At 37.4% G+C, this 71,295-nt stretch overlaps 7 protein-coding genes across 10 annotated transcripts in view; 5 read left to right on the top strand and 2 right to left on the bottom strand.

The window, feature by feature from the left end:
* The first annotated feature begins 13,295 nt into the window (after positions 1–13,295).
* LOC108998136 (synaptotagmin-5-like) lies at positions 13,296–25,654 on the top strand. Its single transcript, XM_018974589.2, has 14 exons — positions 13,296–13,794; positions 15,673–15,747; positions 15,840–15,947; positions 16,597–16,629; positions 16,722–16,811; positions 19,284–19,403; positions 20,031–20,174; positions 20,741–21,160; positions 21,566–21,700; positions 22,553–22,771; positions 22,887–23,159; positions 24,022–24,159; positions 24,547–24,849; positions 25,238–25,654. Exons 1-14 carry the CDS (start codon positions 13,603–13,605, stop codon positions 25,454–25,456), a joined length of 2,469 nt encoding a protein of 822 aa, XP_018830134.1. The 5' UTR covers positions 13,296–13,602; the 3' UTR covers positions 25,457–25,654.
* Positions 25,655–27,486: 1,832 nt separating this feature from the next.
* On the top strand, positions 27,487–27,930 carry LOC108997927 (exodeoxyribonuclease-like). The gene has a single exon (XM_018974310.1). It carries the CDS (start codon positions 27,487–27,489, stop codon positions 27,928–27,930), a length of 444 nt encoding a protein of 147 aa, XP_018829855.1.
* A 78-nt stretch (positions 27,931–28,008) lies between these two features.
* On the top strand, positions 28,009–28,719 carry LOC108997920. The gene has a single exon (XM_018974303.2). The coding sequence runs from the start codon at positions 28,009–28,011 to the stop codon at positions 28,717–28,719; it is 711 nt and encodes a 236-aa protein (XP_018829848.2).
* A 4,308-nt stretch (positions 28,720–33,027) lies between these two features.
* LOC108998123 (CRM-domain containing factor CFM3, chloroplastic/mitochondrial) lies at positions 33,028–39,943 on the top strand. Of its 2 annotated transcripts, XR_001997279.2 has the most exons (10): positions 33,029–34,081; positions 34,585–35,050; positions 35,138–35,268; positions 35,363–35,890; positions 36,120–36,276; positions 36,351–36,643; positions 36,753–36,812; positions 38,135–38,218; positions 38,371–38,571; positions 39,496–39,943. XR_001997279.2 is itself a non-coding variant. In XM_018974578.2 (9 exons), exons 1-9 carry the CDS (start codon positions 33,227–33,229, stop codon positions 38,509–38,511), a joined length of 2,715 nt encoding a protein of 904 aa, XP_018830123.2. In that variant the 5' UTR covers positions 33,028–33,226; the 3' UTR covers positions 38,512–38,572. The 2 variants fall into 2 exon arrangements, 1 of the variants encoding a protein (XP_018830123.2); XM_018974578.2 differs by lacking the exon at positions 39,496–39,943 and having other exon boundaries at positions 33,028–34,081; positions 38,371–38,572.
* A 3,420-nt stretch (positions 39,944–43,363) lies between these two features.
* Positions 43,364–45,888, bottom strand: LOC108997971 (protein CUP-SHAPED COTYLEDON 1). The gene is made up of 3 exons (XM_018974362.2): positions 45,609–45,888; positions 44,402–44,670; positions 43,364–44,281 (listed from the first exon to the last, which is right to left on the bottom strand). The coding sequence occupies exons 1-3, from the start codon at positions 45,760–45,762 to the stop codon at positions 43,682–43,684; spliced, it is 1,023 nt and encodes a 340-aa protein (XP_018829907.1). The 5' UTR covers positions 45,763–45,888; the 3' UTR covers positions 43,364–43,681.
* Positions 45,889–65,808: 19,920 nt separating this feature from the next.
* On the top strand, positions 65,809–69,351 carry LOC108998117. The gene is made up of 6 exons (XM_018974569.2): positions 65,809–65,971; positions 66,086–66,567; positions 66,651–67,022; positions 67,239–67,619; positions 68,042–68,256; positions 68,360–69,351. Exons 1-6 carry the CDS (start codon positions 65,826–65,828, stop codon positions 68,603–68,605), a joined length of 1,842 nt encoding a protein of 613 aa, XP_018830114.2. The 5' UTR covers positions 65,809–65,825; the 3' UTR covers positions 68,606–69,351.
* A 570-nt stretch (positions 69,352–69,921) lies between these two features.
* LOC108998109 (serine/arginine-rich splicing factor SR34A-like) overlaps positions 69,922–71,295 on the bottom strand; it is a 7,586-nt gene continuing 6,212 nt past the window's right edge. For all 3 annotated transcript variants that reach the window (XM_035691082.1, XM_035691084.1, XM_035691083.1), the window contains one exon: positions 69,922–70,324. In XM_035691082.1, coding sequence (XP_035546975.1) covers positions 70,304–70,324 — 21 coding nt within the window. In that variant the 3' untranslated portion in view covers positions 69,922–70,303. The remainder of the gene's footprint in view (positions 70,325–71,295) is intronic.

The following is a 71,295-nucleotide window of genomic DNA, read 5'->3' as shown; positions in this document are numbered from 1 at the left end:
TGTCCAAGGCTTATGATAGAATCGAATGGCATTACCTGGAAGCTATCATGAGGAAGTTTGGGTTTGATGAGAAATGGATCACAATGATAATAAGATGTGTCAGTACAGTCATTTATTCTATGCTGGTTAATGGGAAGCCGGGAGAGGGGATTTATCTAGCTAGAGGGTTAAGGCAGGGAGACCATTTACCTTCGTATTTGTTCATCTTATGTGCAGAAAGTCTGAGGTCACTGATTCATCAATTTGAAAGGAATGGGAAAATAAAAGGTGTGACAGTTGCTAGAGATGGTCCCAGAGTAAATCATCTGTTCTTTGCAGATAATTGTGTACTTTTTGTAGAGCACAACATATAGAGTGGACCAAGCTACAATCTATGCTAAATATGTACGAGAAAACATTTGACCAAGTCCTAAATAGTAAGGTTGTACAGAAACCGACCAAACTAGCCATCGACTACATGAAGCAGCCGTCAAAGTCAGAAACCGGCTGAAATCGATAGAGAACCGGTCTGTCGGTGGTCCAAAACATTAGAAATCGACATCGGTCAATTTTGTCCCAGTCTAGACCGCATATAAACCGTCGAACCGACTGATAATATATATATATATATATATATTATTCTTATCTAAAACGAATTCATTTAACTTAAATGAGTAAAATAGTGTCATTTTATCAATAAGATTTAAAAAAAAAAAAAAATAATAAGACACGACATCATTTAGTTTTATACACCAAATAACGTCGTTTTATAATGAAGGTTTAGGAAAAAAAAAAAAAAACGATGCTATTTGTTTTAATAAACCAAACGTCTTCGTTTGGATTAGGGTTTTATTAGTCTTCCCCTTTCCTCTTCTTCATTTCGACGCCCTCTCTCTCTCACGCGGTGCCTCCCATCTCTCTTTCTCTCTCATCGTGACGCCCGACCCTTCTCTCTCTCTCTCTCTCTCTCTCATCGCGACCTCTATTATCTCGTCAATGTCACATCGTGCCACCACAACCAACTAGAAAGCAACGCATCGATAGAAAACATGCCAAAATTAAGCCCACTGATTTTCTCTCTTTTAATCGGTCGGTTCGACCGAGTCTAAACAGGTAAGTAAACAATTGGTTCGATTTCGGTTTGGACCAAAACCGAACTGACTGTGTCGATTTTTGCCCCTACTAAGCAGGTAGAATACTTAAAACTTTTTTAGTTCAAATGCAAGAGCTAGTACCAAAGATATGATAATAAATGAAGCATGAGCTATAACTTGTGAAAGCTATGAAAAATACTTGGGAGTACCAGCTTTGGTTGATAGATCCAAATATAACACTTTTCAGGTGTATTAAGGATAGAGTATGCAATAAGATCAATTGTTGGAAGAACAACTTCCTATCAAAGGCTGGAAAAGAGGTTCTCATTAAGGCTGTATTGCAAGCTATTCCCTCTTACGCCATAAGTGTCTTCAAAATTCCAAGAAGACTGTGTAATGATAACTTCTACACTGTTGGCTAGATTATGGTGGGGCAATAACCAAAAGGGGAATGGAATTTAGTGGAAGATTTGGAGTAAGATGGGTGATTCAAAGGCTAGTGGATGGTTGGGTTTTCGAGATATTAAAAGTTTCAACGTCGCAATGTTGGCCAAACAAAGCGGGAGGTTTTTGCAAGATCCACATTCTTTGGTAGCAAAAGTATTCAAAGGGAAGCATTTCATAAACACACAAATACTTCAAGCAAAATTCGAGGTTCCACCATCTCTGATATGGAAGAGTGTGTGGTCCACAATCGAATTGTTGAGAGGACTTATATGGAGAGTTGGGAATGGCAATAAGATCAAAATCTGAGGTAACAAATGGTTGCCAAAGCTATCTTTTTACTGTGTCCGGTCTTCTATAAAAATTCTGGATCCTGAAGCAAGAGTTAGTGAGTTAATAGTGTAAGAGACAAAAGGCTGGAACGAGGCTTTTTAAATGAGGTTGTTGTAAGGGAAGAAGCACAACAAATTTCTAGCATCCCTACTAGCAAGATGGGGTGCTTTAGTAAAAATGGAAGATTCCTAGTTAGAAGTGCCTATCATGTGGCACAAACCAGAAGAAAATGGCTGAATGGAGAGACTTCCAAAGAGAGTGAAAAGGAAAGAAGTGGAAAAGGATATGGAGGCTGTGTGTACCAGGGGCTGCAAAACATTTTCTTTGGAAGGCATGAACAACATTCTTCTTGCTTAATCTGTATAGAAAAAAGATTGTAGATACCCCATTATGTCCTATATGTTAGTGCGAAGAAGAAACTTTCATCCATGCTCTTTGAAGCTGTCCAACAGCCAATGATGTATGGGCAGAAAAAGGCAGCTCAAATTAAAAATGGTCAAGCAAAGGCAATAATTTCTTATAACTATGGGAGAATCTGTGCTCGAAATTAAATAAAGAGCAGTTGGAAGAATCAGTTTCAATTATGAGACGCATTTGGCACTGAAGGAATAAGCTCATTTTTTAAAATAAGTTTGATAGTCCTAAAAAGATTGTGAAAGCAGCATTAGAAGGTCTGGATGATTTCCATCAAGCACAGTTGACACAAGAAGGGAAGCAGAACAGAGTGGTGACATGAAGAGTGTCTCAACCTGCCATTGATACCAAAAATCAGAAAATGGGCATTGGGATCATTACTAGAGACAGTGAGGGAGACATGTTTGCGACACTATGTGAACAGAAAAAATGGGTGAACCAACATGTTATAGCAAGTGTGCAGCATTATGGAAGGCTATGGACAGGTGGTCATAAAGGTTATTCACAGTACAAAGGACAATTGGACTTGACATGGACTGATGTTTGAGGATTTGAAAATGGTGTTCAAGAATAGATCAGATTGGACAACAAATTTCATCTACAGAGAAGGGAATGGAGTAGCTCACAAGCTTGAAAAGATTGCATTGTCTGCAGCTGGGGAACAATGCTGGATTAAGGAAGGCCCTGAGTCTCTTTATAGTCTTGCTGTGAATGACAAACTTTGTAACGTTTGATACTGTTGGAATGAAATAATAGTTCATGAAGAGTACTTTTCTTCACGTTTTAATTAAATAAAATTATAGTTTCAAAGATATTTCATCAGTAGACGTTATAGAATAGATTTTCTTCGAGAAATAAAACTAGTTTTAATTTAGTCTAAACAAAAATATATATAGTTTTCAACTCAATCACATGTTTCATAATATCATTAAAAAATACAAAGGATCGGGACCACCTATCTGGCCAAAGCATTTTCAAAGTTAGAATCTACTATTCCAAAATCTATGTCAAAGATACCGATGACAAAGGTCATTCCATGGAACCATGATTCACATGTGATGACCAAAACAAATCAACCATAAAAATTCATCCAAAAAGGGGTATTGAAGCTAAAAATTTACCCAAATGTTCAAATAACTTCTTTAGTAAATAGAAAATCATAAAAAGTTAATTTGCCTCAATCGAATATCAGTAATGTTAAATACAGTTTTAAAGTGTGCACGTATCGCACACTTTTTTTAAAAAAAATAGAGTTTATTATTTAAACATATTATTTCTATTTTAAAGATATTCGTTAGTCACGTGGACTATTAGGATAAAATAATTGTAATAGAAGTTTTGTGCTTTAGCGTGTGTAACACATTCTCTCCTACAGACTTTAGAGATCATCATGAAAGTAAGCATTTATAGAGAACGTGAGAAATGGTTCACACCGTTGGCTTCTCTGGAACTACACGACTGCGTGTGAATTTTTGTAAAGATCAGCTTTCTCCATCCTTTTCTATACATTCGAGTAAATTTTATTAGTTAGTTGGAGAATAACTATTCCATTTAGCTAAAATTGGAGCTCAAGGTTCGACCTATGTTTGACGCTCTTTATTGAGAGTTCTAAAATTTCTTAAATGATTGCTGGGCACGGATAAATTGTCATTGCCTTATTTGAGAGGTCTTTGACTTGTTGGTCTTATTATTTCATTATTGGTTTAGTCTTTTCTTGGTGGGATTTGGTTTTTTGTGGCGTATTGCTTGTTGTGTATTTTTTATATGCTTGATTTTTAATTAAGGTATTCCTCTGCCATAAGTGATGGTTTGTTCTTAATAAATTTGGGAATGAGTCACTCTTGGACATGTGACCCTAACTCTTTAATAATTAAAAAAAAAACTAGTCCATTAATCTAATAGTTTTAAGTTTGCTAGATATTTTTTTTTTTTTAAGAGTAAAGGTCACATGTCCAAGAATGACCCTCTCCTGATTTTATTAAAAAAATAATTGCTTGTAACGAAGGAATACCGTGTAAACAACCCAACACACCTGAGACATTACAAAATCAGATGCCAAAAAATTCTAGAGAACCAAAAATAATATGTTGATGTGGTAAAAATCGTTCAACAGTTCAAAAGGGGAGAAAGAGTCATTCCTGGCCCATTGGGGCGACTCAGGCCTCATTTGGTGTTATTTGAAGCCCCCGACAGTATTCTGGTGCGGCTGTATGGCGGCGATGCATACATCCATGGCGGTGAACGGAAAACATAAATGCAGAGAAATAAAAGAGATGAACACATGTGTTTACGTAGTCCGGCTTAATGCCTACGTCCATAGGCGTTTGGGGAGGAGAAATCCACTATAATATTCTTGCCTAAAGTCTCTCGTGGTCTCCTATATCTCACTATACAATGGTGATGCCGTAAATAAATTCACTGGAGAAAGGCATTCACTGGAGCTTTTTGTTCTCTGGTTGGAAGAGAAGTCCAAGAGGAGCAAGAAATATTGAAGAAGACGAAGACCCCTGGATGGAGAAGAGGGAGCCTCTATTTATCCTGATTTTCTTCTCCCGTGTGCCCCATGTAGGTTAGACCACGCCCCCATTGACATGCCTCTGCACCCATGTTACCCCCTTGGCGCCTTGTCCCCCCTGGCCCCATGACCCCTGGCACCCTGTCCCCCCCTGACACCCCATGACCCTTGGCACCTTTTTCCCCTGGCATCCATGACCCATTTTATTGCGAGTGTAAGGACTCGGCTTATCGAGTCAAGGGACTAGTCTTCTTGCGAGAGTAAGAACTCGGCTTTTATCGAGTCAAGGGACTCTTCTTTTTTGCAATTGTAAGAACTCGGCTTTTAATGAGTCAAGAAACCCGTCTTCTTGCGAGTGTAAGTACTCAGCTTTGTTAGACGGGGGGTCGGTGCCAAGTCTGGGGACTTGGGACCTTACCCTGCAGCGAGTCAAGTGACTCATCTTCTTGATCTGCGTTCCACGCTACGGGAAGTAATTTTATTAGTAAAAATTAGTTCACACAAATTTTGGGAGACAATACCGAAAAGTTTTTGCCGCTGTAGTTGATCTTTTTGCTTGACCAAAAAAATTGTCTGCTATTTGTTGTAATTCCTGCACGAGTGAGCTCCGAGCAGATGGTTCCCGACTTGGTGGGCTACCGAGCTAATGAAGCGAGTCAGAGCTGTGTTTCCCATGTAAGGAATTCTTGAGTTGAGGTGACTTCCCGAGCTGAGGAGGTGTCATCCAAGCAAGTGAGGTACCGAGCTAGTACTGTTCCAAGCCAGCGGGCTGTTGTGCGGGTGTTGTCTCGTACAGATGACTCCCAAGCGGAGAGGCCTTCCCTTGCAGATGAGCTGCAGGTGCTTCCCGAGTTGAGTTGCTCCAGTGCAAGTGGGCTGCCTAGTTGAGGAGCTCCTGAGCGGAGTCACTTTCGTGCGGATGGACTGCCTAGCTGAAGTTGTTTTTGAGCTCATCTTCCATGCACGAGTGGTGATTCACGAGCCGTGCATGGTGTCAGTTTCCCGAGCCGTGCATGCGGTTGCTTCCCGAGCTGTTTCTTCAGAGCCGCGCATGCAACTGTTGGTTTCCCGAGTTGTGTCTCCCAAGCCGTGCATGCAACTGTTTCCCGAGTGGTTGTCCCAGTTGGTGGTCTCCGAGCTATGATGGTGTCTGAGCTTTGCATCCGAGCCGGGTGTCCGTGCAGTGGCCAAGCAATGGTGACGAGTTGAGTGGCTAGGTCCGGGCTGAGGAGATGTCGTGTGGTGCTCCCAACCCCGAGCCGTGTTCTCGATCATATTTCCAAGCGGAACCAACCACGTGCGACGTGTTTGCCCGAGCCAAGGGACTGTTGTGGACTGTGAGCTGGCGAGGGACTCGTGCAGGATGGTTGCTGAGCCGAGGGGTGGAGGAGCTGTGGAGGACCCCGTGGAGGAGCTGTGGAGAACCCGTTGGGGGTAGTGCCCGAGCTGAAGGAAAGGTGGAGGAGCTGTGCCCAAGTCAAGGTGCATTTGCCGGTGGCTCTGCAAAGCCTCCGCCGCGGACAGGCTGCCATGGGTCATCTCAAGGGGACAGACAACGCAAGCAGTTTGCATGGACACTGCAGGCGTAGCCCCTGGTCCCCTGCTCATGGCGTGTGCATGGGAGCACGGCTGTTGGCCACCGTGTGCAAGCCACAGGTGTCGGGGACACCGCTGGTGCAACCAGAAGACGCCAACGGACCATGGGGGTCTCTACCGATGTCCCTTTCCGCAGGCAACTCAGCTGGGCCTCACAAAAGCCAACGAGCCTGACGGACGTTGCTCGCGTGAGACTACTATGGGGTGGGGAGATGGCAGTTGGAGACCGGTCCAAATGAATCAGATGGCACCGGTGGTCCTCATGGTGGCCGCCGACTCAGTATCTAGGTTGTGCCACGGTTGGGCCGTGGCACCACTAGGGTGCGGCAAGCGTGGTTCGTGTGGAACCACGCCGTGGGAGTGGGGTGGTCGGCAACCACCCTAGCCGACTCAGACGATGCCAGTGGTCAGTTTGGTGGCTGCCGGTGCCACCTCCTGCAGTGCCACGGCGGGCCGCAGCATCACTAGGTGCACGGCGTGCACCCAGCCGGTACGTGCCCCATGCATGGCACTGTTTGTGCCATGCATGGGGGACATGTGGGTCTACTGTACATGCATGCACAGTGTCACCGTGTACTATTCCCATCTCTGGCTATCCCCACCTTGAGTACAGTGTCTCGGGTGTTATGCATAAACCAAACTCTGAGAGTTGGAAGATGGGCGACCCGATCGGTGTGCTATTTACTATCCGCCCATTTTTTCATAAATGTAAATGTTAAAAGAAATTGAGAATACTCATCTGGGGCTGTCATCTGTCTGTCTGGTGATTTATTTAGTGTGCCGAAAAATCATCCTTCTCCCACCTCCGATGAAGAGAGGAAATCAGATCCCACAGACGACACCACTGTTGATGTGGTAAAAATCGCTCAACAGGCCGGAATGGGAGAAAGAGTCATTCTCGGCCCACTGGGGCAACTTGGGCCTCGTTCGGTATTATTTGGAGCCCTCGGCAGTATTCCGGTACGGCTGTACGGCGATGGTGCGTACATCCATGACGGTAAACGGAAAACATAAATGTAAAGAAATAAAAGAGATGAACACATGAGTTTACATGGTTCGGCTTAATGCCTACGTCCATGGACGTTTTGGGAGGAGAAATCCACTATAATATTCTTGCTTACAGTCTCTCGTGGTCTCCCATATCTCACTTTACAATGGCGATACCGTAAATAAATTCACTAGAGAAAGGCATTCGCAGGAGCTTTTTGTTCTCTGGTTGGAAGAGAAGTCCAAGAGGAAGAAGAAACACTGAAGAAGACAAAGACCCCTGGACAGAGTAGAGGGAGCCTCTGTTTATCCTGATTTTCTTCTCCCGCGTGCCCCCTGTAGGTTAGACCACGCCTTCTGACCGCATCCCCTTGACATGCCTCTGCACCCACGTTACCCCCTAGCGCCTTGTCCCCCCTGACACCCCATGACCCTCTTGCACCCTGTCCCCCACTCACCTTTTGTCTTTTCTCCTGAAATGGCCAGGTGGCTAGGCCCATATGGGCATATTTATTTTCCCCCCTCACACAATACATAAAAGAAAATTATAAGCATAAATAAGGAAGTTCCCAACAATCCGTGCGCAGCAACCCGCTCCCAATTTCTACTCTAGTGAACGACCAACAATAATTATTGACACCTTGTTTGGCAAGAAAATCTGCAACCATATTAATGTTTCTGAAAATATGACAAATACTACAATTCAAGACACCAAATAGCACTTTAATTTCTTCCCAAAACTCCAACAAATACCAAAGATTACAACCTCTTGATTGGATCCATCCCACTATTATAGCTAAATCTGACTCCACCATAAAATCTCTGAGTCCCATTTGTTGAGCCATTCTTAAACCATCAAGGAGCGCACGACCCTCAGCCACAGTATTCGAAACCACTCCATAATGCTTTGCAAAACAAGCCATGGTTCAGCCATTATCATCCTAGAAACTGCCTCATCTGCCAGCCAGTCCGGGTTTGGCAAGAGAACTACCATCAATATTAAGTTTAACTGCACCCCCTCTTGGTTTCTTCCACACAACAGCCTTAACAATTTTCTTCACAACTGGACAAAGAGGGCAATTTAATTTCTTAATAATTTCCAGATTTTTAAAATTCATATGTTTGAATTTCTAGTCTTTAGAAAAAATATCTATTAGAACTGCCTTTACCCGCCGAGCTACCCCTCTCCAATCAAAATATTTTCCTTCCATCCGTGCATCCCACCTTGTTCTCCATAATGCCCAAGTGATTAGAATAAGAAGCAGACCATGACACACACCTGTTTGCGAAGAAGCCGAAGCACTTGACCACCAAACATTGATTATCCCCTACCAAGTCCGAATGTGAGGTAAATGAACGCCCAGTATGCTAGCAAAATAATTCTAGACTTTAGTTGCTAATTCCCCACCACCTAACACATGATCAATTGTTTCTTGTTTAGGAGACACACAACAATTACACTTTGAGACTAAAGGAATCCCAAGTTTAGCAATTGTATCATCCATCGGTAAAGCCTCTTTTCTTGCTCACCAACAGACAAAGGACGTTTAAGTTCGCTAGATGACAAGCATACATACATCACTCTCTCATTAGAAGGAGACGATCCATAAATTAGTGAGGTAATCGAATTATTTTCTTCCAAATTAACCAGTGAGTTTCTCCTGATGATAAAAATGATTAATGAGAGTTTTTCACCATTTCAGTCATATGGACATCTATTAACCCCATCATTTCATAAGACTAAAAAAATTTCTTTGGAAATATTTTGGAAAACACAATGGGTAATGCTACATACAGTCGTGGAATGCACAAACGCCGTGCAGTCGCTTTGAAAAAGAATGTGGTCCACGATGAAAAAATTAATTTATTTTCATGTGGGTCTCATATTTATTCACTTTTTTTAAAGCGACTGCACAACGCTTGCACACTCACGACTGCAAGTATCATTTCTCTATTAGAAATTAGACCAGACCAAACACACCGATGTTACCAGTTCACCAGTTTTTTTTACAATCCTAAAGAGAAGTAATGGTGAGGACAGAGAGAGAGCCACGGGGGCAAAGAGAGAGAGGGGACAATGTGGACAGAGAGAGAGGGGGCAACGGCCTTGAGAGAAAGGAAAAAGATTTGTAACTGATGAAAGTTTATGTTAAGTATAATAGAATAAAGACATGTTACCCTCCTATTGGAGGGTTTAAAACTCACACAATCACCACATCAAGAGAGACTCTTGTGTGTATATCATATTATATATACACACATGATTTGTTACTCTTTGGTAGGCATCAAAATCTAATCGAGTTGACTGGGGTTACTAGTGACTACTTTTAAGCATTTCAAAACCTCCAAAATTAATCCCAAAGGTTTGAAGTAAGTGAGTTTGAATAGACACTTCAGATGAGATGATATATTTTAAATAAAAGTAAGATTTTTTGAGTTAAGATGACATAATTCGTAAAAAAATATGTATTTAAATAATGAGATGAGATGAGATAGTTTTGATTTTTTGGGATTTAATGAAGGGGTGAATCCCACTGTTCATGTAATGTTCACGCAATGTTCACGTTAGTTTTCATTGTTCATGTACTATTCATGCACTATTCATGTATTGTTTACGCCAGTTTTGACACTGTTCACATATTATTCATGTTAGTTTTTACTATTTTATATTATCTTTTGCTATTTATCTAAATGGATGTTTTTAAAATTTAAGAGATGAAATATTATGTTTAAATAACTAAAATTACTGTACAGTATAACTGAGATGTTTTCATCTGAAATGTAAATCCAAACCCACTTAAAACGGGAAAAAAAAGAGTTGTGCTCCCAGCCGGTCGGGTGCGAAATTTGTTTTTACACCAGCAAATCAAAAGCTGCCACGTAGGGGTCTCAACAATTTTCTATTTACACCCGCATACAGGTAATGAAACTAAGTTATTTATCTGATTCTCTCTCCCTCCCCCCCGGGACGTCTCTGCTTACCTCTCTCTCTCTCTACAACATAGTCTCTCTTGAAGCAACAACTAGTCAAAGAATTACAAGAGCATTAACCACATTTTGGTTGGTTGCCTAGAAAGTACGAGAATAAAACCATGAACAAACCACGTTTTTAGTTTTTCAAATTATAAGCTTCTTCATGAACAAATTTAATAGCAACTAATTTTAAGAGAAAAAAAGTGACTGATTGCTAGTTAGCCATGCCAGCTTATCTTCTTTATCTTAGGTTGGTTAATTCTTAATTTTCTGTTCATAGCTCATGATCAATTGGCTTTAATTGAAATTTACTTGCAAAAAGAAAAGTCTCAAACTAGAACCAAAAATAGCGAGAACTGTGTTTGAGAACAGATCATCGAAGAGAAGGAAAAAAAGAGACAAGTCTTTTGAAAGTAACACCCTAAAATCAAACCATTGAAGCAACTAAAATACATGCAGTGATAGAAATGGTGGGCCTCAAGTGACCGTTACTTGTTTGGCATGAGTGGCGCCAAGAATTCGTGGGAGAGAGAGAGAGAGAGGGGAGGAAGGGGGAAGATTTGAAGGAGGCGAAGAAGAATTCGTGGGAGAGAAGAGGGGAAGAGGAAATCTTATGCGTGCGTGTACATATATTTCATTACTGCACCTCCTATGTGGCAAATTTGTATTGGTAGGTGTAAAAATAAAATTCCCACCCGACCGTCCTTAAGTTTTTCTACAAAAAAAAAAAAATTCAAAGTGTTTTCCAAACGAGAAGACACGAAACCGAGATGAAGGTTCATTCTGTACGGTTTTCCTTCCTCACTGTTATCTTGGCAGCGCCCACCATGCACCGGCCGACGTTTATAGATCAGCAACAATGTCACATAAAAAAATCAATGCACTTTCTGCGCGTGGATGCACGACCAAATCATAGTAATGTAAAGTGCCTCGTAGGGTGGTTTCGGAAAACCCATTGGACACGTCCTCATAAGCCCTGATCACACGAGCGTAGCAGCGAGTGGGCTGGGCAGTAGGAAAAACCAATCAACTAGGCTTGATGACCAAAGATTAATTACGTCAGAATATAAATTTTTAAAAAATTAATAAACATAAATGATATAATATTTTAATCATGAGACGACACTTTTGGACACGAGAGTCACGAGACATAGTTTTTTTTTTTTTTTAAATTATCAAAATTTTATAGTTCATTTAAATTTTATTTTTAAGTATCATTTAAATTCAAAATAATTTTACTAAGAGCTTGATAATATATAACCCGATATTCTAAATGAAAAATTTAGGTTCGAAATCTCCATCCCCTTATGTAAAAAAAAAAATATATATATATTTTTTAATTTCTAGTCTTTAATTTTTTAATTTAATTATTATATAATCATTATTCTCAAAAAATCAATACAACTTTTATAAAATTTCAAACAAAATAAAAAAAGCAATACAATTTTTACAAGTTTCAAAATAAAATTAATAATTAAATAATTTTATAATATTTTTACTCAACTTTTTTTTCTGATTTTTTAACACTAAATAAAACATCTTAACTGAAACTATTTAATTAATATTCACAAAATTATAAAATAAGACTTTCGAGTTGTATGAGTTTTGAGTTTGATAATATATATATATATATATTTTAATTTTAAATTTCTAACCTTTTTATGTAAATAATTTTTAGAAATTATTGGATTGAAGTGTACTTGTAATAAACTTCTGGTCGAGAACTTGTATAATTCGAGACTAATCAATTCTCGAATACCTCATGGCTTATACTAATAAAAAAACAAATATATTAAGTAATGTAGACTTGCTATATTTATTGTTAAGACTTTAATTACAAAAAACATATAACGGTGATAATCCTACATGATCTCTACGAATTCCACTGTTGAAGCTAAATGATTTTATCTTAATTTGCCATTCAATATTCTCAAAGCAAGTTGAAGATGATGATTATCATAAATAATAATAAAAAAAAGGAGGTTTTTCTACTTCAAATTATAGTATTCGAGAAATAATTTGTATAGTTTTTGAGTGCGTAAATTTTATATGAGTAATTCTATATATAACTGTGAAGTGCTTAAATACTACGTAATGATTTTGAAAAAGAGTGGGATACTATTAAAAAATTAATTTTTTTTATGTGGGTCTTATATTTTATTCATTTTTTCAAAACGATTATGCGGAGGTTACACAATTCACTGTTGTAAATATCTTCTCTCATTTTATATATTTTCTTAACTATCTCTATTTATCTTTTTAAAATAGTGCACAATATTTTTTTTATAATTATATCTAACATTACTCGTAATATTTATATTATTAGATGGATAATAATACCCTTATACTTTCTTTACTACTATTTTACTATCTATTTTTTTTTCTTTTTTCTTTTTGAATCTGGATTGAAAATTTGAAGAATTGACATTCTTGAATAATCTAAAAGGAAATAAATTTAATCAACCAACGTAATTCTGTAATTTAATTAAAAATTAATTTAATTTTATAAAAATTAACTTTCTTTTACTTTTTAAGTAATTTTTATAAAATTAAATTTATTTTTAATTAAATTATATTATTACGTTGATTAATTGAATTTATTTTATTTTAGATTATACAAGAACTTAATGTTTTGAAATTTTTAATCTAAATTTAAATAGTAAAAAGAGGAAAAAAATAACTGAATATTAAAACATTAGTAAACGAGATATAATGATCATTACCCTTACTAGATAATATCATTCTATATTATTGAGGATCACAAATGACTCCATAATATCGTTCCACATGTTGGAGGGTCACAATTCTCATCCACAAATGTCAGATTATCTGAGGCAATCATGAATATACTTTTATTCGGACAACGCCGTGCTTTAACGCAGATGATAGTTATTGATCTTCTGGACTTGACCACGCTGACTTTAGACTTTTCGTCTTCTCTAGAGCGTTGTTTCTCTCTGTTTTTTTCTTTCGTTTTTTTGATAAATCATTTATCCTCTTCACGTGTTTCTCTCTGCCAGCTTCTTTCATCGTTTTGGCTTCTTCAACCGACAAAAATATCTCATTCCACTTCCCGGGAAATAAAGATTTTTTCTGGGAAGTTCTATTTTTGGCCCTTGAATTATTCCCATTCCCATGAAAATGGAATAAAGTTACGTACCCAATAACCATGGAATAAAGTTGTATACCCTTAACCTTGGAATAAAGTTATATATACGGGGGAAATTTAAGTTGGAGATTAGTTTGTCGAACTGGGTTTTTGCACAGATGAGTACTAGGAGAAAAAGCAGAGCGTTCAGTTTTGATGAGGCTGTGGTTTTTCTGAACCGTCTTATAGCAGAGAAGCCTTTACTTCCATTCTTGATTCCTCTGATATTGCTTGCTTGGGCTATTGAGAGATGGGTTTTCTCTTTCTCCAACTGGGTTCCACTCGCCGTTGCTGTCTGGACAACCATACAGGTTGCTCCCTGTAGTTATCCTTCTCTTCTTGATATTCTTTTCCTAAAATTCTTTTTTCTTTGTTTTTGTTTTGTTGGGTCTTAATGTATTTTTTCTGTTTAAGCTTATGTTGTTATTGTTGTTGTCGTTTTTGTTTATGTTTTGGATAAAGCTATTTAATTATGTTTGTCTTATAAAATTGTTGATACTGGTACCATGGGGAAAGAAAATTGTCTGGTCTTAAGCTATTTAGTTTTAATCTTGTGTTGGTTTAATTCAGAGCTTTTCAAGTCTATCAGTACTTTCGTTTCCTTATTTAAAGTTGTTGAGTTTTGCCTTTTTGTTTCGATGTTCATCTCTGTGGCTCTTTCTGATACAAAGATATATTTCGTGCTGCTTCCAAGCATTCTGCAGTAAAATTTCACATTTCTCTATGAATTTTATAAAAATGTGTTCTTTCTACGAATGATCATGCTTCATGGATCCAGGCTTCCTTGTAAATAGATAAATACGTAATGAAAATAGGTATATGTAGGTGTTTATGTATGTATGTATGTATGTATGCAGGAATACATGTATATGAATATGTACGTGTATACACACACACATCTGTGGTTTTATTTCATGTCTATATTATAGGGGGTTATTAAGCATGGAAAATATTGTACGGGGGACCTGATTTACATTCTTGGGGTTCCCGAGTTTAAAGCTTATTACCTTCTTTTCTCAGAATACTTTGTTTTTGAGTAATGGTTCATTTTAGCTGTTATTCATGATTCAGGTTCGTGTTGAGTTCATTATTCACTTGTCTGTTTCTTTATTCGGACTCGAACTTTCCCTTATCTAACTTACTTTAAATGGAATTGTACCTTACATTTATGATTAAATCCTTATGAAATTGGATGAAACCCCATCTCTTTCCCAAATCGAGTTCCTTCGCAATTGATTAATTAGGACCTGAAATATTATTTAATTATAAAAAATTTTAAGTTTTAATTATTCATTAAATTTTTTAGAGTGGATGCAAATTTAGTCAAACAATGGAGAGAAGATATCCTTTGATATATTAAGTTGCTTACCAGGAAAAAAACATTAATATGCACAAAATAATTGATGGGAACTTACACAAGCAACACCTCATAAATAAGGGGTGAAAGATGAAATTATGAATTCAGTCCTGTACGTTCTGTGAATTGCATTGACCTATAAAAGAAAATAGAGCTTTTGTTACAAGAGAAATGATACTTGCAGTCGTGAGTGTGTAAGCGCCGTGCAGTCGCTTTGAAAAAAATGAATAAATATGAGACTCACATGAAAATAAATTAATTTTTTAATAATGGACCCCACTCTTTTTCAAAGCGACTGCACGGCATTTGCGCATTCCACGACTGTATGTAGCATTACTCTTGTTACAAACCGTGGCATGGTACTATTTCTGCATAAGAGAAACATTAGAACAAAAACTAGGAAGCTCATGGGCTGTTAATTGCATTTGAAACAATGGTGGAGGATCAAACTATAATTGTACTTTTTCCACCTTAAAACCACTTTCTATTTTGTGCGTAGCTATTTATGTTAAGGGATTGAATGTAGGAATAGAAGTTTGACTTCCACTAGACTCCCACATAGAAACCTATTATGTTCCCATTTTCTATGCGTATTAGAGCTGTAAGTTTCACGTCCACTTCATAAAAATTATCTGTTGTGGTTGCTTCTATTCCCCGTGATTTTCATTAACTTAAGCTCTACATTGAGTTTCTGCTTAACAGAATTATGTTCTTGCAAGTTTCATCACTTTTTCAGTTCTCACTCATTAAATGACTAATAAGATTGTGATCTTTTTGGACTGAAATAACTTGTACATGGTGATAATATGTGATATAACTTTCATGTCTGCAGTATGGGAGTTATCAACAACGAAGACTTGTTGAAGACTTGAATGAAAAATGGAAGCGAGTTATACGAAACACCTCAGTAGTGATACTATCTTCGTTTCATTTCTGGTTATCTGAATTTTGAGTCTTTGAGAGTTATGAAGTGAATTTTACCCATTTGCATTTATGCAGCCTATAACAGCACTGGAGCACTGTGAATGGTTGAATAAGTTGTTGATGGAAGTATGGCCCTACTTCATTAACCCAAAGTTCTCAAGAAGGTTCTCATCCATTGTTGAGGTGATACCCTGTACTACATTATACTTCAAGATCCACTTTTGTTTACGCAATACAGAAAATATTGAACTCTTCTGCTTGATGATTTACTTCTTGCTAGTACGTGTTATTTTTATCGAGTTAATCAATTCCTCTCCAACATAACTACTTTTCCATACTTCTCAGACTTGAAGCTGATTCGTAGTAGCAGGTACATAACTTAGAATATGCTTCCTTTCCATAATAATTTGATGATATGGTGGAAGATGTATAGTGTCTATATTAGTTTCTATCATACATCTATCTCATATAGTGACAGGATCTTCAGATCAACCCCTTTTCTAGATCAGATAGATTGGATCCATGACCTCCATTGGGGGGTGTACAATGGTATTATATAAATCTCAAAAGAAAAGCATTCTAGAAATGGATATAAGATTTCATTGTGGGCATTCCTTTACTGACTACATCACAGGAGATTAAAGATAGTGACTTTCTTTTCTTCTATTGTCATAAAATTCTTGGAATGGATTCACTGCAATCTAACGCCGGAATTTGTGTTAGCACTTTTTACATAAGTGTTTTGATATCTTGTCTGGTGTATGTAGATACATATATGCATTTCAGTGATAAAATTCTATTGAAAATCTTTTATTATTTTTAATTTATGCAGAAACGTTTAAAGCACCAAAAATCAAAGCTTATCGTAAGTGATCTAATTTTTTATTTCACTTTTATCCATGGACTGAGGATTATTGTACAACTACCTCCACTGAAAAAATGCTCTCATTGGTGTAGGAAAAAATTGAATTGCTGGAGTTTTCATTGGGTTCAAGCCCACCAATTCTGGGTCTTCATGGGACTCGTTGGTCATGTTCAAATGATCTGGTTGGATCTCTACATTTTCTTCTAAAATTTATGTGTATCCCACTCTTTTTCAGAGTTCCCTTTTGTTTTTGTTTTCCTGTGAGAACTCAATCTAAAACCTTTTTAATCTCAACAAACCCTTACCACTTAAACCAAGACCTGAGGACATTTTAGAGCTTACAACAAGAACAGGCCTTTTCCTTTTCCTTGGAACAGAGGTTGCTTTAACAAGCTAGATATCTGTTGTTGTTTCTCTGCTGTCTGTATACACACACACACACACGTCAACCAGATTAAAATCCCTTTTCAGGTTTTATTATTAAAGTTAGTATCCATGTTTTTTTTCATTGTCTCATTTCTGGTTAATGGTCTATCAAGTGCATTGCTTCATGCAATTTACTTGTGGCTTTTATTGTTAAAAGGCCAGCCTAGTTGTCATAATTGTATGATGCTGGTAGTTATCAGCTTCCACGTTTGTTATAGACCAAGAATTGACCATTATGACATCACTATAAAACTCTGCATTTCCACCATGTTTTAAGCTGTACGGTGGATTTTCGGATGAATGGAGAATTAACCAATTAATTTATCAGATACTAAGATGATATTGTGTGTCTGTGTGTGTGCGCGTAAGGATGTTTGTGTTACCTTGAATGTGCAAAGCAATTTGAGGAAATTAGTAGTTTCTTAATATTGATAAAAGTCTGTCACTAAGTGGAATTTCTACCATATAAGCTTTGTTAGCTTTTATTAAGGAAGAAAATAAATCAAGTGCACAAGCAGTCACACAAGAAGAAGAATGCACCAGCACATGCACAACAGAAACCAACACTCAGGCAAATATGCACACTGCAGAGACAAGGAAATCACAGCAGAAGAAAAATGAATTTTCTAGAATAAACAAATCTTTTCTGGTAGGACAGGTGTCCATTGATCCTGCAATTGTGAAAATTTGTTAGTTACTAGTTTCTCTATATAAAGCAATGTAAAGGCACTGTAAAAGAATGAAAAGGAGAACAGAGCTATGAAAATAGGATTTCTCTTTTACACATTCTGTCAAGCAAATGATATTCATACTGAGTCGTAATTTCAATATGGTATCACGAGCTGGTTCAAAGACCATCGTCTTCACCATTTTTTTTTTCTGTTTTTCCATGGCATCCGAAGACTCTTTCCCCATCTCCTCCACACAGCACCCAACGCCCACCATCAATCCATCCATTCTCAACTCTGCAAACCACTTCATCACCATTAAGCTTTCCATAGACAATTATCTTTTATGGAAGGCCCAAATGGTTCCCTTCCTCAAAGGACATCAATTATTCGGTCATGTGGATGGCACCTCTACTATGCTTTGAAATAACAACTTTTAACAATTTCTACCATAGCTGAATAAGTACACTTTCTTGGTTCCTTAGACCCTTTTTTCTCGTCGACACGATCCAAATGATGTACATGGATAGTTGTTTCAATACGTTTTTCAGATGTGTAGTTAGCCTTTTGACTTGCCCTATATTGGTCCTCTTAGTGAATATCATTCTCCACAATAAGTTTCATTCAAAAGATGTGCTTGCAAATTTATCTCTCTCTCTGTCTGTCTGTTTGTCTCTCCCTGTGTGTATAGATCGAGTAGACGTTGTGCAAACTAATTAACCTTAAAGAGAGAATCTGATGTGGGAACCATTTATAACAGAAGTACAGAAGAATGTGCTCAATTGAAATTTAAGATTCGGTCACTTTGCACTTGAAAAGGTAAAAAGAAACTTTCATAGCTGACCAAGGTGTTAAAATTGTGGTATTGATGTAAAGTTGTCAATATTGTTAATGTTGGTTGTCTTTTGAGTACATATCAAGAAGTCCATTGTGTTAAAAACAGATAATGGCCTGAAAGAAATAGTGACAATAATTATATATAATGACTCGGGCCTTGGCTGTGACTTTACAAGAATAGGAACACCAAATCCTGCAGACAGCCCAATTAAGTAAACACATAATAATACTTAATTTTATAACATCAGTAAGTCAATCTTAATAATAGCGTAGAAGGGTAACCCATGTACACAGGAAATATACAAGAGACCATGCCCTACCAACCAGTAGAGGAAAAAGAGCAATCCTCTGTAAAATCTAGAGAACTAGTAAAACAAGAGTTGTTATGCACAGCCATTCAACTATGAAGGGTTTTGAGGATAATGGCTTTTAACTCTAACACCATCCTCTAGCTATCTCCAAATGTTTTAGCATTTTGTTACTGCCAAATGCACCACATCAAGCAAAGAGGAGCCATCCTCCAAACTTTACTATTACTCTGGCTTCCCAGAGTGCCTGTTATTCGTGTTCACGATTCATCAATAAATTTTTGCTTTCGACTAATATGGTTTCTTATTATTTCTGTTTGTTTTCTATTCACTTAAATGGTTTATCTAATTAGCCAAGCATTGAAATTTTGTTTCCAAATTTCTGGGATCTCACAAAACATCTTTATGTTGACAGAGAATCATGCGATTGGGTTTTGACTGGGACACTACTGATATGAGTATTTTGTTGCTTGCTAAGCTGGCCTTCAGGGGGACTGCACGAATTGTTATAAATAGCCTTCATATTAAGGGTGATGTATGTACTGTAGCTTTTTTTCCCTTAATAGATTGAAAAGGATAGGTCAAATAACCTATTATGACACTAAAATATGTTGGATAATAAATATGATTTTAGTAGCTTCATAGTATGTGAATCTTTTCTTGAGGAGTTCCAACTTCCAAGGATTGTGTTGGAAACTTTGCAGCATTTAACACCAATCATAAGCAAGGGCAGTCTTTAATTAGTCTGAGTCAACTTATGATGTAATTCATGTTTACGCCATGAACTGATCACAGAACAGATATTTTTAATCATGGATAACATTGGATTTTTTTTCTCATTTTTCTACACATTTTGAGATTTCACATGACAAGGCACACGTTCTTTTTCTTGTATTTAAAATAGATTCTTTTTACATGAATCCTTGCTAGACATTGAAGGGCTACAGCATGGTGCATCTTAGTTGTAGTTTTGTTTCTCTTCAATGGTATATTGGTGGTTCGCACTCTTACAACTAATGGTTTGCCCTCAGTTTATGGCTAACCACATTTTGTCTCCAAAGTTTGTGTCTCACAGTTTCTGATCGCACTGACTGTTGTGTATCACTATGAAAGCCATTCAGTGATTCTACTTATTATTCATTCACTGGATTACTTTATACAGGTTCTGTTGATGCCGGTTCTGGATGGGAAGGCAATTTTGTATTCATTTGTTTCAAGACCTGAAGTGAAAATTGGAGTTGCCTTTGGAAGTGGCGGGAGCCAATCACTACCTGCCACAGAATTGCCTATCGTTTCTTCTTGGCTGGTGGGTTTATTAAGTGATCATATTCAAGCATGTAAAGAATTGATTTAGACTGCATCATTTTATTTTGAGCTGGATTCAGTTCATCTTGATTTGGTATGGTATATTGAGTTGTTTTGCTGCAGCTTTCTGCCATGTCGATAGTAGTCAGGTGCATTTCATATCACAGGATTTTTTTCTTTTCTTTCAAAGAAATGGTTCTGAAAAGATACAGTCAAAATTTGGAGCACAATTACTGACATTTTTGTGAAACTTAATTTAGAATTGTCATGGTAGATAATGCTTACTAATTTTCATGAAATTAATTTTCTGGACATTATGCAGGTTATACAATGCATAGTTATCTCCTGTTGTTTCTTTGATATGATCACAGAATCCCCTTTAAAATCATAATGGCATGTTCGTCACCTGAAATTGGTGCAGTTATCTTTTTTTCAGAATTTAATTTCTGACTAACAAGCATAGCATCCAATGATATGTTTGGAAATTTAGCTGCCCATATATCACATATAACTACACTTTTTGCAAATTTCTAATAGTTTACTCTAAGATTATGTGTTTTCATGCAGGTTAAGCTTCTCACTGAAACCATAGTGAAGACTATGGTTGAACCTCGCCGCCGTTGCTTGTCTTTGCCAGCTGTTGACCTGAGGAAGAAGGCAGTTGGCGGGATTATATATGTCACAGTAGTTTCAGCAAGGAAACTTTCTAGGAATAGCTTGAAAGGAATTTCATCGAGAAGGCAGCTAAATTCTTCTACAAATGGTAATTTAGAAGATGAGCTTGTTGATAAAGCTCTTCAGACATTTGTTGAAGTTGAACTTGAAGAGTTAACGAGGAGAACAGATGTGAGATCAGGCTCAAGTCCCACATGGAATTCAACATTTAATATGGTTTTACATGAAGAGACAGGAACTATTAAATTCCATCTTTATGAGAGTACCCCAAGCAACGTGAAGTATGACTATCTAGCACGATGTGAGATTAAGGTAATCTGCTAATGTTGTTTCAGATTGTAAAGCCATGGGCCATCATCATTTGATGCATGTATAATTGATTTTTGTGCTTGCAATGCATATTGAAATGCTTGAGACTGTAGCCAAAAGTCATGAAATTTTGTGCCACAATACGTTAAAATATGTTATTTAAGCCGCTAAGTAGCATGACTTCAAATATAATGGCTAGGTTTGGTTGATAAATGGTAATCACTGATTGTGCTTGTTTCAGTTATCTCATAAGTAACTGTCAGAATTTATTCACATAAGAATTGGAGAATACAAACTCATTATCAACGGTTAGTCAATAAATAGTTTTAATCTAGAATAGGTACTCTGGATATCAATTATTACTTTGTAAGAGTGTCAGATAAGTCAATTTTTTGTCTCCTATGACAGATGAAGTATGTAGCAGATGATTCCACAACATTTTGGGCAATAGGACCTGACTCTGGCGTAATAGCCAAGCATACTGAGTTTTGCGGGAAAGAAGTTGAAATGGTTATACCATTTGAGGGGGTCAATTCAGGGGAGGTAAAACATTAATTAATTTCATGACAATACATTTTGTTCCCTATATTTATGATTGTTCTGTCCCATCCTTTTTTTTTTTGCTTTTTCTTTCTTCTTTCCACATCAGCAGTTTTAGTTCTTAAAATGTAAAATTAATCTCTCAACCACTTGATGACTTTTGTTATCTCAAAATTGAAATTGGCTATAGGAAGTTTGAATTTCATGAAACTATTTGAAGAGACTTCATTTTATTGATTCCCTTTATTGTGGAAAGATTTACTTAGCAGAATCATTACATGGAGAGAAAAATTGAAGATATCACTAATTCAATCAAGTCATAGGACTGACACATTAACAACAATTGCATATACCTATTAAAATGGTTTTTAAATTTACTCATCTGATCCTGCAATGTCCTTAATGAGAGTAGATATATTTTAATTGGTGATATTATTTAGTTCTAATAAACAGCAAAGCCTTCTACCTTTGTAAGGCTATAATATATTTTATAATTTGTAAGATGAATGAATAGTAGTTTAATTACTTTCTTGTGATTTCTAGATGTGGTAGTCGATGAATCAAATGGCATATAATTGAGTTTTTTGTCACATTAACAACTATATACACACCCTGCAAATGGATGTCATGTTTCCAACCAACTATTGGACCAATAATAAGTTTTATACAACTTTGAAATTTGACCAGTGCTTCTTTAATCAATTAAAACTGCTATTATGCTCCTTTCTCTTTCATTCTTCTTTATATAAATAGTAAGGTGGAGGCTTAATTAATTTCTTTATTTTGCTTACTGAAGTATGCTTTGAATAATGAGTTATTTTTAATTTTTTTCCCTCGTTCAAATAAACTTGGCAGTTGACAGTGACTCTTGTCTTAAAAGAATGGCAATTCTCCGATGGTTCACACACCTTGAACAGCTTTCAGCTTAGCTCAAATCAATCATTGTATGGGTCATCCATTTCTCTGTCAAGAACTGGGAGGAAAATCAATATAACTGTTGTAGAAGGAAAGGATCTTCTTGCAAAAGACAAACCTGGAAAGTCCAGCCAATATGTAAAAATGCAGTATGGAAAAGTAGGCTTCTCTTTTCTTCATAACGTTATGTGATATATGAATAAAGGTCTGAAACTATCGAAGACTCAAGCGTTGTTTATGATGATAATATATTGTCCACAAACCTTCTTTTCAGACTTTCCAGAGAACAAGGACTGCTCATGCTTCAACTCCTATGTGGAATCAGAAATTTGAATTTGATGAGATAGGAGATGGTGAATATCTTAAAATAAAATGCTACAATGAAGAGACCTTTGGCGATGACACCATTGGCTGTGCACGAGTAAATTTAGAAGGACTGGTGGAAGGGTCAATAAGGGATGTATGGGTCCCCCTTGAACGAGTGAATTCAGGAGAGCTGAGGCTTCAAATAGAAGCAGTCAGAGCTGATGACTACGAGGGATCAATGGTATATTCATATTTGAATGAAAATATTGATCTTTCCAATTAGTTTAATATGGAAATACCGAAAAGAAAAAACTACAAGGGCATGATAAGTTTTAGGCTGATCCAAACTCTTTATAAAAGATTCAGTATGGTATGGGCAGAGGAGCCACAGACTTGTTTGTGGAGGTCATGGTTACTCTTAATCCAACTGATATATAATCTTTGGGAAGTCAATCCCATATAAAAAAATATCAGCATGGCAATGATTGGCTGCAATATTATTGCGGCCATAGTACAGTTCGTTTTAGAACTAACATATTGAACTAAAGTTATATTGCTTCACAAAAAACAATGTTGTGCTTAAGTTATGTCCTATGGGTTATTATTCATTAACTTGTGTAAAGAGTATATATATTATATATCCTCACTCAGCTTGCAATTCAAGGGTTATTACTTAATTTGTTTGGGTATTTATTATAAATATTCTTAGATTAGTAAGGGTATAATAACAATTTGAAAGATTTTGAGGGTGAGAAGATTGTATTTCTTAGGCTCATAGGGTGACTTGTGAATATCATCGGATTGTCAAAGGAATAAAGCACTTTCATTGACTAGCAAATTCATCTATCGATGGGTTGTCTATGTAGGCCTCCATATTTTTGTGCACGTGTGAACTAGGAGTTCCAAGTTTAGGCCTGGCCTGCTCAATATAAAGGAAAGCATTGAATTTAGCTTGTTCCTATGTCAGATTTTTCTTTGTATTAATAGAGCTCAACCTTCCAAGTTTTCAACATAGTGTCACCCATAATTTTTCTTTTTTCACATTAGAAGTGTCCACTCTTATATGATTTTTTCCAGTTCTTTTCTTGGTTATATATGTTCAGGATTCAGTTATAGGTTCTGTTGGTGGCTGGATTGAGCTTGTTCTCCTTGAAGCGAAAGACCTTGTTGCTGCTGATCTCAGAGGGACAAGTGATCCTTTTGTGAGGGTTCAATATGGAAATTTCAAGAAAAGAACAAAGGTTTGCGATAACCGCACTTATCAATTATGATATAGCTAGCTAGTTTTTTTAAGTTCAGTTGATGTTTACCCTAACCATTCATGATCAAGTTTCAGCACTATTATTGTTTTAACCTGTATTGCGTGAATGGTAGATGTAATACCACATTAAAGAGGTTTCGGTGGCAAAAATCCTCGTGACTAATTGAGGTTTGGCTTATATGGTTCTAGGAATTCACGTCTTGAGGCTTTTAATCTGAGGAAAAGCTGATTGCTTGCTTATTTTTTTTTTCTTGCGTTCACCATTTATGTTGTTCACATAGCTTTTGCTCTTGCGTATAACCTTTTGGTGAGCTTGCAGTTGCACTATATCAATCCCTTACCTGCTGTGCCATGGTTTGCCTTACAGGTAATGGATAAAACGCTGAACCCCAGGTGGAATCAGACCTTAGAGTTTCCTGACGATGGCAGTCCCCTAGTTTTGCACGTTAAAGACCACAATGCTTTACTACCCACATCTAATATAGGTGATTGTGTTGTAGAATATCAGAGATTGCCTCCAAATCAGATGTCTGACAAGTGGATACCCCTCCAAGGGGTGAAGAGGGGAGAGATTCACATTCAAATTACAAGAAAAGTTCCTGAGCTAGGGAAGAAATCTAGTTTAGATTCTGAGTTATCCTTAACTAGAGCACGCCAAATTTCTAGCCAGGTGATTGTGTTATGCTCTTTTATTTTTCTTGTTCTTCCAGAGTCATTGATTTCACATTTAGCATGCATCATCATTAGATGAGTTTAGAGTCAAACTCAAACAAAATCTATATAAGGCATTGACTTGTTTTGAAATCACAAATTATTTTTCTCCTATGAGCTTCCCTGATTGAAATCAATCTGCTTGATGTGCTCGATCTGCTGAAGCTTACTAGACTCCAGCCTTTGGTTATAAAATTTCTGAATACTTGCCTATGATGTTTTTAACAGGTCCATGCCACTATCTTAAGATGCATCTGTCTCCAAATGTGGACCCAATATTATTACAAATTTAATTTGAATCTTATCCTTTATGCCTAACGAATGTTCTTTGAAACGCATCTGATCAGATGAAAGAAGCGACAAACAAGTTTCGTTCTCTAATGGAGGACAGTGATCTCGGAGGACTCTCAACAGCTTTGAGTGAATTAGAAAGTCTCGAGAATTTGCAGGAAGTGTGCATGGAACAGCTTGAGAGAGAGCAAATGCTTCTTATTAACAAGATATCTGATCTCGGTCGGGAAGTTTTTAACAGATCTCCTTCCTTGAGCATGCTTTCCAGCAATTGAAGCGTTCCTTGGAGTTTTAATCTTAATGATCATCTTTGTCCCTTAACATAGTTTAGTTACCAATAAAAGATAAAGAAGTGTACATGCATGGTTTTCCAACTAATGGTTTTACATGCATTGGTTAGTCTGTCACCTTCAAGCCGTGTATATGTAGTATGAATGCCTTATAAATTTATAGAATTTCTCTCTCCGTACAAATGCATATTTTCCTTTTCTCATTACTTCCTGAAAGTTTCTCCTCATTAATGTTTGATGTGTTAACTGGTGATCAAGATGGGTTACCCCATAGAGGTGGTGATTGAATCTAAGTGTTTTATTTTGTTAAAAGTGGGTGGTGGATTATTGCGAGTCACTAAGAGAAGCTGAAAGTTGGAACATGCAATGTCATTGGGTTCATCTTCAACTCAGTGGTTTGGGAAGGTGTTAGAGGAATGCTTAAGAGGGGGGAAGAAGGAGGTATATTTGGCAACTAGAGAAGGTTACTGTAGTCTTACAACGCAACGGTGTGCAAATCGTAGAAGGAGATACCTTGAAGTCTCTAAGTATAACCAGGAGGGAGGAATGTCCTGTGCATTCTAGAAGGAGAGAGTGGTTGGGGTTGGAGGAAATTGCGGGAGGTACCGTTAGAAAAAGGGAAGGAGGTCACAAATGCAGGGGTTTTGACTGGTGGGGGTCAGTCGAGTCACGGGAAGGGGGCGGTGAGACACCAGTCACGGTCGTATAAGGAGGCCCTCTCATCTTCGTTGCCAAACGCAGTGAGGAAACGAGATGGAGGTGCTACAGTTTCTGACGGGGGACAAGGGAGGTGGCATCGAGAGGCAATTTCGAACCTGTATGCTGCGTCGAACCATCCCCATGGCAGGAAATCCGCAACATGTCAGGAGGCGTGGGAGGTACGAAGACTACTGATGGAGATGCAAGGCCAGTTGCGGTTTCTACAGAAAAGTATGGCTGAGATCATGAAGTTTGTTGGGCTATTTAAGGAAAGTGAAGATACGAGAGTTTTCAAAAAGAAAAAAGGATGGATTTATGGAGCGGGTGGTTCAAAGAAGTATACGGGGGCTGGGCCTAGTAAGAAAGAGGCCCAACAGAATAAAAAGGAAAAGGGACAAGCATTTTGGCGTAAGTTTAGTGGGCTTGCTCGGCCCAAGACTCAGAGGGGCTTGTTCTATTCAGAAGGGGCTAGGTCGTCTCAACCCAGGGCCCAATCTTTTGGGCAGGGTTCTATTTCTCAGCCCAGTGGAGATCCAGCTCAGCGGGGCTGCTCATTCTATTCAGAAGGAGCTAGGCCATCTCAACCTAGGGCCCAATCTCGTGGGCATGGGTCTGCCAGTGGAGATATAGCTCAGTGGTGTGAACCCTAGCCCGAGGTCTACAGACGAGCTGCCCAGCCTCGGCTTCGTGCCGGAGAGCCTACCGACGGTGGCAGTAGCACAGACACTGCCAACGGAGGTAGAGGAGGTCCCCAATAAGGCATCGCCGGTGTACTATGCACAAAAGGTGTTGGTGGAGTTCGAATCGCATGATTCTTTGTCGAAGGAGTCCCATATTTGGTCGACAACTGTGGGTGGCCTGGGCTTGGCTCCGGCGACACTGTCTGTCAACCCCTTTGAGGGTTTTGAGTTGGAGGAAGGGGATGAGGAGTCTGATGACCTCATGCACTCTGTGGAGGATGAATTATTCCTCCCTAAGGTGTGCGAACAGATGGGTTTGGAGGAGTTCTCTGTGGGAGAAAATTTTCATAGTAACAAGATGGGAAATTCTATCCCATGGAACTACTGTTTTCCAGATCAAGCTTTAGATTGGGTAATACATAAGGTGAAAGAGATCCAACATTTTGTGAGGATTAATTGTGAAGGGTATGAAGAGCAGTTCATTGCTTTGTTAACTACTATGGAAGCTGGGTATCAACAAAAAAGGAAGGGGGACTTGAAGAAGCATTGGGAGCTTAAAAGGTTGATGTGGTCGATGAATTCAGAGGGTAGTTCCAGTAGGAGTAAGGTAAAAGGGAAGGGGTTGGCTGTTCATAAATGAAGCCAAAGATTGTGTCTTGGAATGTCTGTGGTCTTAACGAGGTAGAGAAGCATCTTCGGATCCAGCACTTGCTTCGTGAGTGGAAAGTGGACATCGTTTGTTTACAAGAGACAAAGCTGAAGTTAATCATTAGGAAGATTGTGAGGAGTATATGGAGCAGTAATTATGTAGATTGGGTGTACCTGCCTGCGTCAGGGGCATCGGGAGGAGTTGTAGTGATGTGGGATAGGCTGGTGGTGGAGAAAGTAGATAACCAAATAGGGAGATATATGGTAGCGTGCTCTTTTAGACGTGTGTCAGATGGTTTCTTGTGGACATTTGCAGGTGTTTATGGGCCCAATTTAGACGTAGATAGAAGATTATTGTGGGATGAGCTAGTAGGAGTTCACTGTTGGTGGGAGCTTCCTTGGTGTATTGAGGGTGACTTTAATGTTGCTTAATTCCAAAGTGAAAGTTTTAGAAATAGAAGAGTGAGGCCAGCAAGTTTGGAGTTCTTAGAATGTATCTTTGACTTGAACATGATAGACTTACCACTAGCAGGGGGCCCTTCCACATGGTCTAATAATCATACATGGACTCATTTGGATCGTTTCCTAATTTCACCAGAGTGGGAAAGTCATTTTTCGGATGTATGGCAAAAGCGTCTGGCTCGTTTAGCTTCGGATCATTGGCCTATCTTACTTGATTGTGGAGGCATTAAGAGTGGTAGATGGTATTTTAAGTTCGAGAATATGTGGTTGAAATCAGAAAATTTTGTGGAGAGGGTCAAACAATGGTGGATTTCGTATCAGTTTGAGGGTATACCTAGCTTTATTTTTGAAAATAAGTTGAAAGCTTTAAAAAGATACCTAAAAGAATGGAATATACAGTCTTTTGGAAATGTTAAGGAAAACAAAAATACCAAGTGGATGGAAATACAAGTGTTAGAAAGACTACAAGAGGGGAGAATACTTACTGAGGAAGAGCAAGCACAAAAAATTTTGTTGGTTGCAGATCTTAAGAGGATAATCTTGCAAGAGGAAATGTCTTGGCGCCAAAAGTCAAGAGCATTATGGTTAAAGGAAGGGGATCGGAGCACGAGGTTTTTCCATAGTATTGCAAACTCTCATAGAAGAAATAATAACATTGAGGTGTTGAAAATTGAGAGGGTGGAGTGTAGAGAAGAAGAGGCTATCAAAGATCATGAGGTTGATTTCTTTGAGAAAATCCTTACTGAGCAGGTGGAGTAGACACCTACTCTTGATAGGTTGGTGTTTAACATTATTGAACCGGGGGATGTTGCCAGGATGGAGAAGGCTTTCGAGGAGGAAGAGGTGTTTGATGTAATAAAGAAAATGGTAAAAGACAAGGCTCCCAAACCTGATGGTTTCTCTATGGGCTTCTTTCAAGAATGCTGGGAGGTGATTATAAAATATCTTTTGAAGGTGTTTCAAGAGTTGTTCTCGTTTGGAAAATTTGAGAAAAGTTTTAACTTTACTTTCCTTACCTTAATACCTAAAAAGACCGGGGCTATTGAGATCATAGATTTTCGACCTATTAGCTTAGTGAATGGAGTATACAAGATTATCTCAAAAGTGCTTGATAATCACTTAAAGGAGGTGTTGGGTAAGATTGTGACTAAGCCTCAAAATGTTTTTGTTAAGGGTAAACAAATCATTGATGAGGTCTAATTGCTAATGAAAGCTTGGATAGTAGATTGAAGGCTGACAACCCAGGAATTATGTGTAAGTTGGATATGGAAAAGGCGTATGATCATGTTAATTGGGACTTCCTTCTATATCTATTGGGTAGGTGTGGTTTTGGTAAAAGGTGGAGGTCTTGGATTAGCTGGTGTATATCTACGGTACGTTTCTCTATGTTGATCAATGGCAGCCCAAAGGGTTTCTTTCAGAGTTCTTGTGGTTTGAGATAAGGGGATCCATTATCTTCTCTACTTTTTGTTATTGCTATGGAGGCACTAAGCAGGATGATCTCGGCTTTGTTGGATAATGGGTTTATTAGTGGTTTCCAAGTTGGTTCTTCGAGCAAGGGTATTACCACTATCTCTCATTTGCTATTTGCAGATGATACACTTATTATGTGCAAAGCTGACCGAGACCAAGTGCCGGTTGTGAAGGCATGTTTGCTTTGTTTTGAAGCAGTGTCTGGTCTAAAATTGAATTATGATAAATCCGAATTGGTGTTGATTGGAGAGGTTCAGAATATTAGGGAGTTGGCTGGCACGTTAGGATGCAAGATAGCGTCTTTTCCTATGACTTACCTGGGACTACCATTGGGTATAACTTCAAGGGCACGCTTGATCTAGGATATAGTGATTGAAAAAATGGAAAGGAGAATGGCAGAGTAGAAGAGAATGTACTTGTCGAAAGGGGATCAGATTACTTTGATTAAAAGTACACTTTCTAATTTACCCACGTATTTCTTATCCTTATTCCCTATGCCGGCAGGTGTGGCGGGTCGTCTCAAGAAGCTACAAAGAGACTTTTTTATGTGGGATGGATTAGGAGAAGAGTTTAAATTTCATCTTGTCAAGTGAGAGAATGTGTGCCGTCCTATCTCTAGTGGCGGTTTGGGCATTAGAAACTTACGATTGTTTAATCGGGCATTACTTGACAAATGGCTATGGCGATATATCAAGGAACCAGAAGCCCTTTGGAAAACTGTGATCGAAAATAAATATGGTGGTTTATGAGAGGGTTGGTGTACTAGAGAAGTTAGGGGGGGCCATGGAATGGGGCTATGAAAGCATATTAGAAAATGGTGGGAGATCTTTCAGCGGCACACTAGGTTTCAGTTGGGTACAAGTGCCAGAATCAGATTTTGGAAGGATGCTTGGTGTGGCGACAGTGCTCTCCAAGATTTGTTTCCTATACTTTTTCTGATAGCAAGTGCCAAAGATGCCACAATGGCAGAGGTTATGAGAATCTCTGGAGGGGGTATTCATTGGAATATTAATTTCAACCAGGCGGCCCAGGATTGGGAGATGGAGATTTTTGCAGATTTTTATAGTCTCCTGTATTCTTGTCGTCCAAATATTCAGCATGAAGATGGTCTGTAATGGATCCCTGTAGGGAGAGGGGTTTTCATTGTCCGCTCCTTTTATAAGGTCTTTACACAAGTGTCGGAGATACAGTTTTCCTAGAAAAGGCCCAGGCGACATAAGGCTCTTTCCAAAGCTTATTTCTTTGTGTGGACAGCGTCATTAGGCAAGATCCTTACTACAGATAATCTAAGAAATAGGAGGATAATCATTGCAGACTAGTGTTGTATGTGTAAAGGAGGAGGTAAGTCGATGAACCATCTACTTTTGCATTGTGAGGTAGCCATGACTCTCTCGAATGAGGTGTTTAAAATGATGGATTTAGCATGGGTTATGCTGGAATCCATGGTGTATATATTGGCGTGTTGGAGTTCTATTCGAGGTGTGCATCAGATCAAAGTGATTTTGAAGATGATTCCTATTTGTATTATGTGGTACTTGTGGTAGGAGAGAAATGAGAGGACGTTTGAAGACAATGAGAGATCTATGGCGGAGCTAAAAGTTTTCTTTTTTAGGACTCTATGTACTTGGGCCATTGCTGTGGACTTTAATGGCATGGAGCTTCATGATTTCTTAGTTGCTAATGTGCCTTCGTAGGTAGGGCATACTACTTTGTAATTGGCAGTTGTTGCTCATTCTTGTTAATAATACTTATTTTACTTATAAAAAAAAAATTATAGAATCAAGTGAATCTCAGAAGGTAGAGAGTATTACTCCTTCCAATTTGTAATTCAAAACAGACTAACAATACGAGTAATGCTACCTCAATCCAATTGAATTTTTTCTACTCATAGTGCATGTGAATGTATTAGAACCAAAACTCCAATTTTTTCTTGGGCTAGATGGATTTGGAACAATGCATTACCAAAAAAAATCTCTATAACTATGTGGAAAGTTTTACATGATGGGTTGCCATTGGATGATCGAGTTCGTCAAGTTGGTATTTCTGTAGTGTAAAGGTGCAATTGTTGTATTGAAGGGGCATACGAAGATAAAAATCATGTTCTTTGACAGGTGAATTTGTGTAAAAAATCTGGGATTTATGTGCTATAAATCTCCAAGAATGGTGGGTCGTTCATGGCATGAGAAAGTTGAGAGTTGGTATAGGAGGGCCCGACAATCATCGGTTTGTGGTCAATTGTTGGGAATTTTTCCATCAATTATCTCTTGAAGACTTTGGTGGAGACACTGTAAAGCAAGAATGGAAGGAATTATGGAGTCAGTGCATTCGGTTTGGTGTTCTATCAAACATTGGGTGGCATGGGTTGGATTGAAGTTAAAGGATGCCAAGGTTCTTAGTCGATGTGATGAACAGGTAATTCGAAGTTTAAATCTGCCTATTAAATCGGTTCAACAACAATCGATTTTGGTAAAATGGATGTATCCGATTGATGGCTGGTTTAAATTGAATGTGGATAGTAGTTCTCTTGGAAATCCTAGTCCTTCAGGTGCAGGAGGGGTGATTAGAAATTCAAGTGGGGAGATGGTATGTGCTTTGCAAAATTTACTGGTTATAATACTAACAATTTTGCCAAAGTCATGAGTGTAGTTCATGGTCTTTGATATGTTTGTTCGTTGGGTTTGATAAATGTTGAGATTGAATTAGGTTCTATGCTTATGATAAAATGGTTGAATGCGAAAAGATGTGGGCTTTGATATATAGAGCATTATTGGGATGAAATTCAAAGAAGACTAGAGGGTCTTCGGGTCTCATTCTAGCATTCTTTTCGAGAGACTAATGCAGTAGCAGATGATTTAGCGCAAAGAGGTGCAAAAGGTTCTAACGAAGTATGGTACTCAGTTTCAGATCTTTCTTTACAAACTAGAGGATTAATTATATTGGATAGGGGGTTCCTTATATTCGAAAAAATTGTAAATGATTTTTATAGGGGGCGAATTTCTTTATTCCCGAGCCGGAACCGGATGAACAATTCTAAACTAATACACTTTATTTTGTCCACATAATTTCCTCTACAATTATACTCCCCCTTAGAGCCTCCAATCTCACTTTTGATGCCTAAGAGCTTTCCCTAGTTGTCCTAGATGCCAATATTAGAGCATTAGTAGCGAAGTATCTAAAATTTTGCCCAGAATTTTATTAAAAAATCCACTTTTTTCATTTTAACTAGCTACTTTTTATTGACATCAAATAACAAATTCTTTAAAATCTATATCTATTCAATTAAAATATGTATTTTTAAGTTTTATTTATACTTTTTAATTTTAATGAAAATTAAAATATTTATTTCTTTTTAAAAAAACACACATTAAAACACGACATTTTCTGACCAAGAAAGTACAATAAACAAATCTATTTATTGTTTTTTATTTTTTATTTTTTTAAAAATTAGAAAAATGATCTAATGGTTGATATTATTTCTACGCTATAAACATGAATTTTGTAGGATCAAAACCCACAGAGAGTGTGCCCTATCGAACAAAACCGATGTGCCCCGATAACATCCACTCACCTGTATATATAAATCTTAAACCCGTCAAAGAAAAGCATTCCAATGCCGGTTTTCCCAGAAAAAAAAAATCTTATCTTCATCTCTCCTCGCCCGCTGAAAATTCTGCACAGCACTTGCTCTCCTGCCTGTTCCCTTGTCTCTCCTCTACTTTCTCGGCATCCTAACAGTGAATCCAAAACTAGCAGACCACCAACGAGCTTAATTCGCTGAACCCAAAACCCAAAAATGGCATTCACAACGGCTAAAATATCAGAACTTCCGCTGAGGAGCTCGCTCCCACTAAACTCCCACACTCACTCTCTGAACCTCCTCTTCTCCTCAGCCCCAAATCTTTCATTTCATATCCTTAAGCCCTTCTCCTCTCTCCGAACCTCCACCACTTCTACCGAACACGGTGGCGACTCTAAGCCTAAGCCCTCACCGGCGCCGAAAGCCAGGGCTTCCTCCGCTCCCTGGCTCAACAAGTGGCCCAATCCTGGCCCTCCTGTTGAATCAGCTGATCGCCGCAAATCCAACAGCAGAAACGTCTCCCCCTCGAACGACGATGACCGAGTGGAGTCTCGGTATTTCGATGGAGATAAAGGACAGAGTGCAATCGAGAGAATCGTGCTCCGGTTACGAAATCTAGGGCTAGGTTCGGACGGCGAGGACGATGGGTCGGATGAGATGGACGGTGGCGATGCAATGCCGGTGACTGGGGAGGAGAAATTGGGGGATTTGTTGCAGAGAGATTGGGTTCGGCCGGATTATATCTTAGCGGAGAGTGAGAGCGGTGAAAACGACACAGTATTGCCTTGGGAGAGAGATGAAGTTAAGGTTGAAGAGAGTGGAGAAAGGAGAGAAAGGAGGGTGGTAGTGAAGGCGCCGTCATTGGCGGAGTTGACGATTGAGGACCAGGAGCTGAGAAGGTTGAGGGGGATGGGCATGGTTCTAAGAGAGAGGATTAGCATTCCCAAGGCTGGCCTTACGAAGGAGGTGCTGGAGAAAATTCATGGCAAGTGGAGGAAGGAGGAGCTAGTGAGACTCAAGTTTCACGAGGTGCTTGCCCACGATATGAAGACTGCGCATGAGATTGTCGAGGTTGGTAATCAGTTGAAATTCTGATTAGATTTCATGTAATAGTTACACCAGTAATTAATCATCTTACCTATGACTGTTGTTCCTTCTGATGGTTATGAAGTTAATGTTATTTTGGTTATGTCGAACAATGGTATGGTACCTATTTCTGGTGGCTTGTTGACCAAGGCACCTCACGGACACCAAATTTTTAGAACCTAGCTCTGGTTTGATAAATTAACAATTGAGGATCATTTGTTCCTAGCGTGTTGCAAGATTTGTTGACAACCGAGGATATGCAGTATGTTCCTATTCAAACCCGTAATTCCTTAAAAAAATTATGTTGCAACAATTTCGATATCAAACATCATTTATCTTGAAGTGGTATAATGTGTTGCATTGGTTGTAGTAGTTTTACCACTAGTAGTCATCTCGTTTTACACCATCTGGTAGGTTTCAGTATATTGTAACTCATAATTATAAACAACTGGGGAATATGTAAACTGACTGCTTGTAGTCATGGTCAGCGACGAACAGGAGGGTTAGTTATATGGAGGTCAGGAAGTGTCATGGTTGTGTACCGGGGTAGTAATTATGAAGGGCCTTTCAGATCCCAACCTGTGAATAGGGAAGGTGATGCTCTTTTTGTTCCAGATGTTTCTTCTATGGAGAGTTCCATGACAAGAACTGGCAGTGTTGCTACTTCAACTCTAGAAAAGAGTGTACCGGCTGTGAGGAATCCAGACAGTCCTGTGAACATGACAGAGGAGGAAGTTGAATACAACAGCCTTCTTGATGGTTTAGGCCCTCGTTTTCTTGAGTGGTGGGGTACAGGAGTACTTCCTGTTGATGCGGATTTACTTCCTCAAAAGGTTCCTGGTTACAAAACACCTTTCAGGCTTCTTCCAACTGGAATGCGATTGCGACTGACTAATGCTGAGATGACTAACTTAAGGAAACTTGCTAGATCACTTCCTTGTCATTTTGCCCTAGGTATTTTTCACCATCTGAGTAATTTTCTTTAGTTTAATATGCCTATATGTGACATTAACATTTTTTTCCCCTGAACATCTTTTGAAGGGAGAAACAGAAACCATCAGGGATTGGCATCCGCTATTATTAAGCTTTGGGAGAAAAGCTTAGTAGTGAAGATTGCTGTTAAACGGGGTATCCAGAATACAAACAACAAACTGATGGCTGAGGAGCTAAGGGTGTGTTTTGTGCCTGTCCTGTTCAGGCCTTTAATGCCTTGTTTTTCTCCTACAACGATCAATCATAGTGGTTTTAAGTTTTACCATCTTGCAGAATTTAACAGGAGGTGTCTTACTGCTTAGAAACAAATATTACATTGTCATATACCGCGGAAAAGACTTTCTTCCAACAAGTGTAGCTGCTGCTTTGGCGGAAAGACAGGAATTGGCTAAACAGATTCAAGACGTGGAAGAGAAAGTGCGATGTAGAGTGGTGGATACAGCTCAATCACGTGGAGAGGAAAGACAAGTACTTCCAACAAGTGTCGCTGCTGCTGTAGCTGAAAGACAGGAATTGGTAAAACCAAGTCAAGATATGGAGGAGAAAGTGCAGTGTGAAGCAGTAGATGTAGCTCAAGCAGGTGAAGATGTGGAAGAGAAAGTACAGTTTGCAGCAGTGGATGTAGCTCAAGCAAGTGAAGATGAAGGGCAGGCACTTGCGGGTACTTTGGCCGAGTTTTATGAGGCTCAAGCCCGGTGGGGAAGGGATATATCTGTTGAGGAACGTGGGAAGATGATTGAAGAAGCTTCCAAAGCTAAGAAAACGAGGCTTGTGAAACGAATTGAACATAAACTAGCAGTTGTAAGTTGACCTCTCTTTGCAGAGGGGAAAAAAGTTTGGCCTCTCTTACTGAAAATTAAATGCTTGAAAAGCATTTGGATTATCTTGAACTTAATAAATCCACTTGCTTCCTTAATGGGACTGAATATTGCTAAGATAAGTAGTCTGTGTAGAATGTTCACTAAACTTCCTTTGATGTGTTTTTAGTTTTCTTCACTTTTTGTTTATTGGTTCTTGGTTGCATTGACAGGCCCAAGCTAAAAAGCTTAGAGCAGAAAAACTATTAGCTAAAATTGAAGCATCAATGATTCCTGCTGGTCCTGATCATGATCAAGAAACAATTACTGATGAGGAACGGGTTATGTTTCGCAGAGTTGGTTTAAGAATGAAGGCCTACTTGCCTCTTGGTGAGTGATTCATATTTTATTTAGGACTTTTGCATTCTGAGCTCAAATATTTATTGTCTGAATATATGGATCAGGCATTCGTGGTGTTTTCGATGGAGTCATCGAGAATATGCATTTGCATTGGAAGCATAGAGAACTCGTGAAACTAATATCCAAACAGAAGACCCTTGCTTTTGTCGATGAGACAGCAAGGTTATTGGAATATGAGAGTGGTGGAATACTAGTGGCAATAGAAAGAGTCCCTAAAGGATATGCTCTTATTTACTATCGTGGAAAGAATTATCAACGGCCCATTAGCATAAGGCCAAGAAACCTATTAACAAAGGCAAAGGCACTAAAGCGTTCAGTGGCCATGCAACGTCATGAGGTTCCATCATCTATGTCTTCATTTTGTTATTAGAATGTACAACATTCTGCTACTTCTGATTATGTCCTTTATGTCACATTATCACACTATATCATAAATGACTATGCAGGCTCTTAGTCAGCACATATCAGAAGTGGAAAGAACCATAGAACAAATGAAAAAAGAACTTGTAAGTATAGCTTCATATATAATCACCCCCTCTAGTAGCTTAAAACTTGTATTCTAGTTGTAGTGGCTTAATCGTTTCTTTATGTTGCTTCAATTTGTGAAAACTGGGTTTTGCATAGTTCTTGACACGATACTGTCATTACTGAAATCAAGTATAGGTGATTTGGACCTCCCTGCCTGGATGATTTTGCTGAAGTATGACCCAATTTGTTATTTGTGTGCTTCTGATTGAATGTATAAGATATTTGTGCGTTTTCTTTTCAAGAAGAATTCAAAGGAAGTCAAAATATTGGTCTTGCTTGAGCTTAATTTTCAGTAACCGTTGAAGAACCATTTGACAATTCTGTTGGATTTTTTTTTTTTTGAAGTTGACATCAGAGTTAATTGATCTAACGTCTTGAAATTTTCCTTTTTAACCTTCTAAAATCTCTTCATATAAACCTAACGTTTTTTAATCTTTTGAGTAGATGATGGCTCAAATGCATGTGGTCTGTGGCCAGTCAATATATGCTGGGACAATCATTAATTGTATGGACCATTTAAGTTTAATAACAGAACTTGTTGAAAAGTGATCTAAGCATTTCTAAACATAAATAATAAGCTTTCTCATCTTAAAGGGGCCACTATAATTTCTAAAACATCTACAATACTTACGGGTATAACCCCATCAGGTTCCAGCCTAATGGTCAAAAGGTGGGCTTGGGATGAGTTTTAGATTCAGACATTCAGGGTTCCATTTCTCATTATGACTTTACCAGGATCTTTGATTCACAGTTTGAATCGGTGGGGTGATGTATCTCGGGTTTACTCCATTAGGATGGGTCCGGATTCTACCTTGGTGAGGTTCTGCGTCATTGAATTAAAAATAAAATAAAAGCATATTTTCCCTGGCGTCTGTAAAGACAGCCTGGTTGCATTAATATGCATGCATTATTCCTGTGTTCTCTGATTTATTCCAACGGTTTCCAGATCTCTCTCTTGTTTACACCATCAAGTAAAAAAGAATGCACTGTTTATGCCTGATATCAACCTTTCTAAACTTGGACTTGGCCTTTGTTATAGATAAATTAAGCCAAGAACTCATTGGTGAGCTGGTTAGGGATATTGCTAGATGCTCGTCAAAAGGGATATTGCTAGATGAATCAGTAGCAATGCCTTTGCTATATGCTGATTCTGGAATCTTCAAATATGAGAATACTCTTTACGATACTTACTTTTAATATAACTCTCTTCAGTTTTAATTCCGCTCCCCCCTGGGCCCCATCAAAACCAAAAGTCTAATCACAAATTCTGCTGGCTGAGCTTTTTCTTGATTTTCCACAGGGTGTTTCTCAAGATGCAGAGGATGAGAATGCCGGGAGCTCTGAGGGTCCTAACCAGATTGATAGCACCCCAGAGATCACTCGGGTGAGATTTTTTTCTTTGAACCGCCTGCTATTGGTTGACCAGTATCCTTGTTTGGTTAGAATGGTGGAAAAGTCTTGTGTGAGATAGGGCTTGCACTGTAGATATATTTCCTGAGAATAAAATTTAAATTCTTCAGTTATTCTCTTCTGCAGAGTGAAGATGAAACTTCATGCATGAATTCTGCTGGTGAAGACGACGACGACGACGACGACGATAGTGATTGGGAAGATGAAGAAGATTATGATATATCAAGCAGCAGAATTGATAATCATCGCTTGACCAAGAATCCTTGACATATTCATTATGTGGAATTAACTGGTTGGCAATTCTGTTGCTGCCTTCGTCCCATTCAGGTGAAGATCATGTTCTTGTTATCTGATCACTATCACTGTTCCTATTGAATTCTCACTTTCTCATTGTTGGAGTCGGGTCTATCTGCTTCTGTGGTGTATCCATAACTCAAGTGGATAGAAGTCCATAGGGAAAATTGATGTTGGGCAAAATTTGGTCCAGACACCCGGTGCCACTCAAAAAAAAAATCTATGAAATAATTTAAATTTTCTTTTCTGTCCCATACTCACTTTGTCATCCACATCCAGATGAAACAATAAATAATAGGGGAAAATTCACACAATTCTCTCAAAACTTTTATCTAATTTGCAATCACTTTCCAAAATGTCAATTTTTGGGATCACCAACCAAATTATCACTTTCTATAATCACCCCCCGGTAATGAAGTTGACAAAAATACCCTTCATGAAAATTTTTAAAATAAAAATAGTACAAAAAGATCACATTTTTTGTTCTTTTTTAATTTAAAAGGGTTATAATCTGAAATCTTTTAGGGGTAATGTCGACTTTTTGAAGGGAAAAGACATTGCAATTTTTGGTAGTTCGGGATATATGTCATATCAATATTTCTGGGGATTGCAAACTGTCAAGTAGAGTGAGGGGGTTATGCTTGTTTTGACTATTTTCCCCTAAATAATGATTTGTTTCTATCGAATTTTGTAATCTGGGTGTATTTGCCTTGCAAATTAATTTGTAATGTAGGGTAGAGGGAAATGCTCAAGGTCATGTGTGAAAATATAGCAAATTGAATTTGTTGACCCACATGTTTTTCTGTATTTGATGTCCAGGAGAAAAAAAAAAATAAAGAAAAAGCTACCAGTTATGCGATCCAATTTGTATGCAATTTTAGTATTTAACATGTCCAAGGAATCGTTGTTCTGGTTGTATATATGACCTCTGATCTCCCCAAATACTCTTTCTCGCAGCTGGTGTGGATGGCTTGGCACCACAGCATGGACCATGATTCTTCACCAGTTCTCATGTCATGTGCATTGATGGAGGTGAGATTCCTTGTCCTCATTGACATCTCTCTCTCTCTCTCTCTCTCCTTGAAATTTTGACTTTAGTGAGTTGCTCCGAAGGGCTGCAGTTCTCTGCATTACATTGCACTATCATATTCATATTTACTGCCAACTTGGTCTCTCACTCTGCTTCTTGTTTAATTATGTTGCTAATTTTAGCTCTAGTGAGTCTGGATAGCAGCAGGCTTTAAAAGGCCTGTTTAATGTAAGTCTGCCTGGCTATAATTGTAGTCCGATTGCAGTATTGTTCTTTTGGGTTTTTGTCAAAGTTATTGTATAGTTTCATTGTAAAAACATTGTGACGATTATATTCATTTCAGTTTAAGTATTATTACAGTTCCTTTTCTGGATTTTTGCCTTTCTTCAAAAGCTCTATAGGTTTTCAATGTTAGTAATATATTCCCTGGATTTATTTATTTATTTTTTTATAAAAAAGAATAAGTTATCAATTAGATTCTCCCGTTTACTTTTTGTCAAACAAGTTAGTGGCCGTCTTACGGATCAAATTTCTTGACAGTTCAGGCTCTAAATGGTAAAAAAATGCCATGAAACTTGAAGGATGATGGAAATTCATTATAAAAGAAATATTTTAAAAAAAATTATTTAAAAAAAAAAACCCGCTCTGAGTGCTGGATTGAAGAGACATTTTAATTTGTGGGTGGTTGGAGAGCCAACCTTAATCTCTATATATCATGGGGTGGCCTCTGCTGGGGTGGTTCGCAGAGCACCCACCTCTCACAAGCAGTCATGGAAAAACTCTCATGAGGCGGCTCAACCCTCCATGTGAAGTGGTGGCTTGCGGGCCATCCGCTCGTGGGGTGGTCCATCCCGGTCCGTGGGACGGACCACCCCACGAGGGTTGTCTAAACAAACTTCCAAGGTATGAAGGTATAATACGATGAAACATTGTTTGCTTTTTAAAACACGTCCATTCTGTCACTAGGTCTTAATTCTTAAATTGCTTAAAGAAATATATAAATACAGATTACACCGAGGAATCTACAACTACATTGCCACCAAACTCTACTTTCTTCAATGTCGTTTGCTTTTGATCTACCAACACGTCTGACTTCTATGCTTCCAAAAACACCACAAATATTTGGAATTTTAGTTAGCAAAGCTTCTTAATGGTGACTCATACTGAATCATATTTGAAAGATTCAGCCTATCTACAACAATTTTTGAATCACTTTCAATCATAAGCTTAATTTGAAAAATGAACTGTAATTCTCATACCACTGCATACTACAAGAAAATTGTTTATTTGTGGTAAATTATTTCCTGTCAAAAAGTAGTTTATTTTTATTGCAAATAGTCATTATCGTCGCAAATAATCAATCATAAATGTTTGTTTTTCTTGTTGCAAGGGCTTCTATGCTTTCCACTTCCCCCGCCCTCTGTCATGATCTTCGATAGAAGAATAGCATCCACACCAAATTTACTTTTCTTCTGATCGATCTGATCTAAAGATAAATAGCACCGTATATACTCTGCATTCGGCTTAACAACACCCCTAAGAGGTTTCAGCCACAATAAATCTTTTTCTGTGCATGCAATTTCTTAAAGTACTTGTGGACAAGGTTAAGAGCTCCGTCAGCAGGTTTTATATACTGCATTCACAATCTTATTTATTCTGACGAACAATGACATTCCAGCTTCTATACCACAATTAATTAATTAATTAAGCTCCATGCTAATATTGCAAAGGATTCTCCCAAATCTATCATATATAGGATCATGATTCTGCATTAGCGACAAAACAAACATACCAAAACTGTGTAGTATTTTCTATATATATATATATATATATATATATGCTAGCAGCAGGGAAATAATTAAGCATGCCAGCCACACTTTGTTGATCTCATTACATTCAATATTAATAGCATGAAAACTATATATGGCTCATTCTCCTGCTAGAAACACTAGCACTAGTATATGTAATATCTTTCTGTGAACCAGTACAAGAGATTTAGTAGCTAGTTAGGGAGATCAATAGCTAGCATTACAAACCCGCCGCCAAGTAAAGTTTTTTATTTTACTTGGAACATGAAGTTTCCAAATTTCTTTCCAGAGCTTTCTCCAATCCGCTGTATTATTTTGAGCATTCATGAGTACCAGTACTACTAGCTTCTGATGCAGATCAGAAGACACCATCTTTATTTATTTTTTAAATCACCTTTACAATCATGATGAATTAAGACCAGCCAGCTAGAAGATCAGTAAAAAGAAAAAAATAAGGAGCTAGCAAGGGAAAAGTCTGCCCGTATGATAATCTTTAGAATAATTTTTCTCATCAGCCACTATTCAGTACTACTCCATACTTTACATTGTATGAAAAAAAAAAATGTTAGGTGTGAAGGTGAATAGTCGCTGATGCATAACTAAACCCATTTTATCTATCCCTTGCATGCATCGGCATGGTGATGATCTGAAGTACGCTTCTCAACAAAAACCAAATTAAGTACCACAAAATGGTAGGAGAGGAGCTAGGCATGCATGCATGCATGCTACGAGTTATGGTTGAAATTGGTTGATCTTTATATATAAAGGAAGTACAGTACTACTGATCTTCATATATCTGACGTCTGTGCAAAAGGATTAATGGAGGAAATGGCCAAAAGCTCACGTAAAAATAATTCATGAACACGTAAAAGACCAAACATGAATTAAAAGTCTTCTGGAGGCTGTCAGCTTTTAATTAATTATCTTAATTATGATATGCTGATCAAATGCAAACAGACTAGCTAACTATCTGCTAGAAATGGCCAAACTTAAAGTCTTCTTGCTCCCCGTCGATCGTAAAAGACTCGATCGAGGAATTAAAATAATGTTTGTTTAAAATTAGACAATTAAACAGCTTATTAGATGAAATATTAGAAGCTCTATAATCCCATGCATGCATGCGCGCAGTTACAAGAAAAAGTATAATTCATGTAGCTGTTTAATTAAAAGCCGATTAATATATAAAAGCAGCAGCCAGGTTAGAAGCCCAGCTCATTATTCGATCTCCAAAAGGATCAAAACAGAAGGAAAAACATTATTATAAATTATGTGCACAAAACGGGGTTGCATGGCGGCGTACGTACTGGCGAAAGGAACTTGGAAAACTGATCTATGCATGGATGATCACGTACATCGATCCATTTCATTTTTCAAACTTTGACTTAGTAGATCATGAAGATTGGAATTCACGTACGGACGATCGAGTTAAAATAATTTCATTTTAAGCTTAATTATGATATTTAATAGTATAATTTATCTTGTGAATTAAAATCAGTAAAATTTCGATCTTGTATTCTAGAGTACTTTTATTAATGTATGTGATATTTAATGGACGCTTGATCTATTTTACAATATTCTATATCAATATATAATATAATAGTATCATTTAATCAAAGTTTGAGTTTTCCATCTAATTATATATTTCAAATTTTGTTTTTAATTGTAAAAAGAGTCGTAAAAAGATAATATCATGATCAATATTAATCTTTTTGTAAAACCACATGATCTGTCATGGATCGATCCTTTTTCATCTAAAACCATGGCTTTATCATTTTGGGTTCCAAATTAGGGAGAGAACCCAATATTCATGAATAATATGATCGATACACCCAACATTAATAAGGATTAATGTCATGTTGAGAATATATATCCTGCACGCATGAACGATATTAATGTAGAGTACGTAAATATATGCATGGGCATGCATGCAGAAGCTAGGGTTCTAATCAGTCGAACATTAATACAAGATCATCAGGACTCTAGAGGAGAGTTACAATATTTGCCCAATAATTTGACATTGAGCTTGACCAATTAACAGCATAAACAGATGGGATTTAATTAATTTTCCCAATTTTAAAATTTGACTAAATAATTAACCAGCTGAACAAATTAACTAAGATACATTAATATCCGTATAGAGCATCTGCTTGGCTCCTTATGACAAGTACAATTGAAGAGTTCTAGGGTTGATATTTCAGATAATATACATACATACATATATATATATAGATATATATCATGTGCAGGCATGTTCAGGAGTTTTTTAACAAGAAGTTAGTTCTCACAGTACTTTAGCTTGGTTTCTTCACCAAATGGAATCCAAATTGAATGCAGGCTGCTCCGACTGCTGCTGTATTTGCACAGACTCCAAGACTTTAGAGGAAGAGGCCTGCAAGTTAGAACCCAAATCATTTGATCCCAAGTGGGAAATTATCCCTTGTGGCTGCATATTGTACGAATAGTGATGATCATTAGTACTTGCAGCTTCTCTTGGTGGATAGCTTCTCTGCTGTAATGCCTTGAGAAGCAAGGAATTCACCGAGAGACCTGCAGCTGAGGTTAGCAGCTGGCTGGAAGCTGGACGCCATGAGAGTGATGGTAGAGTAGCCGCCGCCTCCCTTACTGCGGCCCAATTCATGTTCAAGTTCATGTTCATGATATTGTTAGCATTGTTGTTGTCACTGTGATAACTACTTTGTGGTGATATATTACTGATGAATCTGTTCGATGAATTTGCAATATTGCTGTTTAGATTTGGTAACTCAATGTCTCCGAATTCATTTACATTTGAGTTTGTTTCACATGGAGACTCAAGATCAGATGGCAGCTGCGAGGATACTTGCGTGATCTGCTGTGGTTTTTTCACTGCACTCTTTTGGAAAACACGACAAACCACCCATTCTTCCTGGAAAAGAACACCCGAAATCTCTGATCAAGAATTAACAAAATCAAGAGAATAATTCATTATAAGAGACCCGCGGGGGCAAGTACTACTTCTCATGTGTGCCTTTGTTTTGTTAAATACCTTTGTTGATCTAAAAGGATGCTTGCTTTCTAGCCGGTATTCATGCATAACCCAATTGCTTTTCTCACCCCTGGGAGCTCTTCCCTTGTAGAAAACTAGGGTTTTCTTCATCCCAATCAGTACTGATCCTGCACGAAATATTTCCTTGTCCTTCCCTGTCGTTTTCCAATAGCCAGCTTCAGTGGCTCGGTTGGTTCGAAGTCCAGTTGGGTATTTTCTGTCTCTCATGCTGAAAAAATACCATTCTTTTTCTCCCATGGAGGCCTTGGCTAAACCACGTATGTATAGATCATTTGTTTAACATCAGTATTTTCTTCTCTTTCCATTGACGAAATAAATTACAAAAATAAATTGTTATAAATTAATGTTTTATCAGAATCATATCTTTGAACACCTTATAAATGCATGCTATATATATATATATATTATTCTTCTGACGTCTCAGTGTACCTAATTAGGTGGAAATACGAGGCGAAAGAGGCTGACTAGTGATTCAAAAAATAATATATATATATATATACACACACATATTAACGTATGTAAAAATATATATGTTTGGAAAGATCTATCAATTTTCTCCATTTGGTGTCTGGGGAAAAAGTCACAATGAAAAGGAAAAAAGACATTTTTTGGAAGGACCCATTTATATATGTTGTCTTAAATTCAATGACCAAATGGATCAAAAACCTTAAAAGACAGATCAAAAGCTTTGCATAATCCAAATATTCCGGATGAAAACAGGCGAAAATGAAGGCAGAAAATAGTAGTACTAGAAATTCATTAGAAGAAACATATTGATGAAGGGTAGTTATTCCATCAGAAACTTAATTAGTTCCAAAATATGAAAGAAAACGAATTAAACTAGTTATTCACAATTTAGCAACGATCTAAGAAGAATATCATGTTTGTTTGGATTAAAAGAAAAGGCAAGGAAAAAAGAAAAGCGCATACAATTTGTTTGGAAAGACGAAGCTGATCATCGCCCAAACTTTTCATGGTAATTCATTTTGAGCAAACATTTTTTTCCTGAAATTCAGTCTAAAAACCCAACATTTTTTTACCAACAAGCGAGTTTAGGACAGAATTAAGATCACTAAACAGAAGATTCTAAAATCCCAATAGAAAACGATGCATTATAAGCTGAAAACAAGAAAATTAAAGTAATCCGACAATATTACTCGATCGAGCTATATATATATATATATACCTGGGAGGTCCCAAGGTTCACACTTATTGAGATCAACAACTGCTACAGCTTTGGATGTGAAACCAACATCAGAAACCTTTCCAGTTAGATAATACGAGATGAGTTCTTCATCAGTGGGATGGAACCTGAACCCAGGAGGAAGACTTTCTTCCATCGATCGATGATCTTCACGCACGATTAATTCTTCAAAAAAAAGGCCAAGCTAGCTAGCGAGCTGCAGAATAATTTGTATTTCTTAAAGGCTAATTAAGAAGAATACATACGAACGAAAATGATGTTCGAAAACGTAAGCTTAATATAATGTTATGCAGTGGTACTGTGCAGTTTGTGTTCTAAGAAGTCGCACTTGAAGGAGAAGATAAGCTAGCAGCCAGCGTTTTGGGTCTTTTTTTTATTTTGTTATATACAGCTAACACTTTGACAAAAGACGGGGAGATCGAGAACATGGAAGTTGCTCTGCAGGAATTGGTGGTTGGATTTTCTCAGCTGTCATTATTATTAGGGTTCTTGGATTAATTATACTCACGAATTACCAAACACCTGTGGGCATTGACTAAGGGGAAAACAATTAAAAATATTCAAACAAGTGGGTATGAAAATTGTGTAACAAAATAGACATAAAACATTAAAGTGGATGAGTGGCAATTATCTGCGCACGAGGGTTGAGTCTCTGTTACAGATACTGAAATCTCTATTTCCATGATCCTGTCCAACCACCTTCACCCATTCCTACCCACCGTACGTAACCTTGGCTGGCTAATTAACCTCATGATCATGATCATTTGTACCCTTTGTCCAATGGGAACATGAAGTTCATGCTACCCCATTTAATCTGTCATTGACACTTACTGCATGCATTCATGGTTTGATATGATATGCGATCCACCGTCATGATCTGGCCTATCAATTTTGGGATTCTCGAGGTTTGTGTAATTAATGTACTACACATATATGGTACTTTCTAATTGTATTTAATTCACAAAGCTGATATAGATATGCATTCATTGCAAAGAAGATAAATAATATCATGTAGTGGTAATAATGATTTAAACATGATGATCTTATTATAAGAGTTGAGTACCGATCGAAGATCAACATCGATCTTAGAGTTGAGTAATATGTAATTAGTCTTAGGTTCAGACATTAGCAAGACACAAATTAAGTTTGCTAGCTAGCTAATTGGTAGATCTTGCTTAAGCGAATCTGACCTATATTATATAGATTTCGTGCAACACGTTCTCCATGTTGGCTCGAACGAACATTAATTCAAGACGTGCACAACATGATTCACATGATCAGCGAACTTGCGATAATTAATTTGGATTTTTACTTGAAAACAAACTCATGTTGCTCACAAGGTACATTAGCCTTACCTATATATACAAAATTCGATCACTGTACATATGTAATTTTTCAATCTTATTGTGAGCTTAATTTTAGAAATCCCTATTATTTTTACATAGTGAGAATTATGTGCCTTCAATCTTTGATTTTTCTCTCCTTTATATATTGGCGACACACAAAATAAGCTAAAGTTTAATTAAAGTAATTAGTTTTCCAATTCGTCAACAAAACATTTTTTGTATATCATGATTTATTAATTTACTGATGATTATTAGCATAGATGATACCGCTAAGCATCTTCTAAAAGAACCATAGGAAACTTTTCTGTTATTTCCTCCGGTACTTGTAACCAATTTGGTTCCCTTTTTTATTACATATTCTCTTGTAAAATTGTGTATAAAAACACTTGGAAATATAATGCAACTTAGGAAAGAATTTCATCAAATATGCTACTGTGATATGGTATTAGAGCATTCGACCACTAGTCCCTCTGATCCATGGCTCTCTCTCCTTCATCCTTTCCTCCACCCAACCCTTCTATTGCATCCTCCTTCTCCCATATTGTCACTACAAAGTTAACCACAAAAAATATCCTTTATGGAAAGTTCAAATCAGTTCCTATCTTAGAGGCCAAGATCTCTATCAATATGTCGATGGGTCTCTATCTTGTCCACCAGAATTTCTGCCTAACCAAATTACAGCCAGCCTAGATTTTTCTTCTTGGAAAAGAACTGATCAACTTGTTCTCAGCATTCTACTCTCTTCCTTCTCTGAATCTGTTGTAGGACATGTGCTTTCTACTACTACCTCTTGGGACCTATGGGATTCCTTAGCCTCTATGTTCACTTCACATTCACAAGCAAAACAATTTCAAGTGCGCTTCCAACTTAATCTTGCTCGAGGAGACCAATCCATTACATCATATTTTGGCAAGGTTCATTCTCTAGCTGACACTTGTTAATCCCTTACTTGATCAAGAATTTGTTACCTATTTACTCAGTCTTGGTACTGCTTACGAATCTTTCATCACTTCGGTCACCACAAGAGCTGGACTCATTTCCTCACAAGAATTGTTTCAATTGGTGCTTGTGCATGAGAGTCGCATTTCTCACAATGCTCAGAGTCTTATCTCCCCTGTTGAGCCCTCAGCTCACTTCACCACCACTGGAGGCCATGAGCAACGTGGCAGACGTTTCATGAGAGGTGGTAGACAAGGCCGTAATGGCAGAGGCAGATCCAATAATTTTGCAAGAGGAGGTCGGCATTTCTCTTCTTCCTCACCCAATACCCAACAATAGTTCTCAAGTTCCAAACCCACTTGCCAAGTTTGTCATAAATCTGGACATGTAGCACTACAATGTCGTCACCGTTTTGATCATTCTTATCAGTATGAACCCCACTTTCCTTCTCTGCAAATTTCACAACACCAAGCACCTTCTCTGATGCTACTTGGTATCCCGATTCGGCGGCAACTCACCACATCACAAATGATTTACATAATCTCAATCTCTCTTCAGAACCCTATAATGGTGGTGAACAAATCCGAGTCGGTGATGGTTCAACTCTACCTATTCAGAACATTGGTGACTCATCTCTTCCTTCTTTTTTCTCCTTCTTCTTTTGTTCTTCGCAATATATTCCATGTGCTTTTAATAACCAAAAACCCCATTTTCATTTGTAAATTTTGCACTAACAATAATTGCTATTTTGAATTCCATGCCTCTCATTTTTCTATGAATGACACTTTGATAGGGAAACTACTCCTCAAAGGTTCCACCCATAATGGCCTCTACGTTTTTCTCCCTGTGTTGACTTCCTCTGCATCACCCTCCACTCACATCGGCAAGAGGACTTCCGTGGCTCAGTGGCATCGCCGTTTGGGTCATCCATCTCTCACTCTAGTTTCTCAAATATTGCACAAAAGTTGTTTGCCGGTTCTCCCCATAGACAAATTTTTCAAGTGTCTTGAATGTCCCTTGGCCAAAATCAACTCACGTTTCATCCTAATTGGGCCTAGACCACTAAGCCTCTGGACTTACTATGTGCAGATCTATGGGGCCTATCACCTTATGTTTCTAGCAATGGATTTAAATATTATCTATCCTTTGTTGATCAATTTACTAGATACACTTGGTTCTTCCCTCTTAAATTAAAGTCAGATGTTTACGATATTTTTCTCAATTTCTTACCATATCTTGAGTGTTTATTCAACACAAAATTAATTACCTTACAAACTGATGGTTATGGTGAATTTAAACCACTCACTCTGTTTTGCCAAAAACTTGGCATCACTCACCGTTTCTCATGTCCCCATACCCATCAACAAAATGAGCTTGTTGAACGTAAGCACGTGCATATAGTTGAGACCAGGCTTGCACTTCTGGCCCATGCTACACTACCTTTCACTTTTTGGGTTGAAGCCTTTGAGACAGGAATATATCTCATTAATCTGCTCCCATCTCCAATCATGAAAAATAAATCCCCTTATGCTCTTGTCTATAACAAAGTTCTTGATTATAATTTTTTAAAAGTATTCGATTGTGAGCGTTGGCCTAATTTACGACCATACAACAAACATAACTTCAATTTAGGTCCACATCATGTCTTTTTCTGGGCTACAGTTCATCACACAAGGGCAATAATGTTTAGACCTTGCAACAAATAGACTCTATGTGTCCATAGATGTTTTATTTAATGAAGCTTCTTTGCCCTTTTCCAAATTACGGCCCAAACCCACCAAACCTATTCAACATCACTCTGAGGCTCATTAACCCATCCTCTCTCTCAATCCATTCTCGGCCTAGGCCCAGGCCCAAGCCCACCATCTACTTCTTCCCCAAATAACTCATCTTCTTCCTCTCGATCCTCTGTAACTCCTCCTTCGATTGCATCTTCCCGTAATACTTAATCTTCTTCGCCTCTCCTTGTTCCACCAAGATCCCCAATCATAACTCGAGCTCAAACAAATTCTTCCCGTCCATGTGTTCGTACATATGGCGTTGTCCCATATCCCACTCGGCAATGTCTCATCATCACCTCCAACATACCAGAAAATTCATCCAACTTCTCGGTTGCCTCTAAACTTCCTGAATGGCGTGAAGCCATGACTGAGGAATACAATGCCCTCATACAAAATCAAAAGTGGACATTAGTTCCACCTGATGCTTCTTCTAATGTCCTTGGTTGCAGGTGGATTTACAGAAGCAAATTTCATGCAAATGGCTCCATCGAACGCTGGAAGGAACGATTGTTAGTCAAAGGCTACCATCAACAGGCGGGGATTGATTATCATGACACTTTCAGTCCTGTAGTTAAAGCACCTACCATCCGTTTAATTTTATCCATTGCAGTTTCTCGTGGGTGGCCTATGCGCCAAATTGACATCCAAAATGCCTTCTTACATGACTCCTTAACTGACACAGTCTACATACAGCAACCACAGGACTTCATCGACCCCATTCATCCCGATTATGTGTGCCAGTTGAAGAAAGACATTTATGGCCTCAAGCAAGCACCACGTGCGTGGTTCACACAGCTCAGTTCATGGCCTCTAGGGTATGGTTTCGTAGCATCCAAGCTTATCCATCTCTGCTTATCTTATCACATGGTGACTTGCGAATTTACCTGCTTATTTGTATAGATGATATTGTCATAACATCCTCATTTGCATCTGCCATTGATAAGCTCATCTGTGAATTGAGTACTGCATTTCCTGTTAAGGACTTAGATCCTTTGGCTTACTTTCTTGGACTGGAAATAGATTATATGTGTGATGGAATTTTGTTCTCACAAAGAAAATACATCAAGGATCTACTCATTCGAAGTAACATGTTGCATGCCAAACCCATGTCCTCACCCATGGCAGCCTCACTAAAATTATCAAATTTTGATTCTCCTAACTTTGATGATGCCACACTGTTCAGAAGCATTGTAGGTGCTTTACAATACCTTTCACTCACACGGCCTGATATTTCTTTTGCCGTCAACAAGGTGTGCCAATTCATGCACTCACCAAAGCTGCCACATTGGAGTGCAGTAAAAAGGACCTTAAGATACCTCAAAGGCACAATTAACTATGGTCTTTTCTTTTCCTCTAAGTCCCCTTTTATCTTGCAAGCATATTCTGATGCCGATTGGGCAGGATGTCCCGATGATCAACATTCAACTAGGGACTTTTATGTATTTCTTAGTAAACATTTTATTTCTTGGAGCTTTAAAAAGCAAATAACTATGCCACGATCAAGCACCAAAGCTGAGTAAAATTCAATTGCCTCCTCTGCAGCAGAACTCATTTGGCTTCAAACAGTCATTTGTGAATTAGATCTTCCACTTTCTCAAGCTCCCACCTTATGGTGTGACAACATTGGAACAACTTATTTGGCTGCCAATCCAGTATATCATTCCAGAACCAAGCATATGAACATTGATTTTCACTTTTTGAGAGATCAAGTTGCAGCTAAGACTCTTGCTATCTCTTTCATCAATTCCGAAAATCAACTTGCAGACGTTTTTACTAAACCATTGGTTGCTGAAAAATTTTCTACATTTCAGTCGAGTCTCAATGTAACTGATAACCCATTGGACTCGAGGGAGCATATTAGCATAGATGATACCTCTAAGCATCTTCTAGAAGAACCGTAGGAAACTTTTCTATTATTCCTCCAGTACTTGTAACCAACTTGATTCCCTTTTAGATTTCATATTCTCTTGTGAAACTATGTATAAAAATACTTGGAAATATAATGCTACTCAAGAAAGAATTTTAGCAAATATGCTACTCTGATAATTATCAGTACTGTATTATATTAATTATTGCTTGTTTTTGTTAATCATGGTAATTGCTTAATATATTTTTTGCCTCTAAGATTATTGTTGATTAGAAGAAATTAATTATGTACCAGATCAGACATATTCATCAATGAGTAATGTTAAGTACAAGTCTCAATAGACAAATCCCGTATAGACCCTTTGTAAAAAGGTGGCCAGACCCCACTAAAACAATAGTCTTTTTATACTTTTTTAAGGTGTGGAGTCCACCTTTTTATAAAGGTCTGCACAGAGCTTGTCTATTTTTAGACTTATACAAATCATTTCTCATTCATCCACTCGGTGTACTATTTGTAGAGTATTGATCTCAATGTGTTGTTGTGTCATAAATAAATTGATCACATTATGAGCAATATATAATGTTTGTAATGCATCATGAGCTTGGAAATGAGACTCATGTACATACATGAATAATGGACATAGCCGGCTTCTTACCTCTAAGTTCTTAGTAATATAATATATATATATATATATATATGTTATAGAATGCTAGGGTGCACACTAGTGCAAAAGAGTTTTTTTTTCTTTTTTTAAGCATTTTTTAAATATCTTTAACCATTAAGAAAAAATAAAATAAATAAATAAAATATATGAGTGGGCACATTTAATTTGGTGAGCATATTAATTTGAGTCATATATACTATCATTTTTCATATATATATATATATATATATATATATAGAACAATGATAGCTAGACTTCCAACCGGTTAACAGCGGCCAGTTTCCAACTAAGACAATAAAAATATTATACAAAATTATAAGATACTTTTTTACATCATTTTTTATTAATATTTTTTATTAACTAAGTTGTAAATTGATTGCAACAAGTTGGAAGGCTATCATTATTCAAATTAATATATTTATATATATAGGCTTGCCTTCATGTCAAGTGTACGTATGCATACCCACTACACCCAAGTAATTAGCTATAAGGTCCATCCTCTATTGACCCCCTATAGTTTTTTACACGAAAAAAGAGGTGGAAATGCTTCCAAGCGGGGAAAGGGTCATGGCCCCAAAAATTGAATTTGAGAACCCTACATTTAAAAAAAAATAAATAAATCTTTTAACTCCTTAAAAAACAAATGAGATTAATTCAGTAAACCCACAAAAAATAAACTCAGAAAAACTCAAAAAATTAAACATAAAAAAAATAATTGTATCTAGTTTTCGATAGAACTCAAAATTAGTTTAGTTCCAAAAAATTTGTAGAGACCAAAATATATATTTTCTGAAACACATAAATAATTGGCTGTGACTTTCGTCCTCCCGAGTCCTTAATTTGTCGATCTCTTCCTAGTGATGTAGCTAATCATATCAGTGAAGTATGTAAAGAATACGTAAAACTGACTATATATATATAACAGAATTGTAATATTTTACTGCCATGAGTATTGTAATGCATGATGCATGTTGAGATCAACAAATATTTTTGAAGAAATAAGTAGTACTTCACCATGCATTATCTCCTTATATTTGTTATCCTTTTCATTATATAATTAGGCTCATATTATTTGTTAATTTTTGTAAATGACAGATTAAACGACATATATATGACAACATGAATATTATTGGCATAGAATATTATTGGATATACATTATAATTAATTTGACAATTATAATTAAGAACCTTCGGGCAGGCTTTAGGATAACCTTAATTCTGACGATGATGTTATGGTTTCTGAGTTTTTCAAGGTGGACGAGCGAGTATTCCTAGGAGTAGTTAAAATGTTCACCTACCCACACGACTGCATATCTCTCTTGGGGTTATAAGCTTACGTTTCTGTTGGCTTTATCTCTACTTTCTCTTCAAGTCTCTCTCAAATTTCAATCCTAACAACATTTTAGTATTCCTCAATACACTTCCTATATAGCTGCAACTTTGGCTTTCTAGAAACCCCTCTCTCTCTCTCTCTCTCTCTCCAGTTACGTATGTACGTAGTTAATTTATTAATAATCCTTGATATGCCATTTTGTTGAGAAAAATACAACTATCGCTTTCTTATTTTAAAGATAATAATGATAGGGATGTCTAAAGTACTTCAATGACATATACGTGATGTGAATTTGGGGTTCATTGATAGTGACTTTCTTATCATATCGTACTTCTTTGCATGGGCTAGTAGGGGCAAAAACATGAAATGCCACCTTCTTTCAATTAATTTTTGAAGAGTTGGGCTAAACTGCTCATTTGACCACTAGTTATTTTTATAATTTTTTTTATTTGTTTTTCTATTCATATTTTTAAATATTTTTAAAAAATAAAAAAAAAATACATCAATACATTTAAAATCACTTCCTTAATCATTAAGGAAAAAAAATTCCGTTAAGAGCGATAAGAATTGGTGGGCAAAATAATTTTTTTCATTTTTGAAAAGTACTGCCTAATAAAGGCACAACTTTGAAAAATATATCGAGGGCCAAAATAAGAGTGGGTAGAAACTCATATTTATCATAGGACTAGTTAAGTGTGCACATGCAAGGCACGTGCTTGATTTCCCGTGTTATCGTATGGATTAATAATTTTAAAAAAATAAAATTCAATCCAAACCTACAAATTAATAATATTAAATTGAAAAATAAAGAGTTTGATCTAAATTAATCAAATCCACAAACAACAATATTAAGCGAAATAAGATGGCTTGCATGCTTTTACGATTATTCAAAATACGATAATAGTCCCTTGGTGCGTGACCCCGCTTGGGAGAAGCACTTTTGTTCTCCCCGCATCAGCGAAGTCACGAGCTTCATGATCCTTCACGTCACTGGCCCAAGCACAAGCACAAGCACTTTTGCGTTCATGGTGCTCGCATGTAGGAGAGCACTTCACTTTCCCTAGTTCTTGTTTGAGAGGAGCACTTTTATCCCATTGGTGCTTGACTAGGGTGAGCTTCACTACTCTCCATCTTGCTCGCCTAGAAGAGCACTTTTGGTTTCGAGGTGCTCACCTCGGCCGAGCTCTTTCACTCTCCCTAATGCTTGCCCCGAGCGCGAGCAATTTGTTTTCCACGTTTCTCACCGAGGTGTTGAGTTTCATGGTCCTTAACATTGCTTGCTTGGGGGTGTGCACTTTCTTTCTTGATTTGCTCATCTTGAGTCGAGCACTTTCCCTCTACCTAGTGCTCGGTCTACGGGCAATAGGGCTGGGCTCCGACTCCGACGGAGTCGGAGTGCTCGTTTCCGACCTCCGACTCCGACAAGAGTCGGAGCCAAATTGGAGCTCCGACTCCGACTCCAAACTGGAGTCGGAGTCCGACTCCGATCGGAGGTCGGAGCTCCGACATAAGATCGAAGCTCGACGTGCACTCGACGTGGTGTCATGTCGCTCGAGCAGAACTCTTCCAGAGAGGTTCGCTCAACTTTCGCTCGACATGTCGCTCGAGTCAATGTTCAATACAACGTGTGCTCGACTTGCGCTCGACACCTCGCTCGAGCGCAAGTGTTCAGTAAAAAAAATTTCGGAGTCGGAATCGGAGCTTCTTGGAGCTCCGACTCCGACTCCGAATAGATATTCGGAGCTACTCCGAATTCCGATGACTGCGACGAAGTCGGAGTCGGAGTTGGAGCGGAAGTCGGACGGAGTCGAAATTTTCAGAATTTTGCACACCCCTAAGGGGCAAGCACTTTGCTTTTCCACACCACACATCGAGGTAGTGAGCTTGATGCCTTGGGGGCGAGCTTCGTCTTTCACCCAAGATGAAGCATGGTTCTGGATTTCAGTTAAAGTAAAGGTTTTCTTTAACTCTTGTTTGTTTTCTTTTCAATTTGTACTTTTCTTGGTATTAGAAAATCCTTGCTCAGGGTTCCTAAGCAAGACCAATTGCAAGGGAATATTTCTTCCTCTGCTTAATCATCCTAATCAATTTTTTGTGAAGGTCGATCTTTTAGGAATAGGTTGTTCTCGAGAATCTCAAGCAAGAAAAAAGGCCTAGCTCCGGAATTTCGAGCAAGAGCATTGGCCTTGCTCGATAATCCCGAGCAAAAGCAAACTCTCTCTGCTCAGTGATCCCGAGTAGGGTCTTGTGGAAATATGTCTTGTTCAGGAATCCCAAGTAAGCCAGCCTTTCCTCGCGATCGCCATTATTTTCTTTCTTTATTTTTTACCCTAAGCCAACCATTAGGTTTCATTTAAAACATATATAATAATTCGTCATATGGTTCCCAAATTTCAGTTAAAGTAAAGGTTATCTTTACCTCTTGCTTTATTTTTTTCAATCTATTCTTTTCTTGTCATTAGATTGTCCTTGCTCAGGATTACTGGCCAAGACTAATGCTCTTGCACCCGAGAAGACCGGTGTTTTTACTCGGGATTCCCTAGCAAGATCAATGCTCTTGCTTTAGAATCTCGAGCAAGAATATACTTTCTTCCTACTCGATAATCCCAAGCAAAGTCTTGTGGGAATAGGGAATAGGCTTATTCCCAAGTAAAAGAGCATTGGACTTGCTCGGAAATCCCAAGAAATAGTAATGTTTTTGCTCGGGATTCCCTAGCAAGACCAATGCTCTTACTCTGGAATCTCAAGCAAGATTATACTTTCTTCCTACTCAGTAATCCCAAGCAAAGTCTTGTGGAATAGACTTATTCTCAAATAAGAGCATTGAACTTGCTCCGGAATCCCAAGAAAGAGTAATGTCTTTGCTCAGATTCTCAAGTAAAAATGTTGGTCTAGGAACCGTATGTAACGATTAATTTTTTGTCTTAAAATAAATTAATGGTTGGTAAGGAAAAAAACAAAAACAAAATTAATGGGAGAGATTTTTTCATTTATCAATCACCGAGACAAATAAGGCCTCATTTGTTTTTGTAGATGAGATGAGAAAAGATAAGATGTGTAGAGATAAAAGTTGAAAGTTGAATAAAATACTATTAGAATATATTTTTTTAATATTATTTTTATTTTAGAATTTGAAAAAATTGAATTATTTATTTTATTTTGTGTAGGAATTTTAAAAAAAATTATAATGATTAAATGAGATGATTTGAGAAACTTTGTAAAAGTGAACGAGGCTTAAGGCCCTCGTGATTCTCAAGCAAGGAGTCCTTACTCGTAATTCTTGAGCAAGGGAGCCCTTGTTCAGGATACCGAGCAAGGATAATGCTCTTGCTCAGGATTTTCAAGCAAAGTAATCACTCTCCTATTGGGCTAGCCTACCTAAGTGAGAGGTAATAAGACTAATCTCCGAAGCAGACCTAGAGGTGCAACTATGGGGGAGGGGGGGGAGCTCTGAAACCTTATTGAGGTCAATCCACTAAAGACGTGATGGGCGGGCAGTGCCCTGGATTGATCAAGTCAACCCAACTGAACATGGAACCTATGCATGTGCAGCTCACAGTCAAATCTGATGACCAGTCCCCTAGAACAATAGACATGCATATATATATATATATATATATATAAAGGAATGAGAAATGCTATGTGCAACCGCCATGGGGAACCACAGGAGAACCCTTGCCCCCGTGGCAAATTAAACTGCGTGTTTTGGCCCTGTTTTGGTGCCTTTTTGCCTCTCCCTTTCGTCTTCAACAATTTCACTCTAGTCTCCCCTTCATCTCTGCCTCTCAAATTTAGAACACCAAGTTGAAATGCTTGCTAATAGAAAAAAAAAGATTAAGAGAAAAACGTGGGTCATGCATTACAAATTTACAAGACAAATGTTCAAATAGACACAACGCTAAAAATCAATTTCCTGAAAACACAAACACAAAATAGAAGAAACACAGTAATGGAATGCTTTGGTCAGGAAGATCTGGCGACCGCAACAGCCTCTACCCACGACGACGAGCACAGACGAAATGTTGCTAGTACAAATGAAGACGACGACAACCGCAACAAGCTCTACCTATGACGACAACCACAACAAGCAAACGAAATGTTGGAAACGTTCTAGGGAAAATGATATCCTTACAACCTCCAACAACTGCTTTACTACCCATTCATTTTTTTTCCTTATCTTATTTCTATCTTATGTCTTCTGAAATGGGTTGTGAGAGATTTAGTTCCCTTGCGATTTGCTCAGCCCATGCAAACCAACCCGAGCCCAGACACCACACACACACACAGACACACACACTCTCTCTCTCTCCTATGTTAAGGTCTAATACATGTCGAGTGATGTCAGTTGATTCCCCAGGGGTTTCGCACCCGCGGTTGCCTGTAGCAGTATTGTAAAGGAATTAAGGAACCTGGGTGATCAAAGATAAAGAAAGCGATTATAAACATTTCTTCCTTCGAATTACTTCAAGCTAAGCTGGTAGGTTTGGGTACTGGAAGTACCTCTCAGAATATTTCACTTTATTTCTTATTTTATTATTACTTTTCACCTACTTTTTATTACTATTAATTACTTTTCACTATTATTTAATATTTTATTATTACTTTTTCACTACTATTCACAAACATTCACAAACACTTTCACTACCCAAACGTAAACAGGTTCACATGTTAAGGTAAAAAGGTGCGTGCATGGGAGAAATAATAATATCACGCATTATATTTTACACTAACACAATATTGTAATTACGTACATATATTAATTATATTTGTTAATGCCAAAAATTGCACAACAAACCAGAAATGAAGAAAGAGTCATACCCAACCCACGTTGGTGATTCGGGTTTCGATACGATGCTCTTCGCGTTTATCTATGAAATAAATAACAAATAAGCAAATAAAAATAAATAAAGGGAGACACATAAATTTACATGGTTCGGCATAAAGCATACGTCCACGGGTTGTTGGGGTAAAATCCACTATATCAAATGATGATTTTACAATATCTCGTAACCTCACATATCGCTCAATACAATGGGAGAATTTTGTCTCAGGAGAGTCCCTCTAGAGAATTGGTGGAGAGTACATGGAGTGAGCCCGTTAGATTTGTAGATGAGCTGCTCCTTGTATAGAGGTTATTTCTTTGAAGTGATAGAACTCAATTTACCTTGTGAAGCCTTTTTCTTTTAGGAGTCTAAGTCTTGTGAAACCTTTTTTCCTTTTAGGAGTCTGAGCCAACTTCTTTGCCTTATCTCTTTCCTGCCTTATCTCTTGGCTTTATCTCTTGGCTTACTGATAAGTTTCCAAAGGGTTTGAACCAGTCAATTTAGTCCATAACAAATGCTCTCGATTCTTAAGGTCAACTTGTTTATCAATAAGGCCTTGAGAATCTTCAAGTCAACCATGATGAAGGTAATCTGCAGAAAAAGAAATTCTGTTAACTGGTTCGTAGTTTTTCACTGTTATGCAATGGAGATATCCATGAGTGTTCCTCAAGAAGAAATTGTAAAATTTGTAGTAAAGACCTTCGAGAATGGGCCTTTGTGAAGTTTGTTTGTAAGAATATTTGCGTAGTGATTGTATGTGAATGTGTATCATTAGTAAAGTGCTTATATTTCCGTGCTCGATGATATTTTTTGTGGCCTCAGTGGATTTTGCCCCGTGTTGTATTTTTTATTGGTGTTTTTCCATTTTGATGTGGATGTAAGAGTTTGTTTGTAGTAACTCGTGCTTAAGTGGTTAAGGTGCTCGTCGACCCCCTTAGATCCATCTTATGCAGTTGCTGAGTCTGTCGACTCATTCCCGAAAGACACCTGTGCGAGGCGATTATAGAGCTTGGAAGCTCATTCCCGAAGGTAACCCACTAACGGCGGTTGTAGCAAGTGGAGACACTCGGATGTAGGTGTTAATAGGAGATCACCTCGACCGTTTTACCTTTAAATTTGAGGTTAGTGGGTGATCCCTCGGCCACATCACCTTTGGCGAAAAGGAGTTAACAGGAGATCACCTCGACCGTTTTACCTTGTAAATATGAGGCTAATGGGATATCACCTCGACCACGTCACCTTTGGTAAGAAAGAGTTAACGAGAGATCACCTTGTCCATTTTACCTTGTAAATATGAGGCTAGTGGGAGATCACCTCGACTACGTCACCTTTGACAAGAAGGAGTTAACGGGAGATCACCTCGACCACGTCACCTTTGGCAAGAAGGAGTTAACGGGAGATTACCTCGACCGTTTTACCTTGTAAGTATGAGGCTAGTGAGAGATCACCTTAACCACGTCACATTTGGCGAGAAAGAGTTAACGGAAGATTACCTCAACTGTTTTACCTTGTAATATGAGACTAATGGGAGATCACATTGACCACATCACCTTTGGCTAGAAGTAGTTAATGGAAGATCATCTCGACTATTTTATCTTGTAAGTATGAGGCTAGTGGGAGATCACCTCGACCATGTCACCTTTGGCGAGAAGGAGTTAACAGCAGATTACCTCAACCGTTTTACCTTGTAAATGTAAGGCTAGTGAGAGATCACCTCGACCACGTCACCTTTGGTGAGAAGGAGTTAACAGGAGATTACCTCGACCGTTTTACCTTGTAAATATGAGGCTAGTGAGAGATCACATCGACCACATCACTTTTGGCGAGAACGAGTTAACGGGAGATCACCTCGATCGTTTTACCTTTAATTATTAGGCTAGTGGGAGAGTGTCTCGACTATGTAACCCTAGTGATGCGAGTGTAGCAGCAGATGCCATCGACTGCGTAACTCTTGGTGATGGGCATAACGGGAGAGATCCTCGACCGTGTAGCCTTGACAAATAGGTGTAGCGGAAGATGCCCTCGACCACGTAACCTTGGCGAGTAGAGTGTATCGGGAGGATGACTCTACCGCATTGATGTTAAGTTTGAGCTCAAATGCTTTGTTGTAGTAGGAGATAAAGCGCGATCGCACTCTGTGGCGAGAGCTAGAGCTCTCCTTAAAATAAAAACCAAACCGGTTAGATTAAATCATCCAAATCACAAGTTTGAGGTTTACAAACCTTGGTTATCTCGCTTGAGTGTGGCGAAGGTGAACCCACGAGTGATGCCCGACGACAGCCATGCTCTAGCATTGATGAAGGCCTGGGATGCCGGCGATACCAACAAAAAAAAAAAAAAGGCACGAGACACCGACGATATTGAACAATCTATTTTGTTGAAGATAAATTGAGATGCACAAGTGGAGCCCGAGATCCACTTCATTGTTGGTGTTTTGTGCCATGCGATTCATTTCCAGTTAAGTATGTTCCCACGACATGTAGAAACCAAGTTTCTCATGGAACCTTGAAGAGCTTCGTGGGAAAAGTCTTTTAAAAAATCAACTTCGTTAGTAAAAAGAAAATAACAAATTTGAAGGAGTCAAACCAGAGTAAATTGTCCTGATTGAGATCATTTGCTATTGAATAGTTTCTGCACGAGGAATTTGTTCATCCTTGAGCGCTTTTGTAGCAATGAAAATTAGTCGTCTTTGGCGAGTTCACTTTTGAGTCAACCAGCTTGACTTTCTTTCTTCTTCTTCTTTTTCTTTTTCTTTTCCTTTTTTTTTTTTTTTTTTGTGAACTGCATCGCTGAGAAACACAAGGAATATGAAGGTCTTGATTGCCTCACAGCTGTACCACTTGGCCCCATCAATGCAACAACTGCGCAATTTAGTGGATGTAATTGGACTTTCTCCGTGTAAACACGTGCACAAAATTCTTGATGACTTTCCAAACTTCACAGCTTCATCTTGTGTCTGTGTTGCCAACTCCCTAGTTGGCGACAAAACCAACACAGTTGGACCCAATTTAGGGTTGTTACAGCAGCGCTTGGGATGAATAAATCCCAGAATCAAGTAACCCAAGGTTTTCCTAGAAACGATTTTGGCAATGGCCACTATGTCTCTACTTTGAAGAGCAATCGGCCATGATTGTGCCTGAAATGGAGTTGGGGCAGAGAACCCAGCATTGTGTACCTAGAACAAGCAAAAAATCCAGCAACCCAGAGAGGTATTGGCTTAAGTATTTCTCGTCCATGATTTCACACAAATTAGAAGGAAATATCAGACCAAACAGTAAACATAATTGATAAGAGAACCTCCAAACTACCAGTTCTCTCCTCTCTCTTTCTCTCTATGTTAAGAGAGAGAGAGTGAAAAAGTTTTCCTTTCCTGTAGAACATAAAAGAGATGATTAATTAATTTACAAATGAGAGTTTTAAAAGTTGAGCAAATCATATTACATCCACATGAAGAGCATCCTCCAGAATATATATACATATATATACACCAAAATTAAAAAAATAAAAATAATAGATCAGTACATAAAATTGTTATCTGTTTTTTTTTTTTTTTTTGGAGATGGTCTCATGAGTTAAAGAACCTGGACTTTTGTAGATATTGCAATTTGCATGTATTTGCGTGATAGTTGATGTGTGAAAATCATGTTAAAGACTCCAAAGAATTCCACGGAGATATAGATATATATAGATATATATTATATATCTAATATTTTTTATTTTTGCTGCAGTATCAAGATGTAAACAACAAAAAAAATAGCAAAATTGAGGAAATCTTATCTGATGTTTCAATGACAATCTTGTGAGTATAGAATTCACATCATGCAAGGGTGTGGCGAGCAACATATAATAACTATATATCTGTTTATTTTTTGGAGACAATCTCACTAACCACGGAATCTGAACTTTTGTAGATGATTCTGTGAGCCGAAGAATATCCTTCTCCCAATTCCGGTATAGAGAAAAAGTCGATCTCATAGACGGCGCCAACTGTTAATGCCAAAAATTGCACAGCAGACCGGAAAAGAAGAAAGAGTCATCCCGACCCACGTTGGTGATTCGGGCTTCGATACAATACTCTTTGCGTTCATCTATGAAATAAATAATAAATAAACAAATAAAAATAAATAAAGGGAGACACAGAAATTGACATGGTTCGGCATAAAAGCTTACATCCACGGGTTGTTGGGGGTAAAATCCACTATATCAGGTGATGATTTTATAATGTCTCATAGCCTCACATATCGCTCAATACAATGGAAAAATTTTGTCTCATGAGAGTCCCTCTAGAGAATTGGTGGAGAGTGCATAGAGTGAGTCCATTAGATTTGTGGAGGAGCTGCTCCTTATATAGAGATTATTTTCTTGGAGTGGTAGAGCTCAATTTACCTTGTGAAACCTTTTTCTTCTATGAGTCTAAGTCTTGTGAAACCTATTTTAAGAGTCTGAGCCAATTTATTTGCTTTATCTCTTTCTCGCCCTATGTCTTTCCTGCCTGCCTTATTTCTTGATTTTATCTCTTGGCTTATTGATAGGTTTCCAAAGAGTTTGATTCAGTCAATTTAGTCCCTAACAATATTATTTCTTATTTTAAATTTATCATCCTCAATCAGTCAATCATGTACAAACTGCATGGTGTGATTTATTTTATATAATTAGTTTCTTATATAAAACTTTGAAGTAAAAAGTCACTTAAATTAATCCATAACAACTGACATCATTAAGATTATAAATCCAAAGGTAGATTAGTGCTTAGAGAACTGCTAGAGATACAAAAAGATTACATAAAAGTAAACTTATAAAGTGACGTAGTTTCATAGAATCTGTTAGATCTATTTTACAATCTGACGTACCACATCAAATTACATTAATTTATAAATTTACTTTTGTGTAATCTCTTTGTGTCTAAAATATTTATATAATATTTATATCATTAATAACATGACTTTTGCTGGTAGGGGATGATGATTCTTTCAACCAATCACAATTCTCAACCAATACATGGAATAAAGTAAAGGATTATCGATGGTAACATTGATTTTGCCACCAAGTGGGCAGTTTTGGCTATTATTATATTTGAATCAAAGAATGATCAAGAATTGACCGCATCCTGTGGCTGCTTGCTGCATGTCCTTTTACTTTATTAATTAATTGATAAGCACCTAAAACTCATGACTTTCCATGTCTATTCCCAAGCTAATTTGGACCTACGATTGGGTCAAGCTCTAATTGAAGATACAATAATTCGGGTTGAACCCAAACCTCATGACCAATATGATCATGTTTGCCTAAAAATCCAACTTAATTAAATATCTCAGTGGTAAAAGCCAATTAAGATCAATCGAAAAGTACTACTTTGGAAATGATGAGAATAGTATATATATTAATAATGTTAGGTATAAATTTAAAGTGTATAGAATTTGCGTAGGTCTTTTATAAAAAAGTAAATTTCAGTAAAAAAAAAAAAAAGTAAATTTATTTTATATTTTTTTACGGTCGAGTCAATTGTTTTATAAAAAGATTATACGAGACTTATATATTTAAAATTTGTACAAATCATTACACTATATATACATGAAATTGTATATGTGGAGGCTTTACCACTAAAATTTTAACACCAATTATACTAATATAGAGAGCTGGATAATGTGATTATGTGCCAAGAGTTGCCTGATGGCATATAATCGGTCCGGTTCGCCAAATGAAAAATTTAGCTTTGAAACCAATACCCTTTATAAAAAGGAATAAAAAAAAGGTCTTACAGAAAATTGTGGATGATGAGTAGACGTGTTGTTGAGTTGATGAATCATGTGTAGATCAGAACATACTGCGATCAGAAACCAACCTTGGTCACAAAGTTAAAGACATTATTAAGGGGCAGACAAGAAGACATCTAAAAGCATTAGCATATCATATAGCTCAAAGTTAAAATGGCTCTTTATTCTATTTGGAGGCAAAGAATTTTGTCCTTAATACCTCTACAAATCAATGTTTTGAAAATCGTTTCGTACCGACCAGTATTTGCCGTACCGGTAATTGGGCTGGTACAGGTACTACCTGTATTTCGTACCGGTCGAAATACCGGCCGTACTGGCCGGTACCAGCCTTTTCGGTCTGTGTTTCGACCTGTACTAGCCGATATTTCGGCCTTCTTTTTTTTTTTTTAATTTTTTTAAACTACAAGCTCAATTTTTGACCCCCAATTCAGATTAGACTATTTATAATTTATATATATATGTATTTATATATAATTTATTTATATATAGACTATTATTTTAGAATATAATTTTAAAATATAATTTATTTATATATCGACTATCCCGAAATATTATTCCGAAACGGTACCGATACTGAAATATTTCATTTCAGTGTCTTGACCGGTACAGCATCCAGTACGGTATTTAAAATATTGCTACATATGCCTCTCCAAATTGATCTAATTAACAGAATATTATACAATTATTTAAACTTTTTTATTTTAATATTTCTTTTGTAAAGTGGAATCCATAAATGTGTGCCAATGCCTGTGACTTGGTTTTGGTGCATGTCTGTCTTTTTTTATTATTATTATTATTAGTGTTAATTTGTTTTTATATATATTTTTGGATAGGGTATAAGGGCCCTTTGCTCATAGATCAGTAGGATCTTCTATTCTTCAATTACACAATTTAATCGGAAAATGCTACTCTTTCCGCTAATAACTCCCGTTAGGGCTACAATTGTTTTTTTTTTTTTTTTCTTAACGATTAAGTAAGTATTTTTTAATAATATTATAAATGTTTAAAAAAATATATTTAAAAAATGTTAAAAAAATACATGTGAAAAAAAAATAAAAAAGAAAAATACACAAAATGAACTAGCGAGAGCCCCATCGGGAGCTCTCAGCAGTAGCTGTAGAGCCACCCATTTAATAGATACTAGGTATATATCCATGATTCAAGTATCTAATTGGTTTGTTTAATCTCAATTCCAAATGGATATATCCATGCACAGCCAATGTACTAAGAAAAAGAGACCCAAAAAAATATTTCAAATTACATATTACCATCTCATATATTACACCCATATCTATCATGAAACTCAAAAGACAACATGATGATGATTAAGAGGTTATCTTAGACAAGCTGTACTTACAAAGCTTAGCGAATTATATATGTCCCATGTCCAGTTGCAAAAAAGCCAATGCCCCGACCGGACCGTAGACGGATCATATCATTCTTATATTGCTTTGCTCAAAATATTTATACAGATCAACAAGATCATTTATGACATGATAGGGACATATTTGACATTATGGATATATATTGACCGACAAGGAAGAGAGCTAGCATGATATGAAAGCGACGAAAGCATACACTTTATCGTTTTTTAGGAGTCTGCTTTGCTTTGTGAAGAGAGTGCTTTGAATTGAAACTGATCATAATTTTGAAGGAAAGATCGATCATCAAAATGCAATGTTCAAAGGAAGAAGCTCTTCTTAGGCTATTCTACAATGTCTCAATCTGCTTCCAACTTCTCTTCCTGTTCTTCTACTTCTCCATCCTTCTGCTTCCCAAGCTCTTCCATTTTCTTGGCAGCAATCCATTTCTTCAAAGGTCGAGACTAGCTAGACATGTTTATAGCAGCATGCATCTCTCACAGTGTTTTTGCTTGCTCTCTTTGATCTTTTGCTTTCCAGTTATTCTAATTTTCGGTGTCATGTGTTGCAGAAACCAAAATGGATATGAATATTACATATTTTCCGAGGATGAAGAATTACAAGAAGAAGAAGAAGAAGAAGATCAAGAAGAAGAAAGGTATGCTCATGTTGAGTGCAGTGATGAGAAAGATCATGATCTGGTTGCGGACATCGTTCGGGGTGGTGAATCACTGTTGTTTTTTCCGAACCACCCAACTCAGAGCTACCAATCATTTTCTGAAGAATTCGTAAGCATCTGTGAGAGCATAAACGGAGACAACGACCCAGATGATCATGAAGATCATTCTACCCCTGAAACGCTCTCATCTGTTCATGCATTCCCTGGAGGTTCGGATTCTGAAAATGGAGTCGAAGATGTGTTTGTGGAAGAGATCCTTACAAGAGATGCTGATTCATTTCGCCACTCTGCTCAAAATCAAGGCTGGCCCACAATGCCAATAACCATAGACCAAAAAAGAAGTGATTTCGTGGATGAGTATAAAAACTCTGATGGTACGTAACTACATTATCATGTCTAGCATCGACGTAAATTTGTTTCATAGTACGCTTCATACAGTCTCATGTTCCTTGTGCAGTTGCAGAAGATTTGTGCAAAGAACAAAATGCAAACAACAAGGCAGAGACAAATTTCTCGGCGGATGAGAGGTTCTTGATTTTTGTACCACCCAAGTTGGAGACAAAGAAGTTTCTAGCTCGAGGAAAGGATATTGATGACGATGATGATGATGAGATCTATGGTGACTCGTGCACCGCTGGCTCTACATCCAAGAGTTCATCTGAGTGGAGAAGCTCCATTAATTATAGGGATTCAGGGACTGATCAGGATCCATTTTCTTCTTCCTCCCGGAGGAGTTGCCCCAAGTGGGAATCCTACGCAGTGTTTCAAAAATATGATGAAGAAATGATGTTCCTAGACAGAATCAGTGCACAAAAGCTTCACGAGACAGGTATTTTCACTAATTTGCATAAAATTTATTATGTTTTCAAAAAGAAAAAATTATTCCCATCAGTTACTATTCACCGTCCTATATCCCGCACCTTATAAAAAAACTATAGGTGTGGGGTGTGCGAGTAAATAGTAGCTGAAAACATATTATCTCGATCTTTACGAAAAAACTGATTTTGTAATAATCATATTATAACTACCAAAAACCAAACATCAGAATCACTTAGGTCTATTCAAGTTTGTCCAAGATCAATATCAGAGAGAATGGTTCATAAGTTTGCAACCATAAACGAAAAGCCGCCAACAGATCTTCGTCAGAACCCATATCGCGAACTTGAGGCAGCGTATGTAGCACAGATTTGCTTAACATGGGAAGCTCTTAACTGGAACTACAAGAATTTTCAACAGAAGAGAGCTTCACGCAGCAGTGATATTGACATCGGCTGTCCAGCCCATGTTGCCCAAGAGTTTCAGCAATTCCAAGTTCTTTTGCAGAGATATATAGAGAATGAGTCTTATGAGCAAGGCCGGAGACCCGAAGTTTATGCAAGAATGAGGCTTTTGGCACCAAAGTTGCTTCTAGTGCCAGAATACCGAGGTACTTCAAAGTTCCAACCACTTTTTTTTTAGTCTAAGGAAGCAAATTTCTATTAGAAACGGAAAGGATAATATATGAGGAGGGGGTGGGGTTTCCCAACAAATGTCCCAGTATAATAATCACAGTGCAAAAGTGATGAAAAAAATAAAAATAAAAATAAAATGGATTTTGTGACCAATTTCTTAATTCTCTCCCATACTCGGCACCGTCTTAAAAGATGGTAGTTCGCAAAGTCATGCAAACTATGGAACTACCGTTGATGGCGGTAGAACCTCCACTGGAAGTGGTGAAAGTTGTGGGTGCACTGCAATTTGTTGTCTTGAGAAGTTCTAAGCAATTTTAATTTAACACTTCATTGATACGAAATCTTTCTTCTCACTATATTAATTGTATGTTTTTTTTTTTAATCTATGTTTTGAAAGATTCAGAAGAAAATAAAATGCAGGATGGTTTTGGATCAAGAATTTCATCAGGAGCATTTCTTATGATAATGGAAGATGGAATCCGAACATTCATGAATTTTCTCAAGGCTGACAAGAAAAAACCATGCCAAATTATATCAGCATTCTTTAGCAGAAACCGAAGAGGTTCAGTTGATCCAACTCTTCTCCATCTGATCAAGAAGGTTAATAAAAAAGTAAGCCAGTGTTTGCATCCGTCCATAACAAAGTTTAAAGCTTTTTGTTTTCCTCTAATGATCAGTTTTAATGTATGCGATCTTACACTCTCTGTATGCACAGAAGAAGACAAAGCTTAAAGATCTTCGCCGGGGTCGGAAATGCTTGAGAAGAAGAAAATTGAGTGTGGATGAAGAAATGGAGATATTGATGGGTCAAATAGACCTGAAAGTGGTGTCTAGGGTTTTGAGAATGAGTGATATAAGCGAAGAACAAATGCATTGGTGTGAAGAGAAGATGAGTAGAGTGAGACTTTTAGAAGGTAAACTGCAAAGAGATTCCTTGCCACTTTTCTTCCCAGCACACTGACCCACCATATATCTATATATCTCCATCAACTAGTTGCTTGATGAAGTAGATAATGAATGTGCATGCAGCATGCATGCATGACTCATGCACAAAATGAATATCCTCCACACTTTTGTAATTACTGTTAAAAAAAAAAAAAAAGGGAGAAAAATACTCAGATTTGCATTTCCCACCTTCCAAACTCTCCATTTAGACTATCACCTTCAAACTATCAAAAAATAAAATATAACCCATTTTCCTTTTCAGAAGTCAAAACTTCAGCTGGTTTTTCTTTTTTGTGCTTTTATTTTATTTTATTTTTTAAAAAAAAAAAGGTCTTTGGGTGATCTTAATTTAAGTGGGATTTGTGTAATTTCTCAAAAAAAAAAAGCAAGAGGGGCCCTACAAATCAAAGTGATTAAAGTGGATGACAGGGATATTGGAGAAATGGAATCCATGAAAGGAATAATAGCAGAGACAGAAGATTTTTGAATTCTGAAAGGGAAAGACCGAAGACAAAGCAAGGAACATGCACGAAGATAGAGACAAGAATCGATAGCTTTAGCTTCTTCTTTTTTATAATTTTATCAGAGCATTCTGCATGAATAAGGGATATTTAAAAACAGAGTAAAAGATCAAAGACTGATGATAAGGAAGGGTGCAGGGAGGACCCCACTTAGATCGGATGTAGTAGGCAATTAAATAAAGAAAGGAATAATGCGACATGCATATGTGTCTTTATGAATTAAGTTGGGAGTTACTTTATAGTCATGCAATTGTAAGTACAATTACCTTGGACGTGCCCCATTGGCTTTGTTTTGCATTTCTCCAGATTCAACACTTTGTATAGGTGTTGGTCCTTGGATGACATAATTAACTTTAAAACATTAAGTAAATTCGACAGTTTGTCTCTACCACGATATTGCACATCCTAAAATTATATCTAACACCAATCAACAAGAAGATCGAATACACCTAGAGATAGAAGCCAGCAGCAATACATGCTGTAGTAGTATAACACACCACTCAAGTATCCACCAATAGCTTGTTTGGATAGTGAAATAAGATGAAATAATTTTAAATGAATTGAATAAATTATTATTAAAATATTATTTTTTAATATTATTATTGTTTTAAAATTTCAAAATAATAAATTATTTATTATATTTTATGTAAAAATTTAAAAAAATTATAATGATAAAATAAAATAGATTGAGAGTGTTACTGTATCCAAATGGGCCTAAAACTAAAAAATTTAATATTTTTTAGTGAATCAGGCTTTAAAAAAGGCTAATACCTGAATATGAGGTTTAATATAAATATGTATACCACCTAAATACATCACAAGACTAAATAGGCCAAAATCAGAGATTATGACCTCATCAATTATATGACAAACATTAGAATTGCAAACCAACGAAAGTGCCACTCACAATAGGTAAGAAGTCACAAATCTCCTGGACAGTAAGTACCTAAAATATGGATGCTAGGCAGATAACAGCCTAAATAGAAAGGAAAGAAACAGGCAAAATAACCAGTTTGCAGGACCAAATATTTCAAGAGGTATCAAGCGATGCAACGCACACCTAGTCTACTAAGCATCATCATTAATACATTCCAACCAAAACCATGTAAAAATCTAGTAAAATTTCCACTCAAACTCCTCTACCAAATGTCTGGAAGAGTTTTAACATCAATTGCATGGTCCATGGATATCAATCAGCCACTACCCGACCGTGCCTGAAAAGAGATTAAGCTTACATAAGACATCCAGAATATTTCATTAGATTATTTTTATACGAAAAAATAGAGTATCAGAAAATGTAGGGCTGAGGTTTTTTTTTCTTTTAACCTTTTTCCAAAAGCGAGATGACTAACTATTTTGATTGGTAAGCATAAATGGGTCATGGATACATAAAGATGGACAAAACACATCAAATGAACATCTTAAGAAATTGTATGTTTATCCTGTTCTACCCAAAACAGGGCAAGCAACTCCAACCGTTACATCATTCCTTGCAAAAAAGTACGAAAACATAAATGATAAGAGACTTTGAATCTCTGATACATGAGAACAGATTTTTTTCTCTCTAGAAAAAGGAAATAATTGCTTAGAAAATACACTTTCCACCCTTTAACTAACACGTTTTGCAATGGGCACCCAAAATTACCAAAACTAATACATTGCACCCTTCCAACTATTGCTGACTACAAAATAGCAATAGTTGAAAATAGGTGATGGCATAATATTGACCGAGATCTTAATAGAGAGTACACGTTCCAGCTTTTTGGTAGTTAAGAGGGTGTATGGTGTATCAGCTTTAGTAGTGTAAGAAGCACATTGCAAAACAAGTGTTCTAACAAAATAAGGAAAAAATAGAATTGTCCTGACACCTAAATGAAAGCGCTCCTAACAACGGGTAAAGTCCACTTCAAATCAAATAATTACGATTTCAGAAGTCACAAACATCTTCAGGCTTAAAAGTTCATGGGAAATATAACTCAGTCCCAATACAGCCGGCCAAAGGGACATTCAGTAGTTCCCATGCCTGGTTATGGTAGGAAAAGCCTGAAAACTCTAAGGCCTTGTTGGATTCAGAAAGCATCACAACTCATTTCATCTTATCTAATCTAATCATTACAACTCTTTCAAAATCCTAAATACAATAACCAATTCAACTTTTTCAAATTTCAAAATAAAAATAATATTA

This window comes from Juglans regia, chromosome 6 (assembly GCF_001411555.2).
Source record: "Juglans regia cultivar Chandler chromosome 6, Walnut 2.0, whole genome shotgun sequence".
Classification (NCBI taxonomy): domain Eukaryota; kingdom Viridiplantae; phylum Streptophyta; class Magnoliopsida; order Fagales; family Juglandaceae; genus Juglans; species Juglans regia.
Note: the sequence above shows the minus strand (reverse complement) of the source record. Positions and strands in the feature narration are given on the sequence as shown.

Coding starts and splice junctions, on each gene's coding strand:
- LOC108998136 (XM_018974589.2), top strand. CDS start 13,603: ATGAGTACTAGGAGAAAAAGCAGAGCGTTCAGTTTTGATGAGGCTGTG. Junction 16,630..16,721: donor ACCAAAAATCAAAGCTTATC/GTAAGTGATCTA, acceptor TCATTGGTGTAG/GAAAAAATTGAATTGCTGGA. Junction 16,812..19,283: donor GGTCATGTTCAAATGATCTG/GTTGGATCTCTA, acceptor TTATGTTGACAG/AGAATCATGCGATTGGGTTT.
- LOC108997927 (XM_018974310.1), top strand. CDS start 27,487: ATGAAGCCAAAGATTGTGTCTTGGAATGTCTGTGGTCTTAACGAGGTA.
- LOC108997920 (XM_018974303.2), top strand. CDS start 28,009: ATGATAGACTTACCACTAGCAGGGGGCCCTTCCACATGGTCTAATAAT.
- LOC108998123 (XM_018974578.2), top strand. CDS start 33,227: ATGGCATTCACAACGGCTAAAATATCAGAACTTCCGCTGAGGAGCTCG. Junction 35,051..35,137: donor TCCTTGTCATTTTGCCCTAG/GTATTTTTCACC, acceptor CATCTTTTGAAG/GGAGAAACAGAAACCATCAG. Junction 36,813..38,134: donor AACAAATGAAAAAAGAACTT/GTAAGTATAGCT, acceptor GATTTTCCACAG/GGTGTTTCTCAAGATGCAGA.
- LOC108997971 (XM_018974362.2), bottom strand. CDS start 45,762: ATGGAAGAAAGTCTTCCTCCTGGGTTCAGGTTCCATCCCACTGATGAA. Junction 44,671..45,608: donor TGAACCTTGGGACCTCCCAG/GTATATATATAT, acceptor TACGTGGTTTAG/CCAAGGCCTCCATGGGAGAA. Junction 44,282..44,401: donor ATCCTTTTAGATCAACAAAG/GTATTTAACAAA, acceptor GTTCTTTTCCAG/GAAGAATGGGTGGTTTGTCG.
- LOC108998117 (XM_018974569.2), top strand. CDS start 65,826: ATGCAATGTTCAAAGGAAGAAGCTCTTCTTAGGCTATTCTACAATGTC. Junction 67,023..67,238: donor ACAAAAGCTTCACGAGACAG/GTATTTTCACTA, acceptor ACCAAACATCAG/AATCACTTAGGTCTATTCAA. Junction 68,257..68,359: donor TCAAGAAGGTTAATAAAAAA/GTAAGCCAGTGT, acceptor CTGTATGCACAG/AAGAAGACAAAGCTTAAAGA.